Source organism: Nilaparvata lugens, chromosome 13 (genome assembly GCF_014356525.2).
Source record: "Nilaparvata lugens isolate BPH chromosome 13, ASM1435652v1, whole genome shotgun sequence".
Lineage (NCBI taxonomy): Eukaryota > Metazoa > Arthropoda > Insecta > Hemiptera > Delphacidae > Nilaparvata > Nilaparvata lugens.
The window spans coordinates 14056232-14128320 of NC_052516.1; the positions used below are offsets into that span (position 1 = coordinate 14056232).

Consider the following 72089-nt stretch of genomic DNA (forward strand, 5'->3'; position numbering starts at 1 on the left):
TTTACCACATAGCTGAATATTTTTGTGAATGGGATCCTTTGTCCTTTGACGAGGAGGCCATCAACTCACACACTATAGTGAGGTCCACGTTATAATGGCAGTGGATAAAGATAGAAGAATAGCGATGCCGATTCTCTGCATTAATTAATTATATTTCTACACTGTCAAAAACATAATTGGCATCGTTGTGGACCTGGAAAAGGATAGTACCACCGGCTTTGTCGAATGATAGACAATGATAGCAAAACCAAAGTAGATCAAATACTGTCATTATAACGTGGACCTCACTATATAAATCAAAATTTTGAGTAATGTAATAAAACCAGATTCATGTTTTCAGCTATGAAGTCAGAATGTATTTTAATAATTTGTTATGACCACAAAATGTACCTACTATTCTCAAAAAAATTATGTTTCTCTGAATTTGCATCTATTGTTTCAGTTGCAGGGTGATTCATCATCTGTGGGATCAGAGTTTCATCAGGTCGATTCAGTAATGAAATCTTCTGCAATATAAATAACAAAGCTTGTAAGTAAAATTATATCAACTCCTCATCCTTGTTTTCTTTTTCTCAAATTTCAAATACATCATCAGCATTTTTCCTATGTATGAATTAATAAGTAATATTGAGTAATAAGATATTTATTGAGGATTAATATATAAGGGTTAATATGCAGGATTAATCAAATTTACACTGTCTTCACTGAAGATGATGCCAAATAAACTTATTTTTATGGATTTGACAAAAACCCCATTTCTTCAAATCACTTTTTCACCTGATCAGGTTTACTTGTAATAGCATAATTTAGCTTGTACAAGTATACTTGCTGTGCCTGCAGTATTGTTACTGGCCGGCACTATGTTAAGATTAAAACATACTTGAAAAATACTCAACTCAACATTTTTTACAAACAACTGAAGTACCGGTAGGTAATTTTAATTTTGAGGGCATTTTGTGGTTGACTGAGATACGCTTCCTTTAATTGGCAGGTAATCTGTCCAAATTCTCAATCAAATACTGGCAACACTCTCATCACCAGAATTAAATGAAATAAAACTGTCACTTACAGCTGAAGGTGTGTGAGAACACACGAAAGCATGCTCCTGTGAAACATAAATTTTTATTAAAATAAAGTGTTTTTTTAATAATATCTTAAGTCTCTTCAATTATTAAATAAAAATAAAACTGACTTGATAAAAACAATATAAAATCTTGTAGTACCCTTTATTATTAAAAAATTAAAAATATTTTTCAACAAAGTTTTTATTCAGTTTCAAGGAGAACACCAAATTTTGTTTTTCACTGTAAAATTTTTTATTCAAAGACTAAACAATCAACACTCTAAATTAGATTGAATTTGGAATGTAATTACTTTTTCGCCCCACTTGGATGTAATGAGCTGGTTTACGTGCGTCATATGGAGGCCGAAAGTGATTGTTTTCTGACCAGGCCAGTATAGTATATTTCGCACCTAGGGCCGAAAATGAGATATTTCCGGCTCGAAATCGGTTTTTTAAGTCCGAGGCCGTAGGCCGAGGACTAGAAAAGATTGAGAGCCGGAAATACATTTTTGCCCATGGTGCGAACGCTATTTTTCGCCACACCAAAAAAAACTTCCCAATATATAAGAAATTAAAAAATAAATAAAATTCAAACAGCCTATTTTGATAGTTTGAATCTTGGTTATGACAACTTTCACTGTCAATTAATTTCAATATTACTAATTAATAATTTACAATAGTGACAATATTTTTATACTATTAATATTTCGAATAATTGTTTGAATTTTTATAGCTCGCGCTTTGCGCCTGGTGCAATATCTCATGGATAGATGGATGAATAGAATTTTCATTACTATTTTGAAATAATGTGATTAAAAAATTAATATAATTGCATATTTCACAGTTTTGTCTCAAAATATATCTAAAAAATTGATTGAAATTTAAATTACGGTAACTAATATAAAAAATAGCTAATAAAAGTCGAAATTCATCGACAAAAAAAATGTCACTGACCGAGGTTCGAACCTAGATCATGTTTGTAATTCACTGAGCTTTGAGCTTTTGAGTACACGCCTTTACACTCTCGGCCATTGCATCTTTTGATTGAATTGGCCTGTAAGTCAGGTAACGTATGTAGGCTACTATAATATAGTGTAGCCTATAGCGGCAAACTTGAAGCCGATTTGTCGGCATTTTCACAACAAAATATTGCTCTGAAAATAGTTAAATCATAGAGAAAACATTCGAAGATTCAATCTTGAGTGGGCCTAATGTTTTCTCTATATGGTTTGATATTGAAGAAAAATTATCTAAAAGTTTTAATAATGAATTACGGAAAAATTACTAGGAATTTTTTAGTCAAGGCTGAGTTTCACCAGTAGGCTTACCTTAAACTTTAGATCTCTGCTGTATTTTCCTATTATTATTGTTGATTGTATTGCATTAAGAAGTGGAATTCGATAATAAAAAAGAAACAATTATTACTCTACCTCACTTTTAAATATTGATACAATTATTGTACTTTGATTTCAAATTCCATTCTTCACTTTTAAATACTTGCGATACGTACCTTTCTGACAATGGACAATGTAGCCAACATTATATTGTTGAGGCTATGGAGATATATCATCGTATTCTATTGTTTGATATCAAAAACACAATAATAAATATTAAATTATGAAACAGTAATTTATAAAATATATTATTATAGACATAATACCGCGATTCACGATACATAATTATATAGATTATTACAGTCATTATGAGATTATCTCTCTATGATTTTTGTGAGATCGGACACGATCAGCTGTTATTCAAGGTCATTTTACAGCCCTAGGGCTGTAAAGTTTTACCGGCCTGGTCGGAAAACAATCACTTTCGGCCTCCATATGACGCACGTAAACCAGCTCATTACATCCAAGTGTGGCGAAAACATTTTTACGGCCCTAGGGCTGTAAAATAACCTTGAAGTCAGCTGATTCTGATTTGATGTGAACGTGTTTACAAAATAGTTTATGAAACGGAATCAGTTTATGCTTCTAGAATTTAATAAAGTATTTTGCAATAAGATACTATCATTTTATTTGGATGAATGAAATACAAAGGAGATATTATAAACTATTCAAATTCAATTTTCAGAGTATAATAGAATCTAACCTCAAACCTCCTAGTACTGCGTTTATCACGGAACATGGTGGATAAACGGAATCATTTTATGCTTCTAGAATTCAATAAAGTATTCAGCAATAATATACTATCATTTTATTTGGATGAATAAAATACACATAAGTTATTTATTATAAACTATTCAAATAATTTGATTTTCAGAGTAGGATAGAACTTCTATAATCTAAACTTCCGTTGACATTCAGATTGGTAAAATTTCTAGTGTGCTAAACAGCTGATCAAAAACTTTTCATTATTTTTGTTTATCATTCAATAATTAAAATATTTATAATAATATCATCTTATTGTCATTTGGAAGAATAAAAAGTATAAACTCAACCTCTTACATAATTGAACATAATCTTTTAGGTTATTTAGACAAATCAGAATAAAAAATAAAAATACTTGGACAATTTCCTGATATTCAGATTACCTCAGATTTGCTAGAGCTATGACCTTCCACTTTTGCTTTCGAAAGTGCTTATAATAGACAATTATTCTCATATATATTGTTTATTTTTCTGTGTGGCGAAAAATAACGTTCTCACCATGGGCAAAAATGTTTTTCCGGCTCTCAATCTTTTCTTGAAAACCGATTTCGAGCCAGAAAAGTCTCACTTTCGGCTCTAGGTGCGAAATATACTATTGTTGAAATATTTTAAAGATTTTAATAATAAAGGGTACCACAGGATTCTATATTGTTTTTATTAATTTGCACATAAGTAGCCCATATTATATGAGTGTTTTTATAAAACTGACTTGTTTACAGGAATGTCACAGTGAATCTAGTCCAGTCCAGTCCAGATTCAGCCTGAAGGTTGAGACAACTCATGATCAATGATGGAATCTCAACAAGCACCAGCCGTGGACAACCACTATGATTGGCCATCTCATGGAATAGATCAAGGTCAAACTTGGGTCCACAATTATTCAAAACATCCAATTGAAACGATAGTTAAACAAGAGGTACTAGATGGAGGAGAAGACGAAGAAGAAGAAGAAGAAGAACAACAACAACAACAACAACTAATCAAGCAAGAGGTACTAGATGGAGAAGAAAAAGAAGAAGAAGAACAACAAATGATCAAGGAAGAGGTACTAGATGGAGAAGAAGAAGAAGTAGGAGGAGAAGAAGACGAAGAAAAAGAACAACAAATGATCAAGGAAGAGGTACTAGATGGAGAAAAAGAAGAAGAAGAAGAAGTAGGAGGAGAAGAAGACGAAGAAAAAGAACAACTGCAACTGATCAAGCAAGAGAAGGTACTACATGGAGAAGAAGAAGAAGAAGAAGAAGAAGAAGAAGAAGAAGAAGAGAAGAAGAAGAAGAAGAAGAAGAAGAAGAAGAACGACAACTACAACATCTGATAAAGCAGAAGGTACTAGATGAAGAAAAAGAAGAACAACAACAAATGATCAAGCAAGAGGTACTAGATGGAGAAGAAGAAGAAGGAGAACAACAACAATTGATAAAGCAAAAGGTACTAGATGAAGAAAAAGAAGAAGAACAACAGATGATCAAGCAAGAGGTACTAGATGGAGAAGAAGAAGAAGAAGAACAACAACAAATGATCAAGCAAGAGGTACTAGATGAAGAAAAAGAAGGAGAACAACAACAACTTGGAGGGACAGGAGAAGTAAAAGTAGAAAAAGTCGAGGTTAAGCAAGAAATTGATTCTTGGTTGCATATTGAAAGTACATATTCTGTTCCATCATATACACTGCGCTGTGACCCCTCTTCATCTGAACATGTTAACGTTGAAAATGTGGAAGCTATGGAGGATGAACATCTTCCAGATATGAGGTTGCGAATACAAGACTATTCTCCTGGAATAGCTACTGGGCATTCTGTCAGTGGAAACATACCTTGTATACAAAAGTTTGAGGGACATGCAAGTGCAGTCTCCCCTGAAAGGTCTCTTGATGAGTCTCTTGAAAATTCATCGACCCAAGATTCTATAGAAGATGGCAATGAGTTGAATTCATTTATTGCAAATGCAAAAATTAACGTGAATGATAATGCACATTTTAGTGAATTATTAATTTGTCACTTGTGTAGAGAAACATTCAGCAGCAACAAAGAACTAAATCTTCATTATATAAAATCTCATTGTAAAGAAAATAAAGTTGCAAAACCTTTTTGCTGCAAAGTCTGTGACTTTGTATCTTCAAGGAGATCAACACTAAATTTACATAATAAAAATGCACATACAGGAGAGAGGCGTTACATCTGTGAATTTTGTGAATATGTATCTGATTCTTCTGCTAATCTAAAAGCACATACAATAAACCATACAGGAGGAAGGCCCTACTACAGCTGTGAATTCTGTGGCTTTAAGGCTTTTCAAGAATTAAACCTTACTATGCATTTATATTGTCACATTGAAGAGACCTCTTACAACTGTGAATTTTGTGGATATTCATGCAAAACTTCTCTTGATTTATCACGACATCACACAGAAAAGCACTACTGCTGTGTGAATTGTGTCTACAAAACAAATCTTAAAAAAAATCTCACTGAACATTCAAGGATACACACTAAAGCGGGACTATACAGGTGTAATTCTTGTGACTACAAAACAACAAAGAAATCACATTTCATAACCCATCAAAATAAACATACAGGAGTGGGTACCTACAGCTGTGATCATTGTGATTTCAAAACAACACAGAAATCATATCTCAAGAGACATCTAAGAAGACATACTGGAAAAGCCTTCAGCTGTAATTTTGTGACTTCAAAACAACACTGAAATCATATCTCACAGTACATCTAAGAAGGCACATTGGAGACTACCCATTCAGCTGTAATTCTTGTGACTACAAAACAACACGGAAATCACATTTCACAACTCATCAAAATATACACACAGGAGGAGGTACCTACAGCTGTGATCATTGTTATTTCAAAACAACACAGAAATCATATCTCAAAGTACATCTAAGAAAACAACACATAAATCATATCTCAAGAGACATCTAAGAAGACATACTGGAGAAAAATCCTTCAGCTGTAATTCTTGATATTACAAAACAACACAGAAATCATATTTCATAACTCATCAAAATACACATACAGGAGGAGGTACCTACAGCTGTGATCATTGTGATTTCAAAACAACACAGAAATCATATCTCAAGAGACATCTAAGAAGGCACACTGGAGAAAACCCATACAGCTGTAATTCTTGAGATTACAATACAACACAGAAATCATATTTCATAACTCATCAAAATATACACACAGGAGGAGGTACCTACAGCTGTGATCATTGTTATTTCAAAACAACACAGAAATCATATTTCATAACTCATCAAAATATACACACAGGAGGAGGTACCTACAGCTGTGATCATAGTGCTTGCAAAACAACACAGAAATCATATCTCAAAGTACATCTGAGAAGGCACACTGGAGAAAACCCATACAGCTGTAATTCTTGAGATTACAAAACAACACAGAAATCATATTTCATAACTCATCAAAATACACACACAGGAGGAGGTACCTACAGCTGTGATAATAGTGCTTACAAAACAACACAGAAATCATATCTCAAAGTACATCTTAGAAGGCACACTGGAGAAAACCCATACAGCTGTAATTCTTGAGATTACAAAACAACACAGAAATCATATTTCATAACTCATCAAAATACACACACAGGAGGAGGTACCTACAGCTGTGATAATAGTGCTTACAAAACAACACAGAAATCATATCTCAAAGTACATCTTAGAAGGCACACTGGAGAAAACCCATACAGTTGCAATTCTTGAAATTACAAAACAACACGGAAATCATATTTCATAACTCATCAAAATATACACACAGGAGGAGGTACCTACAGCTGTGATCATAGTGCTTACAAAACAACACAGAAATCATATCTCAAAGTACATCTAAGAAGGCACACTGGAGAAAACCCATACAGCTGTAATTCTTGAAATTACAAAACAACACAGAAATCATATTCCATAACTCTTCAAAATATACACACAGGAGGAGGTACCTACAGCTGTGATAATAGTGCTTACAAAACAACACAGAAATCATATCTCAAAGTAGACGGTTGAAAGTACTAGGTACAATCAGAAAGTAAATGGATTTGATTATTTACTTATAGTTATAGTCCGTGCAAATTTACTTCAGACTTGTAGGAATATGCGCGCAGAGAAATTGAGGGAGATCAGCCAATTACACTGATTATTAGAGTAAAAGGTGGAAGTGCAGTTGCCAATTTGCCAGTCGTCTGACCGCTTTCAGACAGGTAACCTGGCATGTGTAACATGAGCACATGAACAGTCACTAGAAGTTGGAGATCGCTGGCCGCTTCAAAACGGCAACATCGCGCCTCTGTATCCCTCCCGCTGTATGCTCTCTCTGCTGCGCATTCCCATCCCAAGTCGGAAGTAAATTTGCACGGACTATAATTATTTGACTGCATGTCGTGTGAAATACATAGAAAAAAGTGTGTTAATACATCACAGCTCGGAATGGATCGAGAAAACATCATCTTTAATTATATTATTTTTCAGCCAGTGGAAGTCGAATTCTTATATTTTTGGAATCTCATTAGAGAATCAAAGTATGATGGTTTCTCAATTCATTCTGAGCTACGATGTATTAACACACTTTTTTAATCTATTTCACACGACATGCAGTCGATCCTTTTTAGTAAATAGGCTAATCAAATTTTTTTACTTACTGACTGAAGAAGTTAGTACTTTCGAATGGCTAGCGTTCATTTTCAACAGTGGCGATCGAAAATGTTTTGGTTAGGAAGAACATCTTATTAAGTATTCTTAACTCACATTTACATTGTAGGCCTATTTGACAATATTTTCGCCTAAACCGATTGAAACTCACATTTAATAATGTCAATATTAGGTCAAATTTGTATGCTTCTTAAGCTAAAATGAGAAGTTAATTTGCTATAGCCTACATCAATTTCAAATGGTTTAAAGATGAGAAATAAAATTATAATGTTGTGCCACAGTTTGGATTATGTGCATGTTTCACTCTACTGGTTGATTGCTGAAATAAATCAGTGTTTTGAAGTAAGAAAGTCAGAAGTTTGTTTGAATTGAATCTCCTTTCTCTAGATGTCAAGGATATAGTTTTCAAAATTTAATGTGATCTCACTGAAGTGAATCTCAATTTAAATATAAAGAAAATAAAAATCTCAGTACCCTTTTTTTAAAATATTTTATCACAACATGTTTCGGTCATTTATGCCATTTTCATGAAAACTCACAGTATTCATTCATTTATGCCATTTTTCATTTTCATGAAAATGGCATAAATGACCGAAACATGTTGTGATAAAATATTTTAAAAAAAGGGTACTGAGATTTTTATTTTCTTTATATTTATATTACAAGTAGCCCTAAACAAGAGAGAGATGAATCTCAATTTACTGTTCAAGTTATAAAAATAGTGGGAATTGAAAGACGACATAGTTGCCATTTTTGTTACCACCACCACCTTCCATAGTAGATAGCTGTGATTCAAGATTATTATATTAAGCTTTGATTATTTTAATATAAAGAAAATAAAAATCTCAGTACCCTTTTTTTGAAATATTTTATCACAACATGCTTCGGTCATTTATGCCATTTTCAAGTGATTATTTATTTCCCACATTTCAACTTGAAAATGACCTATGGTCGTAACTAGTCGTTGTAATATTTTAAATAATGAAGGGTACTTCTAGTTTCAATATTGTTTTATTAACTGTGATTCAAGTTATTCTGTTTCATCTTATGTATAATATTCATTGTTCGATTCTTCAATTCAATTTTATTAAATCACTCTTTGCTTTTGGAAAAAACGACTAGCAGTCAAATATTTTACAATAAATGAATAAATCACTCACTGGACAACGAGATCTTTCGGCAGTTCCTCCATCTTCTTGGTTGTACTCATGTACTCATTTATTGTAAAATATTTGACTGCTAGTCTTTTTTCCAAAAGCAAAAAGTGATTTAATAATAAGCAGTTCGTGATGGAAAACAACATTGAAGAATTCCATTTTATTTCCATCAACAAAATACATAGATAAAACTTTCATCAGGAAATAAATATTTGCCCAGATAGACTATTGGTCTGTGTGTGGGGAAAGAATTCTTATCTATAATTTTAACTGGGAGGTTAAAACTCCTGCAGAATTCTTGTTTGTACTGTAAAGAACAATTCTATCACAAATTTATTTTGTTTGTCAAGAAAATATATCTTATTATATATAATGATAATACATTTTCATAATTGAGATGAAATATTTTAGTAGTTCAAATATTAATAAAAACAATATAAAAATCTTTAAGTACCCTTTATTTTTTTAAACTTTATAATAGTTCAACAACTAGTTTCGTTCCTAACTTAGGTCATTTTCAACTTAAAGAAAAAGATTTAAACTTCAATATTTTTATATTGTTTTTATTAGTTCATTAAAAAGTAACTTATGTGAGCGAAGTGTTTTTATTAGTTCATTATTTCTTCATAGTCAACAAACGGGTTGTGCCTGCTAGAAAAGGATAGAGCTATCTGCTATGTCTTATGACATAGTTTACATAGTTAAATAAACTAAATCACCTATAAAATTATAGTTTTTTTAAATGTGAGAATATTGATGCTGGTGGGCACGCATAATAATACCATGACTGCAAAACAAAATATTGAAACCAAAGACCTTTAAGATGCATAACCATTTAAGGTATTTGATTTAAAACCAAAGTATTCTGATAAGGATGGGAAACTAATGTCATTCTGCTGCTGTAGTCACTCATCCCAAAGTTCCAGTCACCAAATAGCATTTTATTTCCCCCTATAACAAAATAACTTTATTTTCAAATAAAGCGCTTAGATTTCATGAATTGAGCTCAAGTGAGATTTATGAGGATTTTTTTCAGAATTAAGTTACACTATTTTTTGTAAATCTGCTGTAAATAACAACAGAAAACTGAAATTTTCAGGAAACCTTCCAGGTTTAGTTGCAGTGATTTAAAAATTTCACGATTCATTCGTCAGTTACTAGTAGTTCTGTAAACAGTGGACCTCTCGCAGTTTTCTCATCCACAAGTATCTGATGTCACCTGTTTAAAACTCAGTTCACGTTTGTATTTGTATTCCATATGATATAATTCATCCAGTTCCGTGATAATCTTTCCATCTGATGAAAATTAATTTTTTAAAATCAAAAATATTATAATTTTTTCAGCATTACCGTATTTAGTTCATTTTATTATTTTTAATCACCTATAAAATTAGTTTTTTTCCAAATGTGAGAATATTGATACTGACGCTTATAATAATACCATGACTGCAAAACAAAATATTGAAACCAAAGACCTTAAAGATGCATAACTCTTAAAGGTCTTCGATTTGAACTATAGACCTTGAAGAAATAGAGACGGCTTCTCCAGAACATATGTGTAATCCACTTGTCAGCTGATTGATTATGAATAATTCTGATACTGATACTGATTAATCCTATCTTTTCAGTGATATCAGAGTATGGAGGAATTGCTTTTCTTTTCATATTATCCTTAAAATGCAAAATTTTAAAAAACCTTGTGTATACATCTACGCTTAGTTGAAAAAGGAATATTCCTGCCAAATCTCATCGAATTCTTTCAACGCATTTGGCCGTAATCGCGTTACATACAGACAGACAAAAGAAAATCCGTGTTGAATTAAAACATAGACCACATCAAGTTCGGTCAACTAGCAATCCAATATGGAGCTTAGCTCCCTTCCATTGAAAAAATCGACACAGAATTTTTCAATCTATAATGTGATGAAGGAAAGAATTGGCTTATACATGTACGAGATCAGAAATACTGAATGACGCATTTTTATCATGTCTGAACTACTGGACTGATTAACTTGGAATTTTGCATAGAGATTCTTAATTTACCGAGGATGGTTATAGGCCTATTCAAAATTCTTTAAGATTCTAGTAGGCCAAGTATTTAATTAGACCCTCGCGGATCACATGTTACCTGCTAGTTGAAAATAATTTTATTGTCAAATAAAGTATCCTGCTGTGGGATTCAGCGGTATGCAGAGAGTCATGAAGCACGGCTCCACCAACACAACAACGTCGAGGCAATCCAGCTGCTAGGCAACGGAGGATTGGTGCAGAGGCTCAAAAGGAGGAAGCCATATTTGAATCAGTGTAATGCAAGTGGTTTCAAGTGAAAAAGCAGAGCAATGATTGAGTGAAACACTATAAAATCATGATTTATAGTACAGTTATTTAATTTAACTACATAATATTATTATTAGCAGTAAGAGATTCTGGTGAGAGTTTCACTCTATTTTATTTTTATTAAGTAGGTTAGGTTCGATAAAATTTGCTCATTAGTCTCATGATTGGATAGCAATACTATATTTAAATAAATAAAATAAAATAAGTATGTATCACTACAGTTAGAGCAGTAGATCTTGTTCTTGGATCAAATAACTTTATAATTCATATATTGTTTTGAGAGACTCACCTATATTTTTCAAGAAACAGGGTTTTCAGATATTACCTGAAGAGAAATAATCATTTATTTATTCACTCTATACAAATCTTATAGATTTGCTATCTTTCACTGCCCACTTCACTATAATCACTATGGTCTATCAGTTGCTATAATCACTTTAGAAGTTTATATATACAGAGTGACACAGAATAACGGGAACTTTTAAAAACACCATAAAATATTAGTGGGAGGGGCGAAAGTGATTTTATTCGAATTAATGTGAGGTTCAAGACTTGCCATTTGAGAATTATTAATAACATCTATCACTTTTTGACAATTACTTCTTTATGATGGCTTCCTCCTGCACGAATACACTCTTGAAATCTGTGTTGACGATTCCTCATTGATCGCTGCAACATCTGCGTTTCCTGGTCCCATGATCTGTCCAGCTGCGATTTTCTGATTTTTGAGCTATCTCAAATCAAACGTTTCCACAACTCGACCAATAACTGTGATTGAATCATAACAGACAATTCAAATAAATGAAATTGACAATTTCTCAGCTGAAATGTTGCAGCAACCGTTCAGGAATCTCAACACATGCAGATTTCAAGAGTGTATTCGTGCAGGAGGAAGCCATCTTGAAAACGTAATTGTCAAAAAGTGATAGATGTTATCAATTATTTTCAAATGGCAAGTCTTGGACTCTACATTAGTTTGAATAAAATCATTTTTGCCCTTCCCATTTTTCCCGTTTTATGGCGTTTTTAAAAGTTCCCGTTATTCTGTGTCACTCTGTATATGCATATGCATTCATAGGCCAAGGTTAAATAATAATTTCACACTTAATATATGTTTAATACTAATAGACTCAAGTAAGTTGTGGAGCCACTGACAAGCCTCTTTTCCAGCAGCATGAACTTCAGCCCTCCATGATATGAGTGTTGTGGACACTCAGATATCAGGTGATTCATCGATTGAATTTGACCACACTTGAAAGTTTCATAATAAATATAATGATTCACAAAAACAGTATCACTATCATTATAATTATGTTACAATCTGGCCCATGATTCATTTGAAAGCTTCATTCAAAGAGCATCATTGAAGATTGAGATTCTATTAGAAATTGCAGAAACTGCTGGAATACCTACTGTATTATTACTGTGGGTCTACTATAATAACTATTTCAAATATCCAATGAAAGCTTTGATTAGATATTTGAAATTATTATTATACAGCCATAAAAGTATCATTGGTTTGTTTAATAATATAGTGAATAAAGAGGCATTGACAAGCCTATCTAACAATATTAAAATCACAACAATTGTTTGATAAGTATTTATTTGCGTTTACCCCAACATTTATTTGAGAAGTAGGATTAATAAAATGTATATTAAGTTTCATTTCAAGACTGAAGTTTCATTTTCAATAATTTATTTGTACAGTTCTTACCACAAATTCGAATGCTAACTTCCACTAAAATGCTTACACTACCAATAAGGCAAAAGTCATACAAAGGTAAAAGTACTTTATAATCATAATTAAATATATTTTTCAAAATTTTCTCAACATTTCTCTGAAAAACAATATATTATACATTTGCTATATCTTAAAGAGCTATATATTTTTGAAAATTCATAAAAAATGCTCATCTTAAGGTATTTTAAGATATATAAATATATTATATTTAAGGTATTTTGTAGATTTATTTTATTTAAGGTATAGAAAATAGTTTTTACAAATGTATGTTAATAAGGCATAACTATTACAGTAATCGATGAAAAATATATACATATTTATTCTAGTAAGGCTGTATATTATTACAGTATGTGTTAAAAAAAATATACATATTTATTCTAGTAAGGCTATATATTATTACAGTATGTAATAAAAAATATATACATATTATTTATTCTTGTAAGGCACCGTGAATGCATCCTCAATAACTTTTTTTGTAAGACATGAAAGCTAGACCAAATATAAAGTACTACATAATAGGTACGCTTCGAAAATTCTAGAAATAAATTATAAAATAAAACACACATTAATTATTAATGTACAATGCTTTTGCTTATGAACTAGAAAATACCTAGGTTAATGATTATATAAAATGTCCATAGATTATTTATTTCTCTATACAATCCCCAATTTGAGATTTTCTATTCACAATTTCTATAAAATTAATAAATTCTTGTCGAAAAAGAAACATCAAATAACATATAACATTTGAACTGTGAAAAATACATTTATGCTTTTCATTTTGTATTTTCTCTTGAATATTTTTAAATTAAAATTATTCTCACTTGAAAATATATGTGAAAATAATATAAAATCATTCCCCAAATAATTCTCATAATGAAGAATGCATTTTTATTTTGGAAAGTTAAAATCTTTTCAAATTATACATGATTAATTACTCCATCAAATGCATCAATCAGAGCTACTTGGTGAACCATGTTTCTAAGGTAAGTTGACTTTCAAATTTTATTAATTGAAGTAATACATCGCGTACCGTACATCTCTCTAAAAATTAATAAGAATGATTTATTTGAAGAATAAAAAAGTACATTTTTGAAAAAAGTCTTCACATTATGATTTATGAGGAGCCAAGACTGGAATTGTTGAATCAAAAATAAATTTGTTATTTGATTCATCATCAAATTCTTGAAATTATAAACTTAATATTCCTCTTGAATTAGTGAGCCCACCAACAAGCCCTATTCTTTTCCAAATCACAATTACCATTCAAGATTAAGAACTATATTATAAAATTAAGATGAATGAACAATTATAGGCTACAAATTCCACATACCTTACACATGGAATTTAACAAACCTTACACATGGAAATTTAACAAACCTTACACATGGAAATTTAACAAACCTTACACGCATTTATATATTTTGGTACCTAGCCTACTATTTCCAATTTGTTTCTCTGTTGAATTTGTTGGATCTGTTGTCCAATAATATTACAACAATAGCCGTCAGTCAACTTGTAAGATTACAGAAAATCCAATAATATCGTGTTTATAGAAATATAATTGATTATTGAATCCGAATGAATAGATATTAGAAAGGTGAAAAGGTGGATTAATGGGGAACAAATTTACCTATTAATTTTTTCATATTATTTTTAAATAAATTAGCCTTTTAGGCTACAACTTTCAAAAATTAATTTGTAGGAAACATTTAATCTAGTGGATCGAAGTAGAATATCGATCAACCAATTAATATGAATAATATGCAATATAAATTAATACCTACGAGGAGAACAAAATGTTTGATTCATGACCTTTTAATCAATTAAAACTTTCAAAGAGTAATTTGTAGAAGAATTTGAATTTAGTGGTTGGATATAGAATATTGTCGCATGAAAGAGATATAAGAAGATTTTCAATTTAGTGGATACATGATATAGAATCAATATTGTCGCATGAATGATTCGAAAACAAGAAGACCAATATGCTCATCACTTCCAAACGATTAAAACTTCAAAAGAATAATTTGTAGAGAAATTTCAATTGAGAATGGTGGTAGATTCTCATTACAGTAATTCTCCGATTAATCTATACCAATCCACTAATGCATTTCGAAATCATTAAAACTTCAAAATATTACCCATAGAGGATTGAAACAAATTTATTAAAAAATCAAACAAAATAGATATAATTAGCGGTTTAGGAGCACAGGAGTGACAGAATTTTTTGTATTTAGGTGTGTAATTGTGTGTGACAATAAATATATCAATACCAACTGTTTTTTCTCCTTAGGGATACTCTTTAATATGAATAAAAATAGAAATGCTATTGAATTAAAAATTAAATTAATCTAATTTAATAAAAAAATAAAATTAAAATCTAAGTATCCTTTTTAAAATTGTTTACTCACAACATGTTTCGGTTATATGATGCTATTATCAAGAGATTGGAAAATGAATAAAATGACATTAAATAAATACTATTGCAAGCTTCTTATTTTTGATCATAAATAGTAGTATTTTTTTAATGTCATTTTATTTATTTCCCAATCACTTGATAATGGCATCATAACCGAAACATGTTGAGTAAACAATTTTAAAAATGGTACGGTACTTATTAGATTTCTATTTTTATCTTATAAAAATTCTTTAAAAAATCTTTTATTTTCTATTTTTAAATTTATATTCAGGAAAATACTTTTTATTTCATTCCTTTCTAATAAATTTTTATTTTCCTGTTTCTATTAATTCTGTATCAAAATCTGATGTATATTTCGTATTTTATTTTTGCATTTTGTATTAGTTTTCTTTCATTTTTCACTTAAAATACTTGAAGTGTATTATTTATTTTGTCTAAGTTTATTTATCTTTTGTAACTCATTTTTATCTGTAACTGAGCACCCGCCGAAAAACCTTTGGGTTTGGCAGGACCCTCAACTGTTTGTATTGTGAATAAAAAATTTTGATTTGATTTGATTTTGAAGTCCTAAGGGGAAAAAGACAGTTGTTATCTTGTTATAGATATATTCATTGTCACACACAAATACCCAAAGATTTCTAATTTTATTTATAACCATACCAACCTCTACTCATAAGTTTCGAAACTATTAAAACTTCAAAATATTATTTTATTGAGATTAACTTCAAAGATTATCAGGCCCAATTGTAGAAAATTTTCAATTATGAAGAGGTGAGAGTTCAATGTGATACATTATATTTTGTATAATGAATTGTAGGAACTAGAAAACATTCAATTAATTAACGTGATTTTTGGAAAATAGAAAATAGAAACTACCTCTAGTGATGAGACAATAATTGTTACAGTTAAAGTACCGTATTTTATAGTCGATAGTAGCTTCGATACTATATAATTGTTTTGATACTGTAGTTTAATCCCTAAACTACAGAATCCAAACTTCCAATTGAAATTAACTATTACAAACCACCATATACTTTAATAATGAAAGATTCATTCTTCATCCGTTCTTTTATCACATAACTTACTTAGTATCAAACTGACTGTGCAGTTACTTTATAATCATCAAAATAGTCCCATAGGATGATGGAAGAAGGAAAAATATCAAAAAAATTATGTATTATTATTATTAAACTAAAATCCAAATTAAATGCTCTAATTCACCCCGAAGACTTCTGCTACTGCAAATATTGACAACAGGGTAAACAGCTAGATGGAAATTTGATGGGCTGACAAATAATTTTTGAATAGTATAGCGCTCCATCTAGCTGTTTACCCTGTTGTCAAATATTTGCAGTAGCAGAAGTCTTCGGGGTGAATTACAGCATTTAATTTGGATTTTCGTTTAATAATAATAATTACTTCATTAGCATTTGAATAAAATTGCAATTTCTCAGTAATTTCCATCTGTAGGATAAAATTATGCTCTGGTTGTATCAAAATATTATTTTATTAAGATTAACTTCGAAGATTATTAGGCCCAATTGTAGAAAATTATGAAGAGGTGGTATATTTTCAAAGCAGTTATTCTCCGATGGACCTATTATTCATAACTTTCAAATAAGTTGTCACTTTTAAAGATTAATTTTTAGGAAAATGTCAATTGAGAAAAGGTGGGAGGTTGCCATAGCAGTTAGACTGATGTTCTGGCTCCATCTTGACTCTGATCATGGAACAATCGTTGACATTGTAGCCTCCAATGCTTGTCGTCGATCTTCCATCGTCTCCCTGAACCTGGCCACTGTCAACTGAGTACTCAACCTGAGAAATAGAACAAATTTATTGAAAACTACAACAGAAATTGAATTAAGAAATCGCTAAAATTAATTTATTGAAAAGTCAAACAAAAATTGTACCTAATTGCTGAGAAATAAAACAAATTTATTGAAAACTACAACAGAAATTGAATTAAGAAATCGCTAAAGTTATTTATTGAAAAGTCAAACAAAAATTGTACCTAATTGCTGAGAAATAAAACAAATTTATTGAAAACTACAACAGAAATTGAATTAAGAAATCGCTAAAATTATTTATTGAAAAGTCAAACAAAAATTGTACCTAATTGCTGAGAAATAAAACAAATTTATTGGAAACTACAACAGAAATTGAATTGAGAAACTGCTAAAATCAATTTATCGAAAAATTGTACATATACTTGACTACCGTCAACCGAATATTCAACCTGAAAAATGAAACTGATATTGAAAAGAAAATTGGTTGAATTAGTGGTAAGACGCACAAGAGAGACAGAAAATTCAGTTTTTATGTGTATCAGTGTATGATTGATTGATTATGTGCCTTTATTAGGGCGGAGTTAGGACTCCTGATCCTCTCTGCCACACATCCCTATGATAGAAGATATCAAGGTATTAAATAGGAATATATAGAATTAGGTATTAAAAAAAATGTTTAATAAAATGTATCAAGGATTGAATAAAACAAGTTGAAATAAGATGTTGAAAGATTGTGAATGATTATGAATATGAAAATGTTTAGTTGTTATTAAAATTTTGAAGAGTTCAATGTGATACATTATAATATTTTGTATAGTGAATAAGTAGGAACTAAAAAACATTCAATTAATTCAAGTGATTTTTGGAAAATAGAAAATAGAAGCTACCTCTAGTGATGAGACAATAATTCTTACAGTTGAAGTATTTTATAGTCGATAGTAACTTTGATACTATAATTGTTTTGATACTGTAGTTTAATCCCTAAACTACAGTATCCCTGTAGTTTAATCCCTAAACTACAGTATCCAAACTTCCAATTGAAATCAACTATTACCAACCACCATTATATCTATTTATATAGCGTATGGCAGATACACAACAAATATATAGCTCATGAGTCTCAAATGCCTAGATATACACTGTATATTTCCAGTTTCTTTGAGATGTTGTGTAGTTTTCGGTCAGGATAACATAAGATTGTCTGACCGCCATCATTTGCTAGTCCATTTAGCGTTACCCAATGTGCACCATGGAGGCGAACTAGCGTTACACATATTTAAGTAATATTATATACTAATAATGAAAGATTAATTCTTCATCCGTTCTTTTATCACCTAACTTACTTAGTATCAAACTGACTGAGCAGTCACTTTATAATCATCAAAATAGTCCCATAGGATGATGGAAGAAGGAAAAATTATGCTTTGATTATTTTTTCACATAACTTTTGTTTCTAGTGGACCAGACCTATCTTTGCTGTTCCAAGAGACGGAGTCCTCTTATGAAAGTAAGAATCATTCATGAAATGTAGAATAATTTATTATGCAACAATTCTTTAAAAGACAAGAATTACAATTTTGATAAAAATGAAATCCGTTTTGTTCATTTATTCAAGATCCCATTGCCTAAATAATATTCATACTGGAAAATGTGTATTGCTTGAGGATGTTATAAGAGTTTTCAACTATTTGGAAATGATTAAATTGAAAACTTTGAGTAGAGTAGAAAATAATTGTATTTCCCTTGATTGATCAAACATTCATACAACTTGATAAACAAGTGTTTTTCACAATAATAACATTATAAAAGTGTTCAATCATTTGGAAATGATTAAATTGAAAACTTTGAGTAGAAAATAATCGTATTTCACTTGATTGATCAAACATTCATACAACTTGATAAACAAGTGTTTTTCACAATAATAACATTATAAAAGTTTTCAATCATTTGGAAATGATTAAATTGAAAACTTTGAGTAGAAAATAATCGTATTTCACTTGATTGATCAAATATTCATACAGCTTAATAAACAAGTATTTTTCACAATAATAAAATGGGATATGGTAGATGATTTCAACCTATTTTTATAGGGCTATTTGATAGTTTTATTATATGGAATTACCCTCTCATTTTCTTTGATGACACGACTAAATCTGGACACTCATGATAGCTGATAGTGCATACGTGTCAAACATTAGTGTCATGTGTCATATATCATATATCATATATCATATATCATAGGCCTATATCATATATCATATATCATATGAATATGATCGGGATAGAACAACAGGCATAGCCCAAAACTATTCTGTTCCCAAATTTTGATAAATAATAACATGTCCGAAAAAAAGGTTATGATCCTAATGTAGAAAGTTTAAGTTCAATTTCTGTCCAAAAATTTATATGAACTAAAAATTTCGAATCTAAAATGATTAAGACACCAAATTATAGTCAAATATTGCACTTAATATCACCGCACTTTGAATAAATTAATTTATTTCAGAAAATTTTGAAGCCAAAAATATATATAAAAATATAATAATGGATAAATGAATGAATGAATGAATTTTATTTGCCAAGAACAAAATACAAAAAAGCTTTACAAAAAATAAATATAAGTATATGCTACTGCACTTAAACCAAAATACATAAATTTATTCAATTAGATATAATAACGAAATGATATCCTTTATATTATAAAAAATAGTTATAAATGAAGATTTAATTTATGTTCACATGCATAAGTACAGTAGGTGAGGCAAAAACACCGGCAAAAGGAAGATTCCTTGTGCGCCAGTGTGAGTCGTAAATCAGCTTAATCAGGGATGTAATATATATATACTTGAATTTAGCGTATGAAGTGTTCGAAAATATAATTTATAATATGAAGTTGATTATTGTATAAAAGTCAACGATTGGAAATAACTCAATTTTAGCCATGCATCTATGGCTCTTTTTCTGTGTTTATTATTTCGGAAATTATCATGTGGAAATTCACTCTTTCTAGTATATTTATGAATTTACTGCTAATTTAGTAAAGTTGCCTTCTAAGAAGAGCTGAGTTGGTGTTATATATTTCATATTTTCTTATTGTATTAGGTCTAAGATTATACTTTATGTCATCGGCTAGAGGGAAATTATGCTCGTATTTAAAACTGTAATTTGTTATGCAACTAAGATATAACTGTCGTATAGTTTTAACATAAATTTCACTGAACAAAATCTTACTATCATAAGTTCTAGGTTTCTTTAAAATTGTCTTTATGATGAATTTTTGTATTAGAAAAAGGTTTTTAATATGGGTATCGAGAGTTCAATTGAATAAATTAATAATAAACTCACCTTAGGATCGGATAGCTCCGACATATGTGGCAACATCTGAGGGGGCGACTCATCCCCCAAATATTCATGTCTGGGGAACAGACTGCCTCCAAATCCGACGACGGGGTCATGCAGGGCGTAGCCCCCCGAACCCCCCTGACAGGCGCCCCCTGGTGGTGGGTAGGGCGATGATGAGGAGGAGGAAGTGGGCGGATAGGCGACGTTGAGATGGGTGAGGTCATAGCCGGGGCTGTAGCCCCAGGGGTCAGGGGGGCCCCCGCTCGGGCCAGGGGGGCTGGTGTTGAACGAAAAGCTACCAGTCGGGACGGGCATTGGTGAGCCTGGAATTGAAAAGAAACGAAATTAAAATTAATCACAGTTAAAAAGTAATCATTCATCTCTGAAAACAAACTTGAAAGCTACTGATAGTGAGCTTATCTATCCTATTATATTAAGCGAGCAATTTCTGTATTTATATATCTGGTTATTTTTATATCAGGTTATTTTTATATCTGGCTATTTTTATATCTGGTTATTTATGTTTAACGGATCTCAAAAACAGCTCTAACGATTCTCACGAAATTTGGAACAAAGTAGGTTGATGATATGAACATTCGATTGCACTTGGTCTCAACCCTGGGATAACTCGCTGAATTACATTAAAAGGATAAATACGTCCTTGGAAAAACAGCTGGAAATTTTGTCGTCTGTCGATACCGTAGGTCTACTGGAAGTGAGTGAACGAGTGCATGTGTGTGGGATCATTCAGCTGATCTCACGAGAAGAAAAATTCAGCAAGAAAAACTTATTTTTGTTTATTTCTTTTTTTTTAGAAAACATGTTTACTTCAGAAAGTCCAAAGTAGTAACTGGATGCTGTTAGTATAGAATAGTACATATTATATTAACAAATATTGTAGCAAACATAGTATATCATTCTAAATCGGATTCATAGTATATCTATTTGTAATTGATGATGTGTTTGTTTGTTTGTAAGTGTGGATAAATTGTTATTTTGATGAGTGGATTGTAGCTTAACCTAGATTTTGATTTGGACTGTAGTATAAATTTGAAAAGGGACAGTTTTGGGCATAAGCCTGTTGTGCCTCCTCATATAACTGTACAAATAATTGTACGACTGAGAAAATGAATAAATAAATATAAACTATAAATTCAATCTTTCGTTACAAATTTTCTATGCTTTTACACTCTAGAACAAAGCTCATTCCACATTCTTTTCCACTAGTTTCATAGAAAAGTGGTTTAGAAAACCCCGAAGATTTCTGCTACTGCAAATATAATTTCCATCTAGCTGTTAACACTGTTGTCATTTTTTATAGTAGCAGAATTCTTCTGAGCGATTTACAGCATTTAATTGGGATTTTCGTTTAATAAGTTAATTTATACTTATAGGTAATATAGTACCGTATCAGTAATTTATAATACTGTTAATTTTATTGTACTGTATTCTTCTTCTTGTAGTTCCTATCCGTTTCGGATGTTGACAACCAGCATGGCAAGCCTAATTTTGTCCACTGCCATGCGGAAGAGTTCAGCTGATGTTTTTCCCGTCTATTTTCTAAGGTTATGCAGCCAAGATATTCTTCTCCTTCCAGGACCTCTTTTTCCATCGATTTTTCCTTGGATGATTGTCTGTAGTAAAAAGTACCTGGAGTCGTTCCTCATGATGTGGCCCAGATATTGCAGTTTCCGGATCTTAATAGTGTTCATAATTTCCCTTTGTTTATTCATTCTTCTAAGTACCTCTTCATTAGTGACATGTTCAGTCCATGATATCCTTAGCATTCTTCGATAAAGTCGCATTTCAAAGGCTTCTATTCTCATGGATATGTTTTCATTGAGTGTCCAAGATTCTGCTCCTTACAAGAAAACAGAAAAGATGTAACATCTCAGAAGTCTCACCTTTGTTTCAAGAGTAAGATCATGGCTTCTGAAGAGTTTACTCATTTTGTTAAAGGCGGCTGTGGCTTTGGCAATTCGTGATTTGATTTCTTGAGTTGTATCCCAGTTCTCATTTATGCATGTTCCCAGGTATGTGGTGTGTTAACTCTCTCTATTGGCTGATCTCTATTGTACTGTTACTGTATTGGTATATTCATAAATTTAGTATTGTTACAATCTGTATATCTGTATTGAAAGTTTTGGCAAATGGCTAAAAATTTGATTAGGGTCCCTTAAGAGTTCAAGTTCAAACTTCAGCAAGTCAAATTCCACCTGAGAACTGGCTTCACGTCAAGTTACAAGCGAGCGAAGTGAGTCTGTCTGCCAGTGATATTATTTATCAATGAAAAACAGCGGAGTTCATTGGCATTCCGATGCAATGATGAGTCTTTTTGAGCAACAGATGGCGGTATGCGGGAAGGGGCTAATAAAAATGATAATTGGGGTAGTAGGGCTAGGCTGCATGGAGGAGTCACGTGTTGAGTGCTCTGAACTGCATATGGCGCGTGGACATTTAACTGGGGGGTGATTTTTTTTGTTTTGACGAGTGTCGGCTACTGAGAGATGATCATCTACTGCTTTAATGCGAGAATTATTTTTAGATTCCTGGTTAAATGAAGAAAATAAAAAGATTCGAGAAAGAAAAGACTAGCAACCATTCACTCTTACATTCACTCACCTTGCACACTTTCCAATAACAGCTAATCTTCCTGAAAAACAAATGATGAAAAAGGAAGGAAAAAAGAAGAAGAAGAAGAAGAAGAAGAGGAAGAAGAAGAAGAAGAAAAAGAAGAAGAAGGAGAAGAAGGAGAAGAAGAAAATGATGATGGGAGAAAACATGCATGGATTTTGAAGGGTTTAAAGATGAGCAGAATGCTGTAAGTTGGTGTAATAGTATATTTAGCACCTAGGGCCGAAAATGAGACATTTCCGGCTCGAAATCGGTTTTTAAGTCCGAGGCCGTAGGCCGGGGACTAGAAAAGATTGAGAGCCGGAAATACATTTTTGCCCGTGGTGCGAACGCTATTTTTCGCCAAACAAAAAAATAAAACAAAATAACATATATGATAATAATTTTGTTTATTAGGCACTTCCAAAAGCAAAACTGAAAAGTCATAGCTCTAGCAAATCTGAGGTAATCTGGATATCAGAAATTGTCAAAGTATTTATATATTTTTTCATTTTTAGTGGATACAATTACAAATCATATTATAATAATATGATGGGGAAAGAACAACAGGCAGGGCCCAACACTATTTTGTTCCCAAATTTTGATAATGAATAACATGTCCGAAAAAATAGTTTGTTTTTAGTAGTTTCAAGTAGTTCCAAAATTATCCACCAGGTTTAGTGGTAATCGCAGTACTTAAGCTGGGTTTGGTTTGGGTAGATTTCAATATATATGTCTTAATAACCAAAAAGATTATGTTCAATTATGTTTTAATGTGGGAGGTTGAGTTTATAGTTTTTTATTCTTTCAAATGGCACAATAAGATTGATGATATGATTATGAATATTTTGATTCTTGAATAATAAACACAAATAATTTAAAGTTTTTTGATCAGCTGTTTTAGCGCACTTGAAATTTGGACAATCTGAATGTCAACAATGCTTGTTATCGTCGACTGCGGAAGTAGAGGTTAGAAGTCCTCTCCTACTCTGAAAATCGAATTTGAATAGTTTATAATATTTATCTTATTTGTATTTCATTTATCCAAATAGAATGATAGTATCTTATTGCAAAATACTTTATTCAATTCTAGAAGCATAAACTGATTCCGTTTCATAAACTATTTTGTAAACACACGTTCACATCAAATCAGAATCAGCTGACTTCAAGGTTATTTTACAGCCCTAGGGCCGTAAAAATTTTACCGGCCTGGTCGGAAAACAATCATTTTCGGCCTCCTTATGACGCACGAAAACCAGCTCATTACATCCAAGTGCGGCGAAAAACATAATATCATTAGAGAGGTTTGGGTTATTTATAATTTATTCCAATTGCAAGCTGAATGTGAGTTGGAACAGGCAATAGCCTAAGCCCTGTTTGAAAGAAGAAGAAGAAGAAGAAGAAGAAGAAGAAGAAGAAAAAGAAGAAAATACTATTGCGTATTGGATGCCACCGAAATTTACCCAAATGTTTAATAACATTTAGGCTCAACTCACACTACCTCGACTCGAATCGTACGACTCCAGTCGAGTTTACATACTCCAGTCTCTCGACCTTACGACTTTTTTACTCATTGTCACTACTTCAGTTCCATGCTACTCCATTTTCTAACCATACTTTATTAAAAATATAAGATCTAATTTGTCACTAATTTGAATGTAACAAATTTAATTTTTTAATATTTATTATGAATATATTGTCTTATCTAATTCGTTTTATTGTCTTATCTAAAATGATAAAACATCACTTTCTATTGATGAGTTGAGACTAGAGTTGCAGTCTCTTCTCGACTTGAGTCGCGTAAGTGTGAGTTGAGCCTTGAACTACTCTATTATGAATCAGATTGATAAAATAGTATCTCATGTAACAAGGATGGGAAAGGGCCTTTTGCAGGCGAGAATGATGTTTCTGCGAGAATTTGATTCGAGCACTGCAAAAGACATTCACGTCCAAGTAACGTACATTATTTTTTGTCATAATAATCTAAAGAAGAATAATTGAGAAATAGAAAACATTACCTGCTTGTACTGAAGTTACTACATGCATTTTATAAACATAACCTAGTTTACAAATTCCGAATCAGGAATTTTGTGGAAGTTGACAAAAATTCCACCTGGAGCGCTGTAGGTAGTTTTTTGTAGCAGTTTTACTGTCCCTATTTTGGAACTAGGAAACATACTCGACTATAATGAAAACATATGGTTTCATTACAGTAGAGTATGCTGTAATGAGAATCATATGTTTCTTTGTTCTACAAACCGCTCTTTACCGCCTTGATTTGATGCATGGAAAACAGCTGAGATTGAATGACTATAACAAAAACAATATTGAATGAGTGAGTATATAGATCATACCGTATTCATCCCCGGTGCTGGCGATGTACCCGGTTTTGCGCGGTGGCTCACGCTTGCGCCACTTGGCTCTACGGTTCTGGAACCAGACCTGGACCCTCGACTCGCTGAGGGTCAGTTTTAGGGCCAGCTCCTCCCTGGCGAACACATCCGGGTAGGGCGCTCTCTCGAAGGCTCGCTCCAGCTCCTCCAGCTGGTAGGCTGTGAATGTTGTCCTGCAATTCAATCATCAAAAATTTTCATCTGCCACAAGAACTTTACAAAAAGCAATAAGCATCGTCAATCAAATATTTCACAATAACAATACAAAATTGCTGGATAATTATTACCAGTAAAATCGAGGACATACTTTTTGAGTGACCCCTATCTTTGTTTCAAAAGTATGTTTGCCATCTCTCTTTCTTTCTTTCGTTCACCCTTAGGCTAGTTTCAGACTCATTCGGTTCGTTTCGTTTTCGGCAAATTCCGATAAGTGTGAAACGGTAATTCGGTTTGAATTCGGTACCGAATAGAAACCGCATAGAACCGAACGCCCACTTGACTCTAATAAATTCCATCAGGTTTCAATTCGTTGATGGCGAGTAGCTTCTTTCACACACTTTCGGTTCGGTTCGGTTCGTTTCGTTTTCGGCAAATTCCGATAAGTGTGAAACGATGATTCGGTTTGAATTCGGTACCGAATAGCAACCGCATAGCACTGAACGCCTCCTCGACACGAATAGGTTTCATTATATTCGAATTCGTTGCTAGGGAAACAGGAAAAAACAAAGTCTTTCACACACGCTTGCTTTTTTTTTTGTTTTTATTTTAACCTGATATCGTGATTATCTGTTTCAAAATTTTCCAAGTCAAAATCATGTGGTCAATACATTTCTGTTAGTTCACAGAAACATTTTTTTCTCAATGAATAGTTTGCTGGAAAAATATGAAAGATAAAAATTAAAACTTGGGGAGAATTTTTATTTTTTTTTTCACGAATATTATATGATTTCATCAATGGAGAGAAGAGATGAAGTTTTTTATGCCATGTGTCAAAACAAGGAACAAATTTTCAATTGAAAAAAATAATCTCTCTGAACTTCAAAATTAACATAATCAGAAAGAAACTATTGAAATAATTCAAATTTTTAATTAACTTTAAAATTTTGTTGTTCAAGAAATAACATCTTACAATTCAACACCAGCTGTTATAATTAAATATACCAGCATGAACTGTGAAAATCCAAACACAGCTGTGTTTGAGAAGAAAATACCAAATTAGAACCGTACGAATTAAAACCTGACATGTATGAACGACTCATTCGTTTTCGGTAACGAAATGAACCGAACCGAAAACGAACCGAACCCAATGAAACCGAAAGCGTGTGAAGCTAGCCTTATTCCACTCATTCTTCATCTTCTTTTATGATTATATTATATAATTTCTTATTTCATATTTTGTAAGTTCCTAATGACTCGTATTGAATTGTATTAGCAACTCTCATATTCGGACAGGATTTTCCTTGCAGGGGTTTTTTGGTTTCTTATATTTTTGCTAAAGTTTTGTTTTCTTTGTATATTTTTTGTTTCGAAGAACCAATAAAGAATTTTTGATTTTGAAAAAAATATGAAGGATGGTAAGTTAATAGCATGAATATACTGCAATAATGTCCTGCTGCAATTCAATTAACAATTTCAAATTCAAAATGCATTCTATTTCTATAAAGACAGTAGATTTTACACATCTAATTCGCTAAGATCGACTCACCATGTCAAGATCTAGATATTTGAACATGGTCAAGTCGGTTTGCTGTCATTGATCGAGAGGGTTCACTGCATGACCATATTTGGAATAGTTGTGCTCGACTATAGTCTTGGCCAATGACAATCGAGCTCAACCGTCTTTGGTAAACAGATAACGAAACGTAGGGCATCAGAACCGACACTGGGATGTAGAGCTGGAAAAAATTTAATCGCTAAACATTTTTTTTTGTGGAACAATTCAAATGTAGAATTGAATTTCTCATTGGAAAATCCTGTATAGAATAATCCATAGAGTAGAATAATAATACTAGAGAACTCACCTAGTCTTCTTCTTTTTAACCCCGTTGTTGTCGTTTTTCTTGCTTTTGGAATAAGATTTCTTGTTGGTTGTGGACTGAGCTTCCGAGTTTATCGTGGTTCCTGTGTTTGAAAAAAAGAAAATTTTTATAAAATATATTCACAATTTATTAAGAAGAAAATCGATAATAATATTGTATCAATAAAATCAGAATTTGTGAATATAATCAATCAATAATTAATCGGCGTAATAATAGTGAGAAACTCATCCAGTTTTCAATCTTGAAAAAAAATTATGGAAGATTATAATGATGATTGAGGTGATTCCTTTTTTTGATTCTTCAAAATGGTGATCTATTTCAAAAACTTGTAGTACCTTATGATACCTTCCGTATATTATTAAATATCGGGGACCGAGCTTCGCTCTGGAGTACAAAAGCATAAAAAAATTATTACGAAAGAAGAAATTATAATAACATTCATACAGAAATGTTCCATCTAATAACAGTGAATTGAGATTAATTCCCAGAGGAATCCAAAAATTTCCCTCGCAAAGGCCCAGTTGCACAAAAGCCGGTTAAATTTAAATCCTTATCAACTTCACTTGAACCAAATCAGAGAAGACCATTTCAGAAAGGATCTACTGGAATTAATCAGGATTGAAAATAACCCGGCTTTTTTGCAACCGGCACTTAGTACCTGATTGAATGATTACAAAAGTTCAACAGCTGAGTCATAATTTTGACACAGTCCCACACACATGAACTCGCTCACTCACTTCCATCACCAACAGACGACGAAATAATTATTATCAGATGTTTTTCCAAGGATGGATAATAATTATCCTTTTAATGTCCTTCAGCGAGTTTTCTCAGGGATGAGACCTAGTGCAATCGAATTTTTATGTTATAAACCTCTACTATGTTCTGAATTTCGTGAGAATCGTTAGAGCCGTTTTCGAGATCCGGTGAAATACAAACATATAAACATCCAAACATATAAATATCCAAACATCTAAACAGTTAAACATATAAACAGAAGTTGCTCGTTTAATAGTATAGGATGAAGTTCTTATAAAGACACGTCTAGTTTACAATCTTTGTACATTATCTTAATTTTCAATAACTTAACACCATACAATAGTTTATTCATCCACCTTTTCCAAAACGATTTAGATTGATTCAGGATCGGACAAAATTAACAATTTGGGAAGACTTCAAATCGGAAGTAGCCTAGTTGGAGAATTAATTATCAGTTATTGTCAGTTTTAGAATTTTTTTCTAAAAAATGTCGCAAAAATTTGTAGTCCACTAATTCTAGATAATTGAGCTCTTCCTTTCTTTAAATTGACTTTCTTGGCAGCCTGCCAGAATCTTGGCTCCCAGCATTCTCTCTTCAATTGGCGAAATATCTAAAAATAATATTCAATTCATCCTCTTTCCAGCAAGGGTTGTCTAATTAGCTCGATCATTGTTTTATAGTCACTTTTGTTACCGTGTCTTCTCATTCGACAACACACATTTCACATAACATATTTTAAAACGACATTATATTATGTTATTGTAACGAAAGCCGGAAATTATGTTCAATTCTGTTGTTGTGTGCATAAATACCTTTTAGGCTCATATATATAATCTACGTTTAACGTAGATGTGATAAAACTTAATACAATAAGTACAATACCTTAATACAATACGCATTTATTGTGTTGAATGGAATAAAATTATTGATTCATTGATTGAACGTTAGTTTAGTCTGCATGAAGATAAATGAACATAGGCTATAGTGAGGTCCACGTTATAATGGCAGTGTAGGAAGATAGGATAACAACGTTGCCGATCCTCTGTCTTGTCAATGCCTTCTATAGACGGTATCTGATACAGGTTTGTTGATGTAATATTAACTGTTTATTCTCGTTTAAAATAATCGAGTATAATTTATTAAGCAAGAAATTATATTTTTCAATAATGAATTTTCATAATTAGGATGAAATTTTTTTATTCAATTAATAATTCTACACTGTTAAAAGATGATCTGGCAAGAGAGCAAAGCGAGAAAGAGATAGCGCTATCCGCTTTGTTGAATGATAGACAAGGATAGCGATAACTTTTAATAAGTGTTGATTTATTGATCTGTTGCATTGTTAAATTCTGGCAATACCATTGCTAATCAAACACTGCCATTATAACGTGAACCTCACTATAGACTATTTATTATCTGGATTTAAACCAACAGCTGATTTATCTCCATTTTACCGAGATTGTGCATCATAAAGGTGCGTACAGATCTACGCGCCGCGAAAATGAGCAATTCAATTTTAATCAGCTGACTATATCTGTACTTTTACAGAAACGGTAAGATACAGATATGAAAAGCTTGGCATCAGCTGATTAAAAGTGAATTGCTCATGTTCGCGGCGCGTAGATCTGTACGCACCTTAAGACTCTCAAATGATTGATAAAATCCATAGTCTGTGCTATCCTGGAAATATAGTTTTACGAGGTTCTTTCGAGTTTTTTGTAGTTGGAAATTATAAGGTAAACTATTTATTGTTACACTATCAATCAATTTCCAGATAGTGAAGTTTTGAAACTATGTGGTAATTATTACTGTTACACTATCAATAAATTTATCTTGAAAAAATCTTCAACCAAGTCAGAACTCAAATTTTGAGTGGCCTACTATAGTGAGGTGCACGTTATAATGGCAGAGGATAAATATAAGAGAACAGCGTTGCCGATTCTCTGCCTTTATTAACTATATTTCTACATTGTCAAAAACATATTTGGCATCGTTGCGGAGCTAGAATAGGATAGTACTACCTGCTTTGTCGAATGATAGACAAGGATAGCAACACCAAAGTTAATCAAATACTGTCATTATAACATGGACCTCACTATAGACAAAGCATCTATTCTTGCATGTTGGTATCTTGAAAATTGAGTTTTTTGAATAGAATTGTAAGTTTAAGTAGAATTAACTGTGATTTGAGTATAATTAACTGTAGTTCAAGGAGAATTAACTGTGGTTTAAGTAGAATTAACTGTAGTTTAGCCTTCCGGCAGTCGCGCTGTTGTAAAAAGTACAACAGTTTCAGTTTTTTGCTGCACAAAACTATTGAATGGGGTGGTGTCAGTGAATGAGTCACTTATGCATTCCAAAACTTTCCCCCCATCACTCCACTGAGTTGCAGTATCAACCGAGCAATGGTTCAGTCTTTATGTGCCATTTAGTCGCAACAGTTCATAAGATAGGGAAAGACTGTATACGGTGACTGTAAACGAACCAATAACACAGAATTGATGGCTTAGCTTATTGGGCTACGAAATTGTAATCATCCAAATGTTTATATTCGTGAAATAATTCAATAAACGGAAATATTAATTATACAATTAATTAATATGTTTGACAGTAAAGAGAGTCAATAACACTTAACACTTGGAAAATTGGATGTTGTAAAAATTACAACACGCGACTGCTCGTGCGATTGAGTAGGGCGCGACTGCCGGAAGGTTAAGTAGAATGAACTGTAGTTTAAGTAGAAATAACTGTAGTTTAAGTAGAATTAACTGTAGTTTAAGTAGAATTAACTGTAGTTTAAGTAGAAATAACTGTAGTTTAAGTAGAAATAACTGTAGTTTAAGTAGAATTAACTGTAGTCTAAGTAGAAATAGCTGTAGTTTAAGTAGAATTAACTGTAGTTTAAGTAGAATTAACTGTAGTTTAAGTAGAATGAACGGTAATTCAAGTAGGATGAATTGTAGTTTAAGTAGAAATAACTGTAGTTTAAGTAGAAATAACTGTAGTTTAAGTAGAATTAACTGTAGTTTTAGTAGAATTAACTGTAGTTTGAATAGAATGAACTGTAGTTTAAGTAGAATGAACTGTAGTTTAAGTAGAATAACTGTAGTTTAAGTAGAATTAACTGTAGTTTAAGTAGAATTAACTGTAGTTTAAGTAGAATTAACTGTAGTTTTAGTAGAATTAACCGTAGTTTAAGTAGAATTAACTGTGATTTAAGTGGTATTAACTGTAGTTCAAGTAGAATTAAGTGTAGTTTAAGTAGAATGAACTGTAGTTTAAGTAGAATGAACTGTAGTTTAAGTAGAATGAACTGTAGTTTAAGTAGAATGAACTGTAGTTTAAGTAGAATTAACTGTAGTTCAAGTAGAATTAAGTTTTTTAACTAGAATTCCAAGGTTTTTTTAGTGTTGTTAGAATTTAGGTGACAATGTTATAGTGGTATAATATTAGAGATTAATTTTTCTAGAACTATTCACCTTCAACTTGTCCAGAAGTCATAGTTTGAGTGGTGCTGGATAGAGCTCCCATTGGCCCACTAGAAGTGGACACTGCCTCTTGGTGAAGACTCTGCTGTTGTAGGCCAACCAGATCCTTGTTTTGGTGTCTCTTGTCTCCATCTCCTTGACCACCTCCTCCTCCTCCTACCATTCCTCCTCCTCCGCCGTAGACTGACGGAGGAGAAGGCAGGGGTACGCAGAGAGGGTCTCCCCCACAGTGCATGCCTGGTGGAGAGGGTGGTCGCCCCCCTGCCGATTCGATTTTGTTCATGTGCAAACTCAGCATCATTTCTGATTGGAGGCCTAACATCACCTGAAATATTGAGAAAACTGTTATGGAATTTACTTTTGAAAATTGAAAAACTTTTGAAATTCCTCTTCAGCTAGTGCCTATTCGTTCCGAATATTGGCGATCAGCCTGACTATGGATATCTTATTTACAGCCATCCTGGAAAGCTCTGTTGTAGTCTTGGAGAACCAGGTACGCAGGTTTTCAGGTTTTTTTTTGAAATTACTTCCCTCTCATGAGAAACTCATGAATAAATAATTGCAGTGATAGTAGTTTTAATTTTTCTGCTCGAAATTTTCAAGTTTATTTCAATATTATTGAAGCTTTTGGATTGTTTGGTGTTATTTCCGGCTCTTATCAACCCTTCGAAATTCAAAATTCATCAGTCATTATCTCGAATACGTATTCTCGGAGTGTTAATCTTTGGTGAAAACAGAAATTTTAAACTTAACCTCAGTTTGGACTATTTATGTGCCAAAATCAAGGAATTGAAGAAGTTTTGGGCAATTGCCTGTTTCTCTTTCCAAATATCGTGTTTGTGACTGTTCTAATAAATAAATAAATAAATAAATAATGAAACCCTGATAGAGCAGGGCTATTTCAAGGACCATTCATAACCTAAACCGTGAAGGTCAAAAAAAGAATCACCTATATATTATAATAATTTGTAATTTGTAATTTTTTTTTATTTGTGATAATTTGTAATTTGAGGAGGAAAATCAAACGTAATTCATTTATTCATTTATTAATTATTCAATAGTTATATTGTTTCTTTTCTATTTGGAGCTACTTGATATATAATAACATGATAATGGCACGAATGTTGAGATAAAATAATTAAAAAAAGGGTACTGAGATTTTTATTTATATCTATCTATATCTATCTATCTATCTATATATATATAAAAGCGAAATGGCACTCACTCACTCACTCACTCGCAGAACTAAAAATCTACCGGACCAAAAACGTTCAAATTTGGTAGGTATGTTCAGTTGGCCCTTTAGAGGCGCACTAAGAAATCTTTTGGCAATATTTTAACTCTAAGGGTTGTTTTTAAGGGTTTAAAGTTCGTCTTTTAGCATGTATATTCTTCTTCTCCCAATCTCTTAATTATAATTGAAATTTCCATATCATAGATACTATAGAACTATAATCTAGATAGAGTACCTCTTCAAAACAGTTGTTAACTGGCAACTAAATTAATAATTTTGTCAGGTTGGCATTAAGTTGAGTTGACTTTGTTAGGTTGGCACCAAGTTGAAGATTTAAATGCATTTATCGCGGAAAAATTGATTGGGCACTGCTACTTCAATCCTGGGAATATTATATTACTAGACGTCAGGCTCGCTTCGCTCGCCATATCCGTTTAGTCTGGATTCATATTATTGTTCCTTGGTTCATATTATTGCTTTATTTTTCATACTACTGGTTCCTAACAAGAGCTGTTGAATGAAAAGTTGTGTTCTGAATATTCCCCCAATGGTGAACGCACACAGCAACAGACAGACGTCTGCTTACAGACGGAGAAATAATCGAACGTCTGCAGATGTGAGCAGACAGAAGGATGTCTGTGTGCGTTGCAACATCCGAACACCTGGATATTTCCTCAGTCTGTCTGCATACGTTCGTCTGTTGCTTATACGTTTGCCAACGGACGACGTTGTTAAACTGAAGACTTCTGAGGTACATTGAAAAAAATGGTGGAATTGAACTTATTATTAAATATAATTTTTAATGCTACATACGCCCATAATCAAGTTGACACGGTTTTTATACTATTTTTTAGGGAGTAATCAGTTAAGGAAAGAGCATAGTCTGTCTTCGAGAGAGAGAGAGAGAGAGAGAGAGAGAGAGGAGAGAGAGAGAGTGATTGGATTAGATTTCTTTATTTTTGTATGTTACAAGAGAGAGAGAGATTGATTGATTGGTAATGCCTTTATCAGGGCGGAGTTAGGACTCCTGGTCCTCTCTGCCACACAACCCTTACAAGAGAGAGAGATTGATTGATTGATTGCGTTATTTATGTATATTACAATATATACTGGCTTATACACTTATATAGGCTACAATAGCTTACAATACAGCAAAATTATGGATGAATTTACAAAATATAGACTAAGAAAATAATTATTGAAAGTATATTATGATATGAAAAAGCAGTTTGTAATATAATAACTATAGATAATAATCATATTGTTATGCATCTACATAAATTGGCGGAGCTTTGGACATATCAATGTCCATTCTTCGGAAAGAATATTAAAAATATCCTCCCCACTAACTCTCTACCGTTTGAGAGAGAGAGAGAGAGAGAGAGGAGAGAGAGAGAGAGAGAGAGAGAGAGAGAGAGAGAGGAGAGAGAGAGAGAGAGAGAGAGAGTGATTGGATTAGATTTCTTTATTTTTGTATGTTACAAGAGAGAGAGAGATTGATTGATTGGTAATGCCTTTATCAGGGCGGAGTTAGGACTCCTGGTCCTCTCTGCCACACAACCCTTACAAGAGAGAGAGATTGATTGATTGATTGCGTTATTTATGTATATTACAATATATACTGGCTTATACACTTATATAGGCTACAATAGCTTACAATACAGCAAAATTATGGATGAATTTACAAAATATAGACTAAGAAAATAATTATTGAAAGTATATTATGATATGAAAAAGCAGTTTGTAATATAATAACTATAGATAATAATCATATTGTTATGCATCTACATAAATTGGCGGAGCTTTGGACATATCAATGTCCATTCTTCGGAAAGAATATTAAAAATATCCTCCCCACTAACTCTCTACCGTTGAGAGAGAGAGAGAGAGAGAGAGAGAGAGAGAGAGAGAGAGAGAGAGAGAGAGAGAGAGAGGAGAGAGAGAGAGAGAGAGAGAGAGGAGAGAGAGAGAGAGAGAGAGATTAGATTAGATTTCTTTATTTATGAATGTTACAAGAGAGAGAGAGAGAGAGAGAGAGAGAGAGTTTGAATGATTGATTATATTCCTTTATTAGGGCGGAGTTAGGACTCCTGGTCCTCTCTGCCACACAACCGTTACAAGAGAGAGAGAGAGTGAGAGAGAGAGAGAGAGAGAGAGAGAGAGAGAGAGAGAGAGAGAGAGAGTGAGAGAGCCATGTAAAAAGTAATAACTCACGTACTTCGGTACCCTTTTTCATATTTTTGTATAGAAGAGTATAAAACAATGGTAGAAGTAATTTTCATTAATAATTGATTATTCAAGTAATCCTATTAGAATACTACACCAAAATTCAATTACTCAATAATTATTTGAATATCAGAAGTAATTTGTAGATCATTTACCTGTATAGAATGCACATTACTGGGTCCCCCTCTCTGCTGGTTCTCCCCTTGATGGTGACCATGATGAGGGTTGGTGGGGGGTAGGTGTTTCCCCCCACTGTTCATGATTGGACACGACTGAAACTCTGTGAAGAGACCGTCGTCAAACGGACCCCCATCCATGTTTGGATCCGTCTTTACGTTGCTTAACCTAAAATCCAAAAAAAATATCATCTAAAAAATGCGATACCATGAAATATTCCGAACGTATATCCAAATTTATTGTTAAACGTGTTAAACATTAATGTTGACTACTGTTAAATAGTTGAAAATATTTCATTATTTCAATTATTCGTAGCGATTATTTCAGAATTATTGAAAATATATCCAATATTGAAATATTGGAAATAAGTGGAAATACTGTTAAAAAGTGGATGTATTTGAATTATCATAATGCGCAATGAAACCAAATTAAAAATTTAAAATCGAAATGATATAATATCACTCTAATTCAGCTTCTCCAATGAAATGTCTCTTTCCTGAAAACTCGTGTCAATCTGAATTATTCTTCATTAAAATAATTTCCTTTCCATTATCTGGTCCTTCTAAGAAGATAAGATAAGCAACAGATAAAACTAGTCGTGGATATTGTGATGATTGATAATTTCCCCAGTAATTGTAACATAGTTTTCAGCAATGTACCTAGAATACAATGTACCTAGAATACATTTATACCTAGAATACATTGTACCTACTATTCTAGGTACCTTGGTTTTCATAAACTGATGTGAACGAAAGGCTGTACATCGTAGCATAAGTTCTAATTCTATTGAAAAATAGCCTCAAATTCTAGGATTAAAATAATTTTACATTGTATTTTGAAATTATAATCTCCTTTCTTGAACGTTTTATGCACAGAATACACTGAATCAAAGTCCTCAAAATGAATAGGACCTGCTAAATAGAAGGATTATTTCTCAAAATTAATATCAGTTTTCAAGCGATTAATTCCCTTGTTTTCCCAAATTTTAATCGTATATCGTTTCAATGGTTGAAATTCCGTTTATCTATAAGAAAATATATTTATCTATAAGATATAGAGATATATAAAGATATTAAGATATTAAGATATATTTATCTTAATATTTATCTATAAGAAAATCGATGAATTGATAACGAATATCTCTGAGAAACAGTGCAATAATGCTATTGTATAATATAACAAAAGAATCGTTTATGTAGCCTGCATAGTACATACCTCTCTTATATGTGAGAGTTTGGAATATCTAAAAATTGATTCCATTTTAATCATTAAATTTCGTTTCAATGGTTGGAGATCCCGTTTATTGATATTTATCTAAGAAAATCGATGAATTGGTAATGCATTCTCTGAGAAACAGTGCAATAATGTTACTGCATAATATAACAAAAGAATCGTTTAAAGTACCGTGCATACCTCTCTAATATGTTAAAGTTTGGGAAATCTACGAAAAAATGGATTCCATTTTCAACATTTTGTCATCAACAAATTCTATCATACTTTACTTGATCATTACAGAATACAGAGTTACCGGTATACCTCCAAATATCACTACGATAGTATAGCTGACAAATATCATTGGAACAGAAAACGTCCTAAAGTATTGTAGTTTTTTGTATTTCTAATTTAAATTAAAGCGTGTCAAAACTTCAATACCAAAATATTGAATGACCTTCCCAAAAAATCTTGAGATGATGAGAGAAAATCAATATACTAAAAATACTTCTTCAATATACTAAAAATACTGTTCAAAAGTGACAAAAATAATACTCTGTTACTATGCAACAAGTTAACTTCCATGAGTACTGTAATAAATAGTGGAATCACTAGTTACTTTTGTTACTTTTGTCTTCAAATTATGTTTTGGATTTCATCTCATTAGTTGACAGAAAAGATCACCTCTGGAGTTCAAAGAAGGGAGCCAATTTTTTAATATTGAAATAAGATTAAATTTATCAACATCTTCCTACTAACTGAAGTATACTATTCCACTGGAGAGTGGTTGAAAAATTCACCTTAAATTCAATCTTGAACAATATTCGTTATTTCTTTATAATATTCAAGTCGAATGGTCACATAGAATATATTGTTCCTAAGTTGATAACCGCATCCCAAATATGGGTTTGACAAATTCTATTTTAAAATTGGGCATCGGGGTTAAGAACAAGTTAATATTCTTCTCAATAGTAAAGTCTGTTATCTTCTGTTATCTTTTGAGCTTTTGTACTCTGTTTTGTATCTCAACTTTATTAATATTCAATAGATTTTATAATACTGGAATGATTGTAATAATGATACAAGAACAAAGTTTGAGTCTTGAGTGAGCTTACTTATTTCTAAATCTTAATTCTTTGAAGAATAAAATTTTGAAGCCTAGTATATAGAATCTCTAGAGCTAGTCAACATGTGTAATAACATTTTGTTCTTTTGAATGTTGGAAACTCGAAACTATCTAAGCGGCTAGTCCCCATTACAAACGTTCAAGTATGAAATTTATTTTTATAAAAATCTAAAAACTCCATTCCAAAAACATTTAGATACAAGTCAATGTTATTCACAGAGGTGAGAAAGTTTTATAATTCAATTATTCAAAATCACACAACTTTCAGAAATGTACCACAGGTTCAAGCTCTTGCCAAAAATGTTTCCAATTCTAATGTATATAATCCATCTTGAAAAACTTTTCAAAATTCTAATCTATATCATATTTATTTTGATTTGGGTTGAGTTTCGGACAGAGTTTGATGGTTCCTATGTTGGAGACTATCATATCCAAAGTCAACTCCCCGTTCTAATATCAGTGTCAAGTGCCGAATACACAGTTCAGGCCCAGTCCATCTTGAAAAACTTTTCAAAATTCTAATCTATATCATATTTATTTTGATTTGGGTTGAGTTTCGGACAGAGTTTGATGGTTCCTATGTTGGAGACTATCATATCCAAAGTCAACTCCCCGTTCTAATAGCAGTGTCAAGTGCCGAATACACAGTTGAGGCCCAGTAATAAAAGCGTAATATTTGTCATAAAGTGGTTGAAAAACATTTTAATCTAACTTATATCATATTTTTCCATTTGAGTCAAGTTTTGGATAAAGTTCGGTTACTATGTTGGAGACTATCATATCCAAAGTCAACTCCCCGTTCCAATAGCAGTGTCAAGTGCCGAATATATAGTCGAGGCCCAGTAATAAAAGCGTAATAGTTGTCATAAAGTGGCTCAATGTATCAACTAACCAGTCATCCCATCCACAATGCCACTAAATTGTTTGTGATTAAATAATAATCAACAAAAACGTTCTTCTTAATCAAATTCTCACCGTGCCCTGTTAAGTCCAATTCCAGTCAATAGAACAAAATTAAGACAATTGCTTACCAAGACCAGTAGTCAACTCTGGATGCTCGTTCAGTCGACGTTCGCGTACCGTTCGCTGCGTATCTCCAACGATTTTCACAAAAATATAACTTTACAAAAATCCACGTAACTAATAAAACTCAGATTATGTACGACAACCTTCGGAAAAGAGAGAAACTTGTACGTTCTGGTCGACGGTACTAATAGGTTTAACTTTCTTTCTATACGGTATATAATAATATTAATTCTCGAACTGTCCGCTAGGGTGTGTGGGGATTGAGAGATGCGGGCCGACTAGCCAATCAGACGTCGAGGAGGGATTCGGGGTCGACCAATGGCGTTAGTCGACGGGGGAGTGTGTGTGAGTGAAGAGGTGCGTGGGGAAGTGAGAGGGAAGCTTCGTGTGTGCTGCGAGAGACACATGAGTTTCAACTGAGGAAAACTTTGAGGAATTGTATTCCAGTGAAATAAAATGATTTTAGGGTGAAATAAGAACACACATATATTGTCAAATTCTACAGTTTTATTTGGTACAAGGCCATGGTTTCGTCACCACACAGGTCACATTTTCAAGCTGATTTTAGGGTGATTTTGTTGTGGTTTCTATGTGATTAGTACTTAGTAAATCGCGTGAAATGTTAAAAAATACAATCCATCTACTAATACGATTTCAAATCATAAAGCTATAGCTCGGAGAATGCAACAGGTTCATCCCAAAACTGCAGTTCTCCCAAATTTTATGAAAAATAACATCTCTAAAAGATACTTTCTGGGTAGTTTTGGAGGTGATTTGTGTAGTGAGGTCCACGTTATAATGGAAGTGGAGAAAGATAGAAGATCAACTTTGCCGATCCTCAGTCTTGTCAATGCCTTCTATAGACGGTAGCTGATAATGGTTTATTGATGTAATATCAACTATTCATTATCATTTAAAAAAGTCAATTATATTTTACTAAGCAAAATATTATATTCTTCAATGATTTCATAATGAATTTTCATGATTAAAAAGAAACATTTTGTTGATTAATTATTTGTTGATCAAGCTATCCGCTTTGTTTAATGATAGACAAGGATAGCAATACTATTGCCAATCGAACACTGCCATTATAACGTGGACCTCACTATAGTCTTTTCATTAAATATTTACAAAATATAGGTTATTTCACTTTCAATAATTGAGATACAATTTTTCCATCCAAGAATGGAGAGACTGGAAAGTATTAATTTAGAAGGAGGAACGTTCAATTCAATAAGCTGGATTCGTGACAGTGACAGTGAAAATATAATTCCCATAAGTTTTAATCGGACTTTTCTCATTAAGCTCAGTCAAAAGACTGTGAATAATCCCATTATAACTTTTTTGGAAAATCATATTTTCAATTTTCACTGTCACTATTTTGTGGAAAACCATCTTCAATAATAATAAAAGAGCTTGAAATGAGTTCAGTAGTTCCAGAAAATTTGAAACAAAAATACGTCAACCAACTCATTTCATAATGACAGATTTAAGTTCCGGTTTCCGAGCTCGGGATTTAGCCAAGTTCTAGACTGTAAATATGTAAACAGCAGGAGTCAGAAAATTCGCTTTCCAAAACGGGGCCTAGTCGTAGTTTTTATGACAGTTATAACAATTTTTATTTTCTCATTTCTATAATTGGAAACGCTTTTCCTTGACGAAATTAAACATTACTAAATCATTCAAAATAGCTGAAACTTTACACTATTTTCTCTTAATTTTATTTTGTGTTAAATTTTCTAGTTTTTCGAAATCTAATTTAAACGTGGACTGCGACTACGCCCTGTTTCGGAAAGCCATTTTTCTGACTCCAGCTGTTTAAAGTCTAGAACTTAGCCAAATCCCGAGTTCGGAAACCTGCCCTAAGTGCACGGTAGATGGTACGGTGGTGGTCGGTACACGCTAGATTATTAAATTGATGAATATAATCGATTACCGCAAACTCAATGAAATACGGAGGTAGTTTTGTTGGATTTTGAGCTCCATTTTCCGATGAATTTCGTGGAATATTCTCACCAAGTGTTGAGTTACTACTAAAATCTGGCTGACAAACTGCAAAGACTGAATAAATAACGACCAAGTATGAATAAAATTTGATGAGGGAATAGCATTATAAGTGATAGTTTGTTTTAGCAGCAGTATTAGCAGTATTTTCAACTCCATATAAAGAAAGATCATGTGAAATGTAGCTGTTTATAAAATATTCAGGGTTGATAGACTGAGGGAACTCTAGCAAGTAATAAAAGTAACAAGTAATCCATGAGTTTGTGGATTTGAGAGAAAATTTTCAATATTTTTTGCAATTGTGAAGGAAGAGTTTTATTTGGAAATTGATCAATCTGATAAATTCAAAATTGTAGTAGATAAATTTTCTGGACCCAAAATTTGTGTACGAATTATCATTTAAGTTACGTAAGTAGCATAACCTTTAGACTGTGTATTCCAAATTGAGGTTTGAAGCAGTTTTGGGCAAATGCCTGTTGTTTTTATCTGAATTTTATTTTCATATGAATAAATAAATACATAAATACATAGATACATAAATAACAACCAAGCTGTTACAAATTAGATCTTGAAACAACGCTTGTGAAATGTAAAAATTTATTGGGAAATTCAGGGTTGATAAACTGAAGAAACTTCAATGAATAATTACAACCATATATTATATCTTGAAACAAAGAATGAGATTGAATTAGAAGTTATATATGAGTAGAAAATGATACGATTTTTCATTTTGTTGCGTTCTTGATTGTTCTCATATCAATTTCTCCAATTTTGGAGATTCAGTGAATATTAGGTCTCATAGGATGTCCTAAATATCTGGGTATTGAATGAATAGTATCCAAACTCCTCTTGAATTGAAAGTTAGATAGAAATGAGACTATTCAAAGCTAGATTTTCGCTGAAGAAAATATTCGTATGTAGAATGCTAATATTGACTGCTATAAATGCTATATTAACCATACCATAACAGTTATCACTATCAAATTCCAATATGAAACCACTTACCCTCAGAATATGCCCATTAAACTCTGACTGCCACGCAAACATGACACAGCGTGAACTCTCTGTTGAATTCGTGTCATGAAAAAACAGAGAACAAAAACCATCATCACTTTTCCATTCATAAAACTAACTTTTGTGATTACAATCTTTCCGGGCAATTAAACCTGTATGCATAGCTATGAGCTGATTCACCCCTGCTAATATCAGATACGATTCAGTACCCCTATAGGTGTAAGGAGAGGCGAAAGTCCTACCCTCTTTTCTAACCTCTGAGGGTATTTAGATATAATCGTATTGATTAGCATCAAGATTGGACTAGTTTTATTCTTCAGTTATTGCAGTTTTTCACTAATGGATCTCTATTCTTGACGTATTGTATTGAGTTTACCACATGCTGCAGGCTATTCAATTTGAATTAAATCTTGAAATGTATTTGATTTTAAAGTGCCTACATATTATAATATACAAGTTCATGAACGTGTTCCAGTGAGTTTGTTGAGCGAACTCTTAGTTTTGACTCTAGGCTTGCTGTGATTCCCGTTTTATATTAGTGAACATCTTTCAAACACTTTGACACCGCCACTTCAAAACTATACACATATTTTTGTAAATTTCAGAGTGATTAATCTCTTTATTCATTTGATTCATTCATTGATTCAAGATAGCCAATTATGTTGGCAAATATAATTGACTCTCGCATGTGGAATCAGGTTTCTGATTCTAAAAAAGTGGTGGTTTTTGTATGTGTGTGTGTTTGTGTGTGTGTGTGTGTGTGTGTGTGTGTGTGTGTGTGTGTGTGTGTGTGTGTGTGTGTGTGTGTGTGTGTATGAGTGTATGTGTGTCTGTGTACACGATATCTCATCTCCCAATTAACGGAATGACTTGGAATTTGGAACTTAAGGTCCTTCCCCTATAAGGATCCGACATGAACAATTTCCAATTTCGATCAAATGCAATTCAAGATGGCGGCTAAAATGGCGAAAATGATGTCAAAAACAGGGTTTTTCGCGATTTTCTCGAAAACGGCTCCAATGATTCTGATCAAATTCATATCTTGAAAAATCATTGATAAGCTCTTTTAACTGTGCCATCTTTGTATGTATATGAAGTTGTAACGCATGTGAAAACGAGTGGTGTGATCCAGAATTCAGATGTTCATGAGTATAATACGCGAAACAGAGCCGATTATCATATAATGGGTCACAATAGTAGGTTATTTGAACAAAAACCAGATTATATTGGTAGGAAATTTTATAACAAGCTACCTCAAATCTTGAAAAGTAATGATGAATTGAAGATTTTCAAAAACAAATGAAAAATATTTAGTTGATAGAGTCTTATAGTGTACAAGAATTCATTTCAAACCTAAACTAGGTTGAACTACTTAGTGTTAGAGAATATTATGTAATAACATGACTGTCTTATACTCCATGACTGGAGTATTAGGACGTAATAAAAAAAATAATATATAAAACTTTAGTACCCTTTTATTAAAAACTTTGAAATATTTTAACAACTTTCGACCATAGGTCATCTTCAAGTTAAAATAAACTTAAGTAAAATTATATTTGTTAGTACTGTATATCCAAGAATAGTATATAGATCCTTGCTATACGCTATATACTATCCTTGCTGTATATCGGCCTTGTTTTTATGATGAATTACTTTGTGTAAATTTATAGGATAATACAATTTACGGGGCTAAACTTATTTGTTGTTCTGAGTTTTTCTTGAATGCTTCTACTGCATATTATCCATTGCAGTCAATTCTTTTTATTAATTTTTCCCGATGTTCTTCTTCGATCCATCGAAGTTTCGCAGTTTACCAACTGAAATTGAACATTTCTTAGAGAGCGATTCTTAATGGAAATATTCAAATTGAAGAATAATAAATTGGCTCAAGCTGTTCACATTTAGGGAAAAACCGGGTAAAGGACTTATGAAGATCAACTATAGACTATTGAATATTTCTTAGAGAGCGATTCTTATAATGGAAATATTCAAATTGAAGAATAATAAATTGGCTCAAGCTGTTCACATTTAGGGAAAACCGAGTAAAGGACTTATGAAGATCAAATATAGACTATTGATTATTTCTTAGAGAGCGATTCTTATAATGGAAATATTCAAATTGAAGAATAAATAAATTGGCTCAAGCTGTTTACATTCAGGGAAAAACCGGGTGAAGAATTTATGAAGATCAACTATAGACTATTGATTATATTTTCTTAGAGAGCGATTCTTATAATGGAAATATTCAAATTGAAGATAAATAAATTACAAATGGAATAAATAGAGAATGCTTTATTCAAATGCTAATTAATATATATTATTATTTAACGAAAATCCTAAATAAATGCTGTAAATCACCCCGAAGACTTCTGCTACTGCAGACATTGACAACAGGGTTAACAGCTAGATGGAAATTTGATGAGAACTACTATCCAAAAATTAGTTGCCAGCCCGGGAATCGAACCCGAACAATAAATAAATTGGCTCAAGCTGTTCACATTTAGGGAAAACCGAGTAAAGGACTTATGAAGATCAACTATAGACTATTGAATATTTCTTGGAGAGCGATTCTTAATGGAAATATTCAAATTGAAGAGTAATAAATTGGCTTAAGCTGCTCACATTCAGGGAAAAACCGGGTGAAAACCTATGAAGATTAACTCTATATATGTAAGAAGCTGGTTGCTCTACATTCACGGCTTCTTCTTTCTAATCATATGAACCATATGACTTGTTAATAATTTACTAATGTTGTTTATCAACTATCATTGAATGTTCATATGTGTACAGTTTAAGTTATTGAGATTATTCTATTATATTGACATTAAAAATCGATTTTCTAAAGTAAATGAAAATCTTTCGTCAATTATTCATAATGTGCGAAGTAAATCATTATAAATCGATTTTTTTGTTCAACATGCCGAAAAAAGGTAAGAGTGAATTTTCAATTGATATTGATTGAGAAAATTCATTTTCAACTAGGACATATCGGAACTCACCACACACTATTACACATACTCCACATTACTACTTTTCCAACATGGATGAAATGGTCAAGCGCTATTGTGATTCGTGTCATAATGTAAGAAGATAAAACAAGAAGAGGTCGCTCAATAGGATTACTTTCACAATTGGGTCCAGCTAGTGAACCGTATGAGATCATGTCGATAGATACTGTTGGAGGGTTTTGTGGAAACAACTCAACAAAACGATACCTCACATATGGGTCGATCACTTCTCTAGATATGCATTCACTTCAAGCTCTAGCGGTCAAACTACTAAAGAATACATTCGTTTGCTAGATCCTATCTTACAAAACCATTCTGTCAAGATCCTATTAGCTGATCAATATGCGTCTATCAAATCAAAAAGTTTAGAGATTACCTACTCGAAAAGGTGTTACAATGGTGTTCACATCGGTAGATTGCCCACAATCAAATGGTCTTAATGAGCGCAAACCAGACATTGGTGAATCGTATTAGATGCAAAGTGAATAGTCCAGAAGGAAGAACGCAGACGTGGTCGAAAATAGCGGAAAGTTGCACATCAGAATACACAAGACAATCCATAGCACTACTAAATTTACACCAAGATATCTGCTATTGGGAGAGGATTGGAAATAATACCATCACAACTGAGGAAAAAACGAAACTTACAATAGACAGAGAAAAGCAATAAAAATTCCAATTTAAACCACAAACGGAACAAACTGAGATGTGATAAAACAGAAGAATATATGGTTTCAAGGAAAAAGAACTAGTGTATATAGAAAAAGGAACAAGTTGAATAGAAATAAATTAGATGAAGTTAGAAGTGGACCGTTCCCCATTATAAGAAGAATATCAACTCAATGTATGAAGTGGCCTGCGGAATCAATGGGAGTGAACCATCATCTGTCACTCAAGCAAATTGACACCTTCGAGGAAGTTTCTCGTTCAAGGGGGGGAGATGTAAGAAGCTGGTTGCTCTACATTCACGCTTCTTCTTTCTAATCATATGAACCATATGACTTGTTAATATTTACTAATGTTGTTTATCAAACTATCATTGAATGTTCATATTTGTACAGTTTAAGTTATTGAGATTATTTATATTATAATTGACATTAAAAATCGATTTTCTAAAGTAAATGAAAATCTTTCGTCAATTATTCATTAATGTGCGAAGTAAGATCATTATATATATTCCACTCCTTCCAGTAGGATCTGGATCAAAATATTATCAGAAAATATGTGGAATTCTATGTTAACCAAATTTCAATATTGAATCACTTACCCTCAGAATATATCCAAAAAACTCTGATTGCCGCTCAAACATGGAACAGCGTGAAACCTCTCTTGCATTCGTGTCATGAAAAAACAGAGAACAAAAACCATCATCACTTTTCCATTCATAAAACTAACTTTGTGATTACAATCTTTCCGGGCAATTAAACCTGTATGCATAGCTATGAGCTGATTCACCCCTGCTAATATCAGATACGATTCAGTACCCCTATAGGTGTAAGGAGAGGCGAAAGTCCTACCCTCTTTTCTAACCTCTGAGGGTATTTAGATATAATCGTATTGATTAGCATCAAGATTGGACTAGTTTTATTCTTCAGTTATTGCAGTTTTTCACTAATGGATCTCTATTCTTGACGTATTGTATTGAGTTTACCACATGCTGCAGGCTATTCAATTTGAATTAAATCTTGAAATGTATTTGATTTTAAAGTGCCTACATATTATAATATACAAGTTCATTGAACGTGTTCCAGTGAGTTTGTTGAGCGAACTCTTAGTTTTGACTCTAGGCTTGCTGTGATTCCCGTTTTATATTAGTGAACATCTTTCAAACACTTTGACACCGCCACTTCAAAACTATACACATATTTTTGTAAATTTCAGAGTGATTAATCTCTTTATTCATTTGATTCATTCATTGATTCAAGATAGCCAATTATGTTGGCAAATATAATTGACTCTCGCATGTGGAATCAGGTTTCCTGATTCTAAAAAAGTGGTGGTTTTTGAATGTGTGTGTGTTTGTGTGTGTGTGTGTGTGTGTGTGTGTGTGTGTGTGTGTGTGTGTGTGTGTGTGTGTGTGTGTATGAGTGTATGTGTGTCTGTGTACACGATATCTCATCTCCCAATTAACGGAATGACTTGGAATTTGGAACTTAAGGTCCTTCCCCTATAAGGATCCGACATGAACAATTTCCAATTTCGATCAAATGCAATTCAAGATGGCGGCTAAAATGGCGAAAATGATGTCAAAAACAGGGTTTTTCGCGATTTTCTCGAAAACGGCTCCAATGATTCTGATCAAATTCATATCTTGAAAAATCATTGATAAGCTCTATCAACTGCCACAAGTCCAGTACGGTATCTGTAAAAATTTCAGGTGCACCGCCTCATCTATGCAAAGTTTGATTTCAGATTCCCAATTATCAGGCTTCAGATAAAATTTAAACAAAAAATTGCAAGTGGAAAAGATTGAGCATTAAAATCTCTACAATTAATGTCCCGTAACATTTTCACCTAAAATCGAAAATAAGCTTGAAATTCGAGAAATGTTATTATTTCAATTGCAAACTGTTGGCAACTGTTGATTCTATTAAATCATTCACTATGAACATATAGCAGACTTCGTGTGTCTGCAGCGCTATTGTCCTGTCACCAGCTGGCTCAGATCTTTCAATATAGTAGACTTGAGATGCGCGGGAACACAAGCGTCAGGTGATAAATTTTCATAACGGCAAGGAAAGTTGTGTGAGTGCGCCACACCAGATTATTGGATATTTTTTCCTATCTTATATCTTATAAATCATATTCTGATAATTCCAAAGTCGAAATAAATTGATGCTTATTCCAAATTCTATTACTTACCATTATCTAGTGTTTATTAACAGGTATCAGATAGATCTTGATGAGGGATCAATTGAATATTCATTTCATTATTTTACTGTGTTGCTTGTTGGAAAAGACACAGAAATGTAGAAAACTGTTTGCAAATATATTTCAAATAACAGTTTCGAAATAATAAATATAATAATAATAATAAATAAATGTTTATTTCCCAAAAACTAAAACTACAACATCAATTACAAAAAATATTAGATAAATTACAATATTACATACAATAGTCAGTTACAAAAAATTCTTATAATGTGTCCTCTACTTGTTTAGTTTTTTCTGTGTGGAAATTGACCTACTCCACTATGGCGTACCATGTTCTAGAGTAGGTTTTGTTGTTTTTTTTGTGTGCGTATTATTAATTAGTTAGTGTTTAGTAAGTCATTAGGTGGTTAGTTGTTATTTGAAATAATGTTTTCCATGTTCTGTCTTCCTTTGCTCATCAACCAATTGTGTACTATTGTTTTGAACTTTCTAGGATGATTAATCTGTTTAAAGTTTGCAGGAAGTAAATTATATAATTTTGGTGCTAAATGATTGGAATGTCTCTGGTATAGTGCCTTCCTTGCAACACTAGTGATGAGAAGATTCCTGTATGTGGTGTTGTGGTTGTGGTTTCTGGTTTGAAATGTTGTTGGGTTCTTGTGTAATCTGCATAGTATCTCCTTGGAGTAAAGCTGTCTTGGATCCATCACGTCAAACTCATTGAATAGCTGGTCTGATGAATAGCGGAAATGAAATGTTCCAAACAATTATATGAAATTCATCAACAATATCTGAAGGTGATGTGGATCCCAATTGAGACCTTTGTAGTTTTTGACCTATTGTAGTATTAGTAGTAGTGGGTTCATTCATCTCTCATCAACATCCCCTCCATCACCCACGCACAAGCCTGACGCTCATATGAGCCTCATCCTCAGCAAAAATCAATGACGTCACACTACAATAACCTTGTAATACCATAACTCCTCACTCCAACCTTGATCGCTGTGACACCGTGTAGAAATTCTATCGACATATGCTCTTGATATGCTGGTAGTCCCACTTTCAAACTCGTGCTGTTTTAAAGACCCTCCAGAGGGTAGCTAGACTGTATGAGTGTGTCCCCACTTATCTATATCTATATCTCCCCATATACAACAAGACTGTAGGGTTTCCTACATCCGTATATCTATATCTCCATTATGTACAACATGTCTTTGAGGGTCCCCACATCCGTATATCTATAGTGATGTCGATATAATGGCAGTGAAGAAAGATAGGAGAACAACGTTGCCATTGCCAATCCTCTGTCCTGTCAATGCCTTCTATAGACGGTAGCTTATACGGCTCTAACGATTTCCACGAAATTTGGAAAATAGTAGGTTTATGATATAAAAATTCGATTGCACTAGGTTTCATCCCTGGGAAATCTCGCTGAAGGACATGTAAAGGATAGTTCATCCTTGAAAAAACAGAAGTCGTCTGTCGATAACAAAGATGCGTGTGCCTGTGTGGGAGATCAGCTGTGTAATCAATTAGCTTACCGTATCTCGCGAGAAATCTAGAAATTTCAATTGACTCTTTCAAAATAATCTGATTTGTTGACATGACAATTCTTCTAAACCAGGCCCCTGTTTCATAAAAACTTAGAAGTCCTGTAATACAGGAACAGCTGATTTTATCGGCTTTATTGAGCATGTAATTGGAATGTTGATTCTCCTGTATTACAGGACTTGTAACTTTTATGAAACAAGCCCCAGAGTATATCATAATTTTCAAAGTTGATCATTATTTGACAATTTCAAGTGATTAGTGAGTGTTATTTTGTTATTCAATTTGGTTTGTAAATAATCTAAATTAGAGCTTTTTTGTTTTCAAATGTTTGAACTGAAAATTGAACTTGAATTCAAGTGTATAGAACATAACCTATTTTCTGGAATATTCATAGTATATAAATCAAAATTCGGCGAAGAAACAGTTTTGGACTGTGCCTGTTAGTCCTTTCCCAATCATTTTAAAGAATTAAGTTTTGTTTATCAATAAATAAATAACGAGCGAAGCTCGGTGCCCCGATATTATAATATGCAAAAAGCAATTTGAAATAACTATAGATAATATTGTTATGCATCTACATAAATTGGCGGAGCTTGGGACTTATCAATGTTCATTCTTGGGAAAGAATATCATTTTAAAGAATTGTGTTCTGTTTATCAATAGTTGATAAATAACGAGCGAAACTCGGTGCCCCGATACTATAATATTAACTGCTCATTTTCATTTAATAGTATATTTCGCACCTAGAGCAGAAAATGAGATTTTTCTGGCTCGAAATCGATTTTCAAGTCTGAGTAGAAAAGATTGAGAGCCGGAAATACATTTTTTCCCGCTATTTTTCGAACGCTATTTTTCGCCACACACAAAAATAAACAATATATATATATATATATTTATATGAGAATAGTTGTTTACTAAGCACTTCCGGAAGCAGAAGTGGAAGGTGATAGCTCTAGCAAATCTGAGGTAATCTGAATATCAGGAAATTGTCCAAGTATTTTTATTTTTTATTTTGATTTGTCTAAATAACCTAAAAGATGATGTTCAATTATGTGGGAGGTTGAGTTCATACTTTTTTATTCTTTCAAATGACAATAAGATTATATTATTATAAATGTTTTAATTATTGAATAATGAACACAAATAATCAGCTGTTTTTTGATCACCTTTCTTAGTTCCATGTTAGCGGCTGGAAAGGGTACTATTTCCGGCCTAGGCCGGAAAGAAACCTGTTCTGACGTCAGACGAGAGTCATCTGCAAACAATGTCTTTCAGATCTACGTAGGGACTGGAAAACAGCTGCTTTCTGTGCAGTGTGCCGAAAAATAATAAATAGTATTTTATAAAGCAATAAATTATTTTTTTCAACAATTTAAAAATGAATTTCCATAATTAAGATAAAATATTTTGTTTATTAATTAATAATTCTACATTGTTAGAAGACGATCTGGCAACAGAGCAAAACGAGAAAGAGATAGCGCTATCCGCTTTGTTGAATGAAAGACAAGGATAGCAATACTATTGCTAATCAAACACTGCCATTATAACGTGAACCTTACAATATATCAAATAAATAAATAAATAATAAATAAATATATCTCTACCATATACAACAAGTTTGTGATGGTCCCCACATCTGTATATCTAAATATTCACCACATACAACAAGTCTGTGAGGGGTCCCACTTGCTTATATCTATATTATATTACTCTATACATAGCATGTTGGTGGGTATAATATATGTTTGATGGTTCCAAAATGCTTATATCTATAAATCCAACATATAGCATGTGTGTGGGTATATAGTATACGTTTTATAGCGTCTATTACTCTCTCATTGCTATTGCCCTGTACAAGTCACACCCTATTTTTCTCTTGAAACTTTTGATTGTTGAGGGTTGAGGGCTCCTAGTTAGTTGTGGCATGCTCCTAAAAGCCCGCATATCTGTGACCATCATATCTGAAGTCATGATCTTCAGTGAGGGATGCATTGTGTGATCTTGAGGGATTCTGTAGTATTCTATCCCTGAAATATTCTTGGATCTTGTGGGAATATCGGGAAACGCGGGTGGGAATTTCACATGGAATCTATGAGAGTGGAAATTTAGTAGACTATTTAAAAAAAAACTCAAATCCTATTATCAATTTCAGATATTTCGTGAAATATACAAAAGATATTTCGTAGCAACTGTTGTTTTTTTTTGTTTCTTTTTCTTTTCTAATGATTATTTTCTTTTCTTTCTGTATTTTTCAAGTTATATTGTAAATATTTTCAATTTTATTTTTAGTAACAAGTTGTTTTACATTAGAACTCTTTCCCCACACACAGACTTGTCTATGTGGAGAAAATTCACAAGTATTTATATTATTTATACATGTGTACTGTACTTGTAATGATTTCTGTGAATAAAACTCAATTTGAATTTGAATTTGAATAGAATATGGTATTTCTAGATTTTCCTGAACTTATGTTTTTTCCTTTTCCTTTTTGTTTTTCCTAGTATTCAATAATTATTAATTTTAGTTTTTAGGATGGACTCCCACCCACCAGTGAGTATGTTTTACTTTTGCTGGTGGAAATTTCCATTTCCATTAAATGGTTCATGCTGTGTAGACTATTAGAATAGTTAATTTTCATTATACTCTATCGTGCATGTTGTATGAAGATGAAAATAAATGAATTTGAAATTTTGAATTCCACTTTATTAATTCTTTTCATTTATTTATTTCTTTAATATGTGGATATTCCCTATCTTAGTGATGATAATGTGGAATATTTATTCTATGTTTGATTTTGAAGTATCTACATTTAAAAATCTACTCTGCGAAAATAATTAAGGACTGTGAAATTTTGTGAAGTGAAGAGCTACGAGACTGAAGCCTCGTTTACACCAAAGTTATCAACAAAATGTTACCTAATAACTTAATTTTCATAGATTCTATTAAGATTGAACGGAACTTGACAAACACATATGTTCATCATGTGTATGATCAGTTATGTTCAATCTAATATGATCTATAAGGATTAAGTTATTAACATTTTGTTAATAACTTTGGTATAAACGCAGCTTTAGCCTATTTCAGACTGTGTGTAACCTTATCTAAATTTGGGAGAGGAATAGCACAAGGTTATATTATTTTTTCTCTCCCTATCATTTTGATGATGTACTTATTGTATCAATCAATGAAGAATGAAGGATTAATCTACTTATAGGACTGCAGTTTCGTGGTGAAGCCAATACATCTTTAGCGAATGTTTATGGAACTCGGGAGACACCAGTTTTGGGCTCAGTCGGTTGCTCTCTTCCAGTCTGAGCAATATTTATTTTGTAATAATTGTTTCATTTATGAATTTTATTATCTTCAGCTGTACTGTTAATTTCAACATGAAACTGCACTCCTGTTATTGTTCGTATAAAATAAGTTGAGACTTGGCCCATCATCCAAATAAATTACAGCGTTGCCAAATTTTGTAAATTTGCAACTTTGTCAAATTCATAATAATTCAACCACAGGATTGTATTTACAATATCATCTGTCATCTCCAATATTCCAGTAATACTGGACAAGCTTTTTAAGGCTATGAAAGATTGAAAGAAAAGAATAAATTTTTTCATGAAGTTGAAAACTTCGCGAATTTTCTTTTTCTTTTGAATACCACTTCTCTCAGAAATATGGGGTGTCATTATAAGCAAGAGTTTTATATCAAAATAACGTAACTAGTAGTTCTGTGAACAGTAGACCTCACGCATTATTCTCATCTACAAGTACCTGATTGAAACTATAGACCTTATATTATGGAAATACAGCAATAGACTGGCTTCTCCACACATCTGTGTAATCACTTGTCAGCTGATTTATGATGAATAATTATTCTATAGTCTGATTTTTACTCTAATATTGGCGTATGAAGGAGGCTCCTTTTTCCTTTTATATTATCCTTAAAATGCAAAATTTCCAAAAACCTTGTATATATGTCGACGCGCAATCATAAAAGGAACATACCTGTCAAATTTCATGAAAATCTATTACCGCGTTTCGCCGTAAATGCTCAACATATAAACATTTAAACATTAAGAGAAATGCCAAACCGTCGACTTGAATCTTAGACCTCACTCCGCTCGGTCAAAAAATGTATTTTTTCAATTAGTGTCTGGATCATCTTGATCTGACCCATACTTATTTTTAAATTAATGATTATGTTCGTCAATGTTGAGACATTTTTGAAAGAAAACATGAAATTTTTGACATGCTGTAGTGGGGTTCACGTTATAATGGCAGTGTTTCATTAGCAATGGTATTGCTATCCTTGTCTATCATTCAACTAAGCGGATAGCGCTATCTCTTTCTTGCTTTGCTCTGTTTCCAGATCGTCTTTTAATTTAACAATGTAGAATTAATAATTAACTAAATATCCCATCTTAGTTATGGAAATTCGTTATGAAACTATAGAAAAATTCAATTTTTTGCTTAATAAAATACTATTGATTGATTATGTTAAACGAAAATGAACAGTAAAATATCACATCAATGAAAAACCTGTATTAGCTACCAGGCATTGACAAGACAGAGATTTGGCAACGTTTTTCTCCCATCTTTCTCCACTGCCATCATAACGTGGACCTCACTATAGAATCTTCTTTGTTTCAAAAGATAAGTGGGTGGTGAATGTCAGAGAGTTTCTCAGAAATAATCAAAGACCTTAAAGATGCATAGACTCACATGCAGCGCTAGTGTCGTACTTGGAATTGAAATCGGCCATTGAGGGGGCAACCCATAAGATTATTACATACCAATGCCACCAATGCCTTTGTGATCTATAGTATTACAAATAAATAATATATAATATCTTGTGCTAAAGTACCCCAATGTTGGCCTTCAATTTCAAGTAAGAGCTATCAATGGAAAGGCATAGGCATTGTGGGTCTATATCTCTTTAAGGTCTTTGGAAATAATTGAATTTTTCACCAGTTAAGTTTTCAGATGAAAATTGATTCGAGATCAGTATGAGTGATCAGCTGATTCAAGATACTTGACCTTGTTCAGTGCAGCCAATGAGAAAAGAATGCATAACAAAGCTTGGATAGTACAGTCAGCTTATCATAAGTTAGCTTAGATAGAATAGCTAGTTCATTCTATATTCTCTATATGATGCAACACAGCATGAGAAAATTATTCTCTACAAAAGTGCATAGCTCATCAAGAACTACGTTACGTTTTCCCAGTCACCGACAACTGAACAGAAACTGAAATTCAGGCTCCTGTGGTGAGATTTACTTTGAACTGTCAGCATTGGTCAGATGGGAAGCATTGGTGTTACTTGCAAGTGATGCTGACAGTTTAAAGTGAAACTTAATATAACCAGAGAGTAGATATAGAATTTAAGGTTCTGAACTCTTACATTACATTCATTCTGTACAATACATCCTATACTACAGATGTAAATTACTGAGATGTTGCAATTATTCAAATGCTAATGAATTAATAATTATTATTAAACGAAAACCCAAATTGAATGCTGTTATTTACCCCGAAGACTTCTGCTACTGCAAATACTGACAACATAGGGTAAACAGCTAGATGGAAATTCGATGAGCGCTACTATTCAAAAAATCTGGTGTGGCGCACTCACACAACTTTCCTTGCCGTTATGAAAATTGATGAACTGACGCTAGTGTTCCCGCGCATATCAAGTCTACTTCTCTAAGATCTGAGCCAGCTGGTGGCAGGAAAATAGCGCTGCAGACACACGAAGTCTGCTATCTCTTCATAGTGAATGATTTAATAGAATCAACAGTTGCCAACAGTTTGCAATTGAATAATTTTATTTTCTCGCATTTCGAGCTTATTTTCAATTTTAGGTGAAAATGTGACTGGACATTAATTGAAGAGATTTTCATGTTCAATCTTTTCCACTCGAGATCTTTCATTGAAATTATATCTGAGACCTGATAATTGGAAATCTGAAATCAAACTTTGCATAGATGAGGCGGAGCTCCTGAAATTTTTACAGATATGGGACTTGTGGCAGTTGATATAGCTTATCAATGCCTATTTCAGGTATAAATTTGATCAAAATCGTTGGAGCCGTTTTCGAGAAAATCGCGAAAGACCCTGTTTTTGACAACATTTTCGCCATTTTAGCCACAATCTTGAATTTCATTTGATTGAAATTGTTCATGTCGGATCCTTATAGTGTAAGGACCTTAAGTTCCAAATCTCAAGTCATTCCGTTCATTGGGAGATGAGATATCGTGTACACAGACGCACATACTTTCATACACACACACACACAGACACACATACAGACCAATACCCAAAAACCACTTTTTTGGACTCAGGGGACCTTGAAACGTATAGAAATTTAGAAATTGGGGTCCCTTAATTTTTTTTCGGAAAGCAATACTTTCCTTACCTATGGTAATAGGGCAAGGAAAGTAAAATTATTTGTCAGCCCGGGAATCGAACACAGTACCTCCTAATTGCCTGTCAGGAATGCTTACCCTTACTCCAAACTGACAATCTCTGGATAGCAGTGATCATTTCATGAAATTGAAAGTGCGAGTCACTATCATTAAATGTAATTTCCACTGTCATTTCATGAAATGATCGCTGGTATCCAGAGATAGTCAGTTTGGTGTAAGGGTGAGCATTCCTGACCGGCAATTAGGAGGTACTAGGTTCGATTCCTGGGCTGACAAATAATTTTTGAATAGTAGCGCTCATCGAATTTCCATCTAGCTGTTTACCCTGTTGTCAATATTTGCAGTAGCAGAAGTCTTCGGGGTGAATTACAGCATTTAATTTGCATTCTATACTCTCTGAGTACATAAACAACTGTAGTTGGTACTGTACGTTCAGTTTTCGTTCATTTTACGGCAGCACGGAGAGCGTAGTGAAGTGTTGGTTGTATGACGTCATATCCTTATTAAGTTGAGAGTTGGACTTGTGTTGGAAGTCCTGTTGAGAGACTGTGGCGACAGAATTATTTAGTCCGATGTAGAGAGTACTGCGCCAATGATATGTTTCCCTCTTGAAGAAAATTGTTCTCTTCTCGATTCTTCTTATTTTTCTTCTCATCTCTCGTATTTCTTTCGTATTCTTCCTCTTGGAGGAAATAGTTCGCTTCATCTCATTGCTCTTCTACTCTCTCCCACTCTCTCTCTCTCTCTCCCGCTCTCACCCGCTCTCTCTCACTCTCTCTCTCTCTCTCTATTTTCTCTCTCTGATCAACTTTCAGCCTACTCCATTTTAATAATTAATGATTTGATCTTACTTACTTATATAATTATTTTACTTTATTAATGTTGTTTTTTTCTCTTAAATCTTCATATTAATTAAAACATTTAACTTACAATATTTTCATTTCTAAATAAATCCTTTGTTGAATTAATGAAATTAACGTTTTGGTAGAGAGTTAGTGGGAAGAATACTTCGAATATTCTTTCCGAAGAATGGACATTGATATGTCCAAAGCTCCGCCAATCTATGTAGCTGCATAACAATATTATCTATTTTATCTATAGTTATTACAAATTGCTTTTTTTCATATCATATACAGTTCAATTATTATTTTCTTAGTCTATATTATGCAAATTCATCTATAATTTTGCTGTATTGTAAGCTATTGTAAATAAATGTAAAAGCCAGTATATACACAATAGTAGTATTGTAATCTACATAAATTAAGTACTCAATCAATCAATCTCTCTCCCAGTCGTGTGTTGATGGGAAGGATATTATTTTATATCCTTCCTAAAGAATCGACAATTATTTGTTGAAACACCGCCGATTTATGAAGTTACATTACAATTTTATTATATCGTTATTCTAATTGTATTCAATCTTTATTCTCATTGGTTAATTATCTATACTTTGAGAAATTCGTTGAATAATTAGCATTACCGTCATTTTATGTAAATTAGTGTATAAGCCAGTAAAAATTGTAACATACATAAATAAAGAAATCTAATCTAATCTAATCTCTCTCTCTCTTGTAAATGGTTTTGTGGCAGAGAGGACCAGGAGTCCTAACTTCGTCCTAATAAAGACAAATAATAAATCAAGTAATCCATCTCTCTCCCTCTCCCTCCCTCACTCTCACTCACTCTCTCTCTCTCTTTCTCACTCTCTCTCTCTTCACCTCATCACATTTTTTTTAGACCCAAGCTAAACCTCTGTACCAAATTTGAACATTTTCTGTCTATTACTTCTTGATGAAAGATCTGACAAAACGCAAAAAACCGCTAATTTTGGGCGTATCTTTGGTGTTATTTCAAATTCCTACTACACCCCATTATTACACCCCAGCTGAGCTTCTTAAGTGAGCTACAGAGTTGCTCTTTGTACGTTAGCAACCTGTATCACCTCATTATTTACAGTCAGGTTTCGTTTCTGTGATACAAAACCAACTCACCGTTGCGTTGCTATCGCAGAGTTGCTCTTTGTATGTTAGCAACCTGTATCACCTCATTATGAACAGTCAGGTTTCGTTTCTGTGATACAAAACCAATTCACCGTTGCGTTGCTATCGCAGAGTTGCTCTTTGTATGTTAGCAACCTGTATCACCTCATTATGAACAGTCAGATTTCGTTTCTGTGATACAAAACCAACTCACCGTTGCGTTGCTATCGCAGAGTTGCTCTTTGTATGTTAGCAACCTGTATCATCTCGTTATATGAACAGTCAGATTTCGTTTCTGTGATACAAAACTAATTCAACGTTTCGTTGCTATCATAAAGTTGCTATTTCTGTGTTAGCAACTTGTATCACCTCATTATGAACAGTCAAATTTGTATTCTGTGATTCAAAAACCAATTCAACGTTTCGTTGCTATCGACAAGTTGCTCTTTGTATGTTAGCAACCTGTATCACCTTATTATGAACAGTCAGGTTTTTATTCTGTGGTACAAAAACCAATTCAACGTTTCGTTGCTATCACAAAGTTGTTCTTTATATGTAAGCATCCCGTTTCCTCTATCTTATACTGGAATAAATAGGACTTTTGTGTGAACTGTAGGTTCATGAAGATTCAGGTCCTTTCCTAACACAAGTTTCATTTGTTGACCGATTTTATTCATTATTCAAGTATTATTTTTTATTACATTTGTGTTGTGTTTGATGTGATATTTTTCCATTAAGAATGGAATTGTTGAAGATTTCTAACTCTAAGGGCTGTTTGCATAGTGACAGTTTAAACTAAATTTAATTTTAAGCTGTATTGAATCCGTATGGAGTCTAGTTTGCTATAATGTGTTTCATTTTGAGCTCAAGCCACCAGCTGATTAAATTGAGTTCAAGCTTTGACTGTGCAAACGGCCCTTAAAACCAAAGACCTTGAAGAGATATAGACCCACAATGCCTATGCCTTCCCAATGATAGCTCTTACTCAAAATAATTGAAGGCCGCCATTGGGGTATTTTAGCACGAGATATTATATCTATATATTTGTAATACTATAGATTACAAAGGCATTGGTATGTATTAATCTTATGGGTTGCCCCCTCAATGGCCGATTTCAATTCCAAGTACGACACTAGCGCTGTATGTGAGTCTATGCATCTTTAAGGTCTTTGCTTAAAACTGAGAACTTATCTAAAAACTGAAACACGGACTCATCGTCCTAGCATGGAGCTATTCATTTACTTTCTACTTGTTTTTCATATTAATGTTACAATCTAATGTATCACCTTTACTTTGTTTGTATATACTATGTTTTGTAATCTACAAAGTTTTTGAATAAATTGAATTGACTTCCAAAAAACATCAATCAAATCCTTATATTAATTTATTCATCCATCTATACAATAAGTACATTATCAAAATTATAGGCAAAGGAAAAATAAGGTAACCTTGTGCTATTCCTCTCCCAAATTTAGATAAATTATAGTCCGAAATACTTTTAGTCTTGTAGTTCTTCAACTCACACAATTTTCAGTCCTCACGTATTTTCACGAAGTAGACTAGATAGTCAAATTTAGATGCTTCAAAACTAAACATAGAAGAAATATTTCACATTTTTATAACTGAAATAGGAAATATCCACATATTAAAAATATGTTTTTTCTTGTAATATTGTACTGTTGTTTATGAGAAACAATAAATTCTATTCTATATAATTTTGAAGAATTACCGAAAAACAAACTTGATTCTAAAAGCACAGCTGATCTTGAATGTAAATCCAACAATTCATTCACCCACACTCTTACACTCGACTACTTTCTCACGCACGCACTCATGCAGGTAGTAGTCTATACATGTCATGTATGACCTCTCTTGGACACGTGACCTGACCATAGGTGATGTACCGCACACGCGACCCCCTATGTGAGGGTGTGGGACATGTGACCACCATGAGGGGGTGGCTGAACACCCCCTTTCCCGAACACTTCCACCCTCTCCTGGATAATTGTTTTTGATAGGGGTAGGTTCCGGAGGTAAGTGGTGAACGCACTGTACATTAATCTATAGTGAGATTCTCGTTATATAGTCAGCATATGATCAACATTGGTTTGCTATCCTTCTTTCTCATTGGACTAAGCAGGATAGCTCTATCCTTCTCCAACACCGCACCGCTGTCAAATTATTTCTAGACTATGTAGAAATAATTATGATGAACCACAAAAATAATAATTCAATCTGAGTTGATAGTAGGCCTGGTTCTATTGATAGCTGGAGATCTGAAAGTTCTAGGCCCGGTTGCACAAAAGCCGGTTAAATTTTAACCGTGATTAATTTCACGAGAACCAATCAGAGAAGGCCTTCCTGATAAGACGGCTTCTCTGTATGGTTCTCGTGGAATTGATCACGGTTAAAATTTGACCGGCTTTTGTGCAACCAGCACCAAGTCCCGGTTTCACAAAACCCTATTTATTTTAACTGAGATTAAAGGCCACGAGAACCAATCAGAGAAGCCTTATTTTCAAAAATAAGGGCCTCATTGGAGGCCTAGTAAGAGCAGAAAGAGGAATATTCTTTCACTATTACATGTTGCTGTCTACTATAAGTTCTCCCTCTCTCTTCATGTCAATCTTCATTGTAATTGTTCTTCCTTTTTCACTATCACTTCTTCTCCACCACTTTCCACTCTCTTTCTCTTCACTTCTTCTTCTTCTTTTTGTCCTTCTTCTTCTTCTTCTCTTCTTCTTCTTCTTCTTCTTCTTCTTCTTCTTCTTCTTCTTCTTCTTCATCTTCTTCTTCTTCTTCTTCTTCTTTTATGTATTTTCTCGTTGAATTATATCTCATTCTCTTTCTTTTTCTCTTATTGTTATGCCTATTCTTCCATCCTTCAACTATTTTTTTCTAATCTTCATATTATACCTCCCTCTTCTTTCAACTTCTCCACCTTCTCACTCTTTATTATTCTCATCTACTCTCTTATTATCTCTTACTCTCTCTTTCTCATTTTCCTTTATATGATGTTTATTTAACCAGCCATCTTTCTATCTCTCTTTATGAATATCCATTCCTCAATCACTCATTCACTCTGTCAACACTCCTCTCCCTCTCTTTCTAAAAAATATCTATACTTATATCTATATCAATCTCTCACTTTTCTCTCTCTCTCTATCTCACTCTCTGAATATCCGTCGCTGTATATCCCTTAATCACCCACTCGCTCTGTCACCATTTCTTTCTCTCTCTCTCACTCCCTTTCTGAAAAATATCGATTAATATATTTATATATTATCTCTATCAATCTCACTATCTCTCTCTCACTCTCTTTCTGAAAAATATCTATACAACTATATTTATATCAATCTCTCTCTTTTCTTTCTCTCTTTTCTTTCTCTCTTTTCTTTCTCTCTTTCTATTGCCCTCTCTCTTCCATCATTCCAGCTACGTTGGAGAGTCGAGCAACGCTACATCCAATTGAGCCAATTGAAACCAATTGAGCGGTCAATTGAAACAGCGGGGAGGGTTGGACAAAGAGAGGTGAAAAAAAGAGATAAATGGAGAAAAAAGAAGCAAAAACACACACGGAGGCTGTGTCCAAGTTCAGAGCTACTAGTCAGAGGTCAAAGGTTGTACCAACACACATGCAATAAGAGAACACTCTCAAAATATTATACTAACACACACACATTCATATGAAATAATAGGGTAGACTCACACAGGCTTCTGTTTTTTGTATTATTTCTGTAAGTAATTTTTTAGTGTATTTCGTCATCAGTGGAATCAGCAACAAGGAAAAACGATCAATTTCAAATTGGATTCCTTTTTACTTTCTTTGTAAATTGTTGACGATTTGATCTGATAGTAGGGATGTCAATCCCGGGACTGATTTCCAATCCCGGTATTATCCAATATCAATCCCGGGGATCCCGGGACTGATCCCGGGACTGATCCCGGGGATTGGCAGAGATCAGTTTCATGCATTTTCAAACAATTGTTCCTATTCAATTATGTTCAGTAACAGTGTGTGGAGATGAAAAAGGGCTCATTATAGAGGGAGAGGATATTATTGGGATGGAAAAATAGTTGGAAATAATTTTAAAATGGACATTCTATTTCTATAAATGTTTTCAAGATTGGGAGTAAATTTTTTAAAAGCTCAACCACTACTAAATGAAATTTCGTAGAGACAACTATATTTACTTCAACTATAGTGAGGTCCACGTTATAATGACAGTGGATAAAGATAGGAGAATAGCGATGCCGATTCTCTGCATTAATTAATTATATTTCTACACTGTCAAAAACATACTTGGCATCGTTGTGGACCTAGAAAAGGATAGTATCACCGGCTTTGTCAAATGATAGACAAGGATAGAAAAACCAAAGTTGATCAAATACTGTCATTATAACGTGGACCTCACTATAGATATTCTACTTATGATAGAGGAAGAGAAGAGATGACGAATAATTAGACAGAGAGTAAATAGATGGTGCTTGTTTATTTCTGATTTCTGAAGTCTTTTCAAAGTTCTGAGTGCATTTCAAGGAAATGATATCAGAACTATTGCAAATATTGCGTCATCTGAACTAATAATTGTGGTGCTGTGTGAACAGAAACAAATGTTGAGGCATAACAACCGATCAACAACCATTCTGAGAATGATCTTCTTCTTCTTCTTCATGTGCCGTCTCCATGGCGGAGGTTGGCTACCATGATGGCAATTTTTACCCTCTTACAGCTGACTTGAAAAGTTCATTCGAGGTGCACTTGAACCAATCCCTTAAATTGCGCAACCAAGATATCCTTCTTCGCCCCACTGACCTCCTACTTGTTATTTTGCCTTGCATAATGAGGTGCAATATTCCATACTTGTGACCTCTCATTATGTAACCCAGGTACCTTAATTTGCGCTCCTTGATTTCACCAATGAGTTGCAGTTTCTTACCCATTCTCCTCAGAACCTCTTCATTTGTAACATGATCGGTGTATGAGACTCTCAGCATTCTGCGATAGGTCCACATCTCAAAGGCTTGTATTTTCTTCTCACCCCATCTATTCAATGAGAATGTTGCGAACCGATAATGCGAAATCGATTCAGCCACTACAGAGTACAGTATATTATGTACTGTATATGCAACTGTACATGTAGAATGAATTAATCAAACAGTTAGAAAAATGAATTAGTTAATAGTTATGCAAAACTCATATTCATCACCGTGAATAAATTCTATATTGAATTGTTTTTGGAAAAATACGATTCACAATTTCAGGTTTTCTAATCCCGATAATCCCGGGATTGACGTATTCTATTGAATTGAGCATTCTAACCTATTGAGTTAATTCGTGAGCTTTTATGTCAGTTTGAAATTATTACTTTGAGTTGTGTTAGTTGTTGTGTATTAATTGAGTTATTCATGACAGTTTGAAATTATTACTTTGAGGTGTGCTTATAAAACTGTTCCAAATTCGTAATAGTATGAGTGCCTGTGGAAAGTGCAAACAACCGGTTAATCGATCTGACGTAGCTGATAAACTCTTCTGTAAGGAGTGTAATTTCTATTTTCATATAGCTTGTCTTAATATAAAATCAAGTGATTTATCATTTTTGAAAAACTCATCGTGGTGCTGTCCTGGTTGTCTTAAACAACAGCGTGCATCGAGACAACACTCGTTAGATAGCACACCAGTTAAAACTAACGTGACCCCCGAGTCAAACTCTTCGAATATGACTGATCCTTCTGTCTCAATGGAGTCTTTGGAGCAATTAATTAGAAATAGTCACTCGCAGTTCTCCGCCAGTATAGAGGAGTTAAAAAGTATAATTAAAACCGGTCAGGATGGGCAGAGTGAACTTAGTAGTGTGATTAGTAAGCAGAGCGAGATAATTGATCGGCAGCAGCAGCTCATAGATTCACTCCGGATTGAAATCAAAGAAGTTCGTGAGCGACTGCAGTCTACTGAGGATCGTCTCGATGACCAAGAGCAGTATACCAGAAGGAATACGCTTGAGATCCACGGTGTTCCCGGAAGGCGGACGAAGATGTGATGGAGACGATTGCTGAGGTGGGACGAGCGGTGGGCTTGAACGTGATGCCGAGTATGGTGGACGCCTGCCATCGATTGCCGATTCGTACGGGAGGACGTCACGCGGCGGATGCAGCTGGCGGCGGTATGCGGCCGGGCCCCCCTGCGGCCATCGTCGTCAGATTTGTGAGACGTCTCGATGCTGATCAGTTCATGGAGCTGAGAAGAAAGATAGGCGTCCTCAGAAGGCAACAGGTCCACGGTCTTGAAGGTCAAGGCCCAATCTACATCAATCGCAGTCTCACTGCTAAGAGAAGAAAACTTCTAGGGATGGCTCGTGATCTTAAGAAGAAAGGAGTAATCAAAGATGCATGGGTTGATCGGACTGGATGTGTTCGTATCCGTAAAAGTGAAAATGATAGGTCACCGACAGTGATAAGAAATGACAATGATTTAAACTTCCCCAAGCTTTAATTATCTCTCCTCAAATAAGCTTTAATTTTCAATCCATTTGTATTGGAGTCACGGATATATTATTATTTTACAGTTTCAGGAAACGGCCAGTTTGTTACTTGTGAATATACGAACTTTTTATTCGGTTTTCATCCTTCCTATCTTATCACAGTATTCCCTGTTATTCTTAATGTAGTGATTGTTTATTCTTTTTCTGGCTGATGCAATGTATGAAGATACAAGGTGCAAAGTATTTAATTTTATTCATGATTGTTCTCTGATAATAATTTTCGTTCTGAATCATACTAAAATCAATGCTCCTGCTATCAAGTTGTTTTTCACTTATTGATGAATTCGATTTCATTTTATCGGTCCTATTCAGATAAGATAGGTCACTTTTACTTTTCGTTAGCAATACAGTTAGGCTCATAATAAAGTTCAATATAATGGCAGTTCAATAGCAATATATATAGGGCATTAAATGATAAACAATCTAAGCTTCCGTACTTTCACAATTACAACTTTTCATTCTAAATTAAATCGATTGCTGCTGTTTTCACAATTTTTATTCTTACATGGTTTCAAATCGCATGTATAGTTGGAGTTACTATTATTTTTTTTTCTTCTTTGAATCAGGAGTTGGTTAGGTAAATCTCATCTAATGTTATTATAATGTCCATGGACAGGCTAGTGTTATACTTTAAAACAAATACTAATAAGATAATACTTAATACTTCATCACATAATTTTTATCATCCTCAGTTTAAAATTTCACTGTAATCACCTATCATATTTCATTCTTCTCCCATATATATATTTCTTTTTTATTTTATTTCATTTTGTTCAGTTTTTTTTTTCTTTTTCCTCATAATACTGGATTTCAATATCTTATACCAAAACGTTAGAGGTCTGCGTTCCAAAGTTCCAAGCTTTTTCCGGAAGGTTTTAGAGTGTGATGCTGATGCAATTGTTCTCACTGAAACATGGTTGTACGATGGAATTCATAATGAGGAATTGTTCGATGAGCGGTACACTGTCTTCCGCAGGGATAGGTCTGGTGATCTGGTGGAGTACTTGTTGCTGTTCGCAGTTCTCTTAAGGCCGTATTATTATCAGAATTTTCATCACCGGTTTTTGAATCTATCTGGATTAAGATTTTATTAAATAATAAAGATCCGTACTACATCAACGCTGTTTATTTTAAACCATCGACTTCCTATGAGACTTATCTTAGATATTTTGAATCGATCGAATCATTCAATGAAATTTCAAATAGCAATGTAATAGTCATTGGTGACTGGAATATTCCCGAAATAGGTGGCTCTAACTTTGACTTCAGTAGAGGGTCTCGTCTGGCAGCTGCATTGGGACTTTTCATGGGGGTGATGGGCTTAGAGTCTTATAATGGAATTGTCAATTGTAATAATCGGACTTTGGATTTGGTTCTTAGCTCGTTCCATGTTAATGTTTCAAGATGCGATGACTGTTTGGTTCCCGAGGATAGCCATCATCCTACGCTTTCCATTTCTTTTCCATTGCTTCACATGAGGGCAGATCACGGAGATGAATCAAATGACAAATTTCAATATGTTTTCAAGAGAGCTGATTTTCTTCGCTTGTATGAATCTCTGAGAGACGCTGATTGGACCGCTGTCTATTCATGTTCAGAAGTCAATGAGGCAACTGAAGTTTTCTATAACATAGTTTACTCATGTTTTGACCTGTGTGTTCCTAGAAGAGCCGCTGGTGATCGGATTGGCAGGTACCCTCGGTGGTATACTAGGGATATAATTCAAGACATCAAACGGAAGGAGAAATGTGCCCGAAAGAGGAGAGTCTCTGCTTATCACGACGAGGAATTTAGAAGATTGAGATCTGCTTTGAAACTTAAAATTTCTCAAGCTTATCAGGCTTATATGAATTCAGTTCAGACAAGTATTGGTGGTGACATGAGGAATTTCTGGTCTTATATAAATAATAATCGAAAGGGTAAGCGGTCAGAGAATTTTATGAGATGGAATAATACTTTTGTCGCAGGTACTGAGATTCCAGAGGCGTTTGCAGATTATTTCTCATCTGTTTTCAACAGAAGCGACAATCATGCTGGAGTTTTTGATGACACAATTGGTCACTCCCCTTTCCACTTGAATTCTGTCTCAAGGGCTGATATAGTTAATTCTATACGGAGCTTGAAAGGTAATGGATCTGTTGGTCCAGACTTGGTTCCACCGTATGTCATCAGGGGCTGCTCCGATTTGTTTATTGAACCGCTTGAGTTCATTTTCAATCTAGCACTGAAAACATCCACGTTTCCTGATATGTGGAAGCAAGCCAAAGTAATTCCCATTTTTAAAGCTGGGAGCAGACAATCTGTTGAAAACTACCGTCCAATATCCATTATTAATTGTTTTGCAAAGATTTTCGAAAAATGTATTTATAAAAAAATATTCAATCATATAGAACCGTGGATTGCTGATTGCCAGCATGGATTTTTGCCAGGCAGGTCTACAGTGACTAATTTATTGCATTTCCGGAGTGAGGTATCAGCTTGTCTTGATGCAGGTACTCGTGTTGACACTGTGTATACAGATTTATCAAAAGCTTTTGATACTTTAAACCATACAATTTTGGTCCGGAAATTGTCATCCTTTGGGTTTTCACTGTCAAGTGCTAGATTTATTCTTTCCTATCTGTCTGATCGGAATCAATTTGTTTCTGTTGGTGGTCTTCATTCCAGATCTTTCAGTAGCCCATCAGGCGTTCCACAGGGTTCAAATTTGGGGCCTTTGCTCTTCATAATTTTCATAAACGATTTGCCGGCTGTCATAAAGCATTCGTCTTGTCTGCTGTATGCAGATGATGTGAAGATCTTCAGGGTGATTAGGTCTGAAACTGATTGTCAGCTGCTTCAAAGTGATGTGGATAGTTTTTTTGATTGGTGCTTGAGAAATCAGCTCAGAGTTAATATTGGTAAATGTGCTACGCTGTCTTTCACAAGACAAAGAGATCCGCAAATTCCCATCTATAGGATCAATAACCAAATAATTAAGAGAGTGGACCATTTTAAAGACCTTGGTGTAATTTTTGATCCTGAGCTCAATTTCAATCATCATGTGAGAAGTTTATGTTCCAGAGCATGTCAACAGATTGGATTCATTCGGAGAACCTGCTCTCAATTTGATAATCACAATATTCTTATTCTATTATATAAGACACTTATCAGAAGTTTATTAAACTACTGCTCTGAAGTATGGCATCCATATCTCGCCTCTCATGAGCTGGAATTAGAAAGAATTCAAAGTAAATTTCTAAGGTTTGTATATTTCAAGCGTTTTAAAATGTTCTGTCCTTTCAATTTTCCCACAGCTAACCTAAGAGCCATATTTGATATTCAATCCCTGGAAGCATCTAGGAGCTGTAAATTGCTTTTGTTCCTATATAATATATTGAACAACCGTGTCCAATCAACCTACCTCCTTTCATTGCTGAATATATATGTGTCCGGCTTCAGATTTCTTCCTCCCCAATGCAACTCCAATAGTCACTTCAATTCTCCAATCAACCGCATGATGAATCTTTATAATTACCATAGTTTTCACCTAGACCTTTTTCATATGAATCCCAGTCAGTTCAAGAAGGCATGTAAGCGGCTCCACCCAATGTGACACCTATTTTTCCCACGCTAGACCTCATCAACTTACATAGAGTACCATATTTAGTAGATGACTTCCTTTCATTCTTAGCTCTGTTATCATTTATCTCATTATCGGAATGTTATTTGTATTTTCTTGATTCTCCTCTCATTATTTTCTCATATTGTAAATGGTTTCTAGTACAGTATAATAATAGTATAGTATCTAGTATTTAGTATATTAAGTTCTCAGTATATTTAGATTCTCATCACATTTTTTTTTCTCTTCACAAATATGAAATAGTTTTTTCCTTATGTCTTTCTCTCTATTTTTAAGTTTTTTTGTAAAGTGCTTATTGTATTTTTTTGATTGGGGAGCAATTTTTGGGTTTTCCCGTGTGCTCCCATATTGTTGTAAATAAAATAAATAAAGGGCGGCAGAATCAAGCAGTTCAAAGGAGCCATGAAAAGATACTTGAAAAGGATAGACAGATTTTCTCTAAATTTCCTGAATCGATAGAGAGGCACATTTCTCATTGACCGAGCGAAGTGAGGTCTAAGATTCAAGTCGACGGTTTGGAATTTTTCTTACTGTTTAAATGTTTATATGTTCATATGTTGCGCATTTACGGCGAAACGCGGTAATAGATTTTTATGAAATTTGACAGATATGTTCCTTTTTTAATTGCGCGTCGACGTATATACAAGGTTTTTGGAAATTTTGCATTTCAAGGATAATATAAAAGGAAAAAGGAGCTTCCTTCTTACGCCAATATTAGAGTAAAAATCAGACTATAGAATTTTTCATCATAAATCAGCTGACAAGTGATTACACAGATGTGTGGAGAAGCCAGTCTATTGCTGTATCTCCATAAGGTCTATAGTTTTTCAATCTGGTACTTGTGGATGAGTATACTGCGTGAGGTCTACTGTTCACAGAACTACTAGTTATTTAGGTTTTGGAAATAATTCCCTGAAGATGGCGGTCATTTGCATCAATAAATCTTTGAAGATGAATTCTGAAGTTTCCTGTTGCACACAAATTGATGGGTATGGCCATAGCCACCTCTAATTCAAGACCACGGCCTACGATATTGCAACGTCGCAGTGCAGGCCTAGAATCTAGAATCCACATGATTGGTGAAAAAGATTTAAAAAAATACCAGCTGATCTTTTTCACAAATCATGTATTTGTAGTTTGTATGTATATTTATATGTATAGTCTGTAGGCCTATACTGCGATGTTGCAATATCGTAGGGCGCAGCCTTGTATTAGAGGTGGCTATGGTATGACCAGTGAGTATAGGATGTAATATTCACTATAATATTTACTGTAATATTTAAATATTCACTGTAATATTTACATTCTATACTCACTGGGTATGGCATCAAATTCATCAATAAATTAGGTGTTCCATTTGTCTCTCATGGATGATTCGAGGGTTCTGCCCAGTAGCGAAAGTTTGCTTATCCACTAATCTATTTAGATTGAAATGTGCCCAGTCACTGCTAAAAAATCTGATTTTGAGAGGAAGCATTTTTGTTTTGGATTTAAGCAAGATGCATAATTGGATCTGCCACAACTGTAGGTTGCCAATTTTTATAAAATTTCGCTCATCAATTGTATAATTAAATCATTCATTCACCAATTGAGACAAGTGTTACACAGTCTCTCACATATGTTTGCCTGAGAAAACATGCCTTAAGTCGGATTTTCAGTTTCTCGTTTTTCATTCTATCTTCATAGAGCACAAAATTCTGAACAATTCAACACTTGATTTATCCTTCTAACGTTGAAAATGAATTATATATGAATTATTGAAAATCCATTGCTCAAATTTACAATATACGGGAAATTGGCCGTAAACTTTTTAGTATTGAAAAATTCATAGCTTTCACATACTCGAAGATAAGGGTATAAAATTGGTAATCAAAATGTTCAGTAAGTCAAGTTAATTTGTACTATACTAGTTCATTTTTTATTCTAACAGCGGTCAATGCACGGGTCCATCAATGTACGAGTTCATCAATGTACGGGTCCATGAATGTCTCGTGAACGTGTGTCTTTAAGCCGCTGAGATGCCTCTGAATCGATGGCAGTCCTAGAAGCTTGGGGTATGCTGACTCCTGTCCATCTGGACGACCGTGTAGAGCCCAATCACCGAGCCTAGATTCAAATTGAAGGAACAGCTTTGAGGTAACAACTTTTTTCCAAATTAAACAAGCGTCCCAGGAACTCCGGATGTGACAGAATGGGTTTTAGCATAGCCACCTCTAATACTGTATTAGAGGTGGCTATGGTTTTAGTGACTATAGACTTTCAAAAAGGGAGGGGTGTAAAACGTGAACCATTTAATCAATTAAAACGTGCTGAATTAGACTCTTTTTGTTAAATCGTAACTTTGAGATTTAGGACTCGGGAATTAATAAATTACACATTTTTATTTCGTTTGAATAGTAGATTTTCGGTTGTATCTTTACATTGAAATGTGAGGCCATATTTTCTCTGTAAGGATCCAGCTGGGAATTTCAGTTTTCTTCAAATCTATGTTCTATAATCTATTAAACTACTAAGAGTTGAATTAGCCTATAAAATGTTCAAAGGTCCATAAATGTTTTGTAAATGATATTTTCATCTTAAAGTTGTGAAGAATCGAAGTTTCAAGGACCCTAGCCTTTCTAAATTTGTTTTGATATCACATAATTTTGAATAGTTTTCCAAGGTAGAATTCCGTGAGGTGATTTTTCAGGAATATTTTGTCTTTGCTGCTTTCATAATAATTATAAAAATACAGAATAGATTCATTATTAACATTATTTGATAGTATTTTGATAGTGTTTTAAAAGTTTCCAAGTGTGTTCTAAATGTTCTAAGAGTTTTCTGAATTTTATGCTGATCTTTCTTTTAAAATATTTATTGTTATTTATGATTAGCTTCTGAGAAATATCTATGATAACTTTCAATTCTTTTTTCTGAAGTTAGAGTCCTTTAAGCTTCTCATGATTCAATCTAAGATGTTTTCAATGTAAAGAAGACAGAGTAGGATACTATCGAATTTGCTATATCGGAGATAACTTTCTAAATTAAATGATTCTATTTTCGGTTTTCATGATGTAACTTCATTTTGTTTCATTAACTGTTGAATTTAACTGTAAGAGGTGACTATATATTTGATATCTTCTCTCTTGTCATTTCTGGATTCCCGTTCTCTAGCACTAGGTATGTTTATCAAGCATCCCTTTTATTAAGTTATATTGTGTGTGCTTCTAAATTCTAAGTTCCAAATTTACTTTCTAAATTCATAGCACGGCACAATAGTACCTGAAATTATTATTGTTTGTACAGAGTTTGTTGTTATACGCTTATACATGTAGGGGGCCCCGGCTTACAGCTGAACTATGCAGGGGGGGGCTCGAAGTGAAAAGTTTGAGAACCACTTACTCCAAAGTCTAAACTTGCAGCATTGGTTAAATGTGAAGCCTTGGTGTAATTTACATATGAGATGCTGATAGTTTGAAATGAAACTCACTATAGAAGATTTTTCTTGGTTATTGATTAAAATAAAGAGCTATGAACTCTCTAAGCAGGCCTGGTTTCAATAATAGAGGACTCTTCTATAATGGTCCATTAAACTGCAAGATTTGAAAATTATAGATTCAATGGTCAATTAGATTTAATAAGTGTCCTAGAAACCGGGCCTTAGGCTGGGCGTACAGTCAAGACAAGTCTAGTCACAATACTTCACATAGTTGCTTATGAAGACATGTCTAATTGCAATGACTAATCAGTGTGAGTTGCGTCATAAGCAACAATGTGAAGTATTGTGGCTAAACGTGTCTGATCATGTCTTGTCTTGTCTTGACCAACTGGTGTGCACCTAGCCTTGGTGTGTAGGCCTATAGAGTCACTGTGGAGAAATATACAGACATTTTATAATCACCATCAACATTATAATTATTATAGGTATAGTGAAGGCATAGAGAAAGGATGAGGGAGTACTTGTTTGTCTCTGGTGAAGGTGACTATAGAAGGGTCCTTTCTATAGAATTTCAAAGTCTATAGACTATAGACCTTCAAGGTAGAACATAGGGCGCTTCATAGTAGTGAAATCAGCAACTACTAGATCCAATAATTGTTGAGAGGTTCTCCGTACACTCGCTAGAC

General features: G+C 33.4%; 2 protein-coding genes across 4 annotated transcripts; one reads left to right on the forward strand and one right to left on the reverse strand.

Moving 5' to 3' along the window:
- Positions 1-423: 423 nt before the first annotated feature.
- Positions 424-6272, forward strand: LOC111058349 (retrotransposon-like protein 1). 3 transcript variants are annotated; one of them, XM_039439878.1, is made up of 3 exons: positions 424-529; positions 3939-4440; positions 4491-6272. In XM_039439878.1, the coding sequence occupies exons 2-3, from the start codon at positions 4007-4009 to the stop codon at positions 5917-5919; spliced, it is 1863 nt and encodes a 620-aa protein (XP_039295812.1). In that variant the 5' UTR covers positions 424-529; positions 3939-4006; the 3' UTR covers positions 5920-6272. The 3 variants fall into 3 exon arrangements, with proteins under 3 accessions (XP_039295812.1, XP_039295813.1, XP_039295814.1); XM_039439879.1 differs by having other exon boundaries at positions 4494-6272; XM_039439880.1 differs by having other exon boundaries at positions 3939-4631.
- Positions 6273-17084: 10812 nt separating this feature from the next.
- On the reverse strand, positions 17085-39402 carry LOC111058347 (cone-rod homeobox protein-like). Its single transcript, XM_039439881.1, has 7 exons — positions 38971-39402; positions 35580-35769; positions 31956-32289; positions 27699-27798; positions 25639-25850; positions 20675-20994; positions 17085-17357 (listed from the first exon to the last, which is right to left on the reverse strand). Exons 2-7 carry the CDS (start codon positions 35739-35741, stop codon positions 17196-17198), a joined length of 1290 nt encoding a protein of 429 aa, XP_039295815.1. The 5' UTR covers positions 35742-35769; positions 38971-39402; the 3' UTR covers positions 17085-17195.
- Positions 39403-72089: the final 32687 nt, after the last annotated feature.

Excerpts from the sequence above, each read along its gene's own strand:
- LOC111058349 (XM_039439878.1), top strand. The coding sequence starts at position 4,007 with ATGATGGAATCTCAACAAGCACCAGCCGTGGACAACCACTATGATTGG. Across the intron at positions 4,441-4,490 it reads CAAGAGAAGGTACTACATGG|AGAAGAAGAAGAAGAAGAAG; the intron begins AGAAGAAGAAGA and ends AAGAGAAGAAGA.
- LOC111058347 (XM_039439881.1), bottom strand. The coding sequence starts at position 35,741 with ATGGATGGGGGTCCGTTTGACGACGGTCTCTTCACAGAGTTTCAGTCG. Across the intron at positions 20,995-25,638 it reads CAGCACCGGGGATGAATACG|GCTCACCAATGCCCGTCCCG; the intron begins GTATGATCTATA and ends TTTCAATTCCAG. Across the intron at positions 17,358-20,674 it reads CGGAGCTATCCGATCCTAAG|GTTGAGTACTCAGTTGACAG; the intron begins GTGAGTTTATTA and ends TCTATTTCTCAG.